This window comes from Mirounga angustirostris, unplaced genomic scaffold (genome assembly GCF_029215605.1).
Source record: "Mirounga angustirostris isolate CCGP_5_RB_7025 unplaced genomic scaffold, mMirAng1.0.hap1 SCAF_6, whole genome shotgun sequence".
Lineage (NCBI taxonomy): Eukaryota > Metazoa > Chordata > Mammalia > Carnivora > Phocidae > Mirounga > Mirounga angustirostris.
The window spans coordinates 99198046-99268897 of record NW_026991714.1 but is presented as its reverse complement, the minus strand read 5'-3'; the positions used below and the strand labels follow the sequence as shown (position 1 = coordinate 99268897).

General features: G+C 50.9%; 1 protein-coding gene across 8 annotated transcripts; it reads right to left on the bottom strand.

The window, feature by feature from the left end:
- Nucleotides 1-19090: 19090 nt before the first annotated feature.
- TSPAN15 (tetraspanin 15) lies at nucleotides 19091-70516 on the bottom strand. Of its 8 annotated transcripts, none has more exons than XM_045877975.3 (9): nucleotides 70262-70494; nucleotides 47848-47975; nucleotides 43230-43415; nucleotides 41914-41988; nucleotides 31907-32002; nucleotides 29178-29294; nucleotides 24006-24053; nucleotides 22246-22362; nucleotides 20888-21705 (listed from the first exon to the last, which is right to left on the bottom strand). In XM_045877975.3, exons 2-9 carry the CDS (start codon nucleotides 47941-47943, stop codon nucleotides 21556-21558), a joined length of 885 nt encoding a protein of 294 aa, XP_045733931.1. In that variant the 5' UTR covers nucleotides 47944-47975; nucleotides 70262-70494; the 3' UTR covers nucleotides 20888-21555. The 8 variants fall into 8 exon arrangements, with proteins under 8 accessions (XP_045733933.1, XP_064450811.1, XP_045733931.1 ...); XM_045877974.3 differs by lacking the exon at nucleotides 70262-70494 and adding an exon at nucleotides 59213-59370; XM_064594738.1 differs by lacking the exon at nucleotides 47848-47975 and having other exon boundaries at nucleotides 29071-29294; nucleotides 70262-70515.
- Nucleotides 70517-70852: the final 336 nt, after the last annotated feature.

Genomic DNA, 70852 nt, shown 5'->3' with positions numbered 1-70852 from the left:
GGTGTTTAAACAAGGGCTTGTAGTGGGGTGGAGGGAACAGAAGCAAGTGGACATGGCAGGTAAAGAGCAAGTAATGTGAGTTTCGGTGAGGGAAGGGCTTGGAAATTTTTGGTAGGGAGACTTTTTTTTCTGGGAAGGCAGGGACACAATTCATCAGGGTAGCCTCATTGAGGACAGGAACTGCAAAGATTAAAGGAAGGGAGGGAATTCAGCTGGAGCAAAATTCCTAAGTCAGGAGCAGGCCTGACCTATTTGTAGAACAGCAAGGAGGCCGGTAAAACTCAGGTGGATGGCAAGGAGGCCATAGAGACAAGGGGAGGATGGCTGGATCCTGTGGGGTTTGTAGCCATTCTAAGGACTTGGGATTTACTCTGAGGGAGGTGGGGCACCGTTCCAGGGTTTCAAGCAGAGCTGTGGTCAAGTTTGCATTTGGAAAGGGTCCTCTTGCCACAGCACAGAGAATAGGTTGAAGGAGGGGCAAGGTGGAACCAGAGGCCTGTTAGGGGGCCGTTGGCAGTGACTGAGGTGAGAGAGGACAGCAGCTTGAGAGGACAGGGTGCTCTGCAGAAGGATCTGTTGTGACCATCGAGGCATCGAGGCAACTAAAATCCCTGGCAACGGTAGGGTGTGAGAGAAAGAGGGGTCGGCCACGACCCCCAGGGTTTTGGCCCACAGCAATGGAAAGGAAGGAGCGGCCACCAGCTGAGATGGGGAAGGGGATGAGGATCTGGTGTTCTAGGTGTCCAGGAAGCTCTTCCAGCCCAGTCTCTGCCTCGGTGGTTGTTCGGAGCCACAGGCTGGTGCTGGGACCTCTGACTGGCACCGTCCCCATCCCTGGCCCCGTGTGTTCACATCACCCACCTAACATCAGTGCCCTTGAATCATTAACGTGACATCAGCTTGTCCTGCAGGAGCTTGAGTCTTCTCAGAGAACCTTCTTGGAAAGAAGTGGTGGGCTCAGCTTTTCCTAGCAAGACAGGTCCATCTTGTTCTGGAAGTCAGGAGCCCAAAATGTGTTGGCGGGACAGTGTTCCTTATGGAAGCTCGAGGGGTTTCCTTGGTTTTTCCAGCTTCTAGATGCTGCCCTCATTCCTTGGTCTGTGGCCTCCACATCACTCCAGCCTCTGCTTCTGGTAGCATCTTCTCTCTAGTAGGGAGATTTCTATGGTAAAATTTGGGTCAGAGGGCTCTTTTTGCAGGAGAATGACCAAGCAGTGACACTTGCTAGGGGCTTGCCTCAGTCAGGTGTGAAACGATGGACACGTCAGGAATGGGGTGCTGGTACCAGAAAGATTCAAGAGGCAGATCCACCCTGGTGACTGGATGTTGGGGTAGTATGACAATGGGCTGGGGGTAGGTCTGGGTCAGAGAGGGGGATCAGAGGTGTCAGGGCAGAGGTGGATCAGTGAAGACCCAGGAGTTTCCATTTTGGGATCTTGGGACAGAAAGTTTCATAGTGAGAAGACAGTGTGGAGGGAACATGAGTTCTGTTGATGGTCTCTGGTATTTTTGAGTTGAGACAGCCACGTGGATTAGTCCTAGAAGCCATGAGATTTGTCAGGGATGGAAATAAGTTTGGAGGTTGTCAGGGAAGAGATAATATTAAAACAATGAGACCGGTTATAGGTGAGAAACCTAAGGAATGAACCCGAGGCACATTCAATGCATGAGACCAACACTGCACAATTACATCACTCCAGAAGGCACCTGTAGTCTAGAGACACTATATATCAAATACACAGACACGTGCGCACACGCACACACACACATACACAACCCTGACAGCAGAGGCCTGGGCAGGGCCCAGAGGAAGACACACACAGCACGCTCAGAGCACTGGGAGGAGGCCAAGGACACAGTGGTGTCCTGGAGCCATGAAAGACTGAGTATAAGAAGGCAAGGCTTTCAACAGGATCGAATGCCACAAGGAGGTGAAGAATAGGAACTGGAAATGGGTAGATGGCAAGGAAATACAGGGCAAGCTCTGTCCTGACTAGCTGGTGTTCTAGAGCCAGTCACCCGCCTCAACTACCTCACAGAGCAAGGAAGAGTAAAGGAGCTGGGCCCTTCGAAGTGCCTGGCACATCCGGAGTAAATGCTTAGGAAATGCTGGCTCCTGCTTTATTGATTAGGATTATTCTCTTTTCATCTTCTCAAAGCCTCCTTGCCTGCTTCAGCCTGTGCAGACTACCCCCACCTTGGACCTCCTTCTCTGCCTCCCTCCTCAAGCATCCGACCAACAGGAGAGCCCCCTGATGACTTGGGGTGTCCCTGGGCCTCTCATTCAAACTTGTATCTCCCAAGTACCCGCAGGCCCACGATTCTGAAGGTAAAGATGGCCTGGAGGAGCAGGAGGGAGCTGGAAGTCCCCAAAGCCCAGCGTGGTCCCTGATTGGTCAGTGGCCAGTAGGCGGGGCTCATTATGAGCCATGCCCGTAGCGTGTGCTGCCCCTCCCCCGTCCTTCTCAGTTTGCAGAAATTCACCCCCCTCCGTCCTGTACCATCTACTCCATCCTGGGGTGGAGGTGTATTGTCCTATTCTTGTTTTGTGAACTCTTCTGGGGCCGAGGCTCTCCAAAATGCTTCTCCTATGGGTTAGAAGCAAGCAGTGTTTCTTGTTTGGTGAGGGCATGGGCAAGGACACCTCTAAAATCCTGAATCCCCCACACCTCCAGGTCTCTGTGCCTCAGAAGACTCCCATCCAGGTGTTCTGGGGGAGAGAGTTCAATTAGCTGGTAATGGGGGGAAAGTGGACAGGGAGGGAGCCTCAAAGGGGCACACAGTGTGGCTGGAGGCAGGCCGGCTTTTGCAAGCTGATTTGCTGTGGCAGGGCTGGAGGAAGCAAATGCTCATTTCTTCCAGAAGAGGGTCTGCTTTCCTTTCTCCCAAGTCCAAAGGAGAGGGAGAGGGGAAGACAGGACTTTCTGATTGCCCTGGGACCAACATCCTCCTCCACAACCCCCAGGCTTCTCACACCTTCTGGGACCCCAGTGAGCACAGAGAGCAGCAGTTCCATCCAAAAATGCAGAGGTCCCCACTTTGCCCCTATTTCCCACTCAGCAGTGGGGCAAACCGAGGTTAAGGGCAGCCAGGCGGAAGCCACCACAGCCACTGCCCCAGGGCCAGGACTGGGAGGGCCTCGACACATAGCCGCGCTTGCGCCACTGTGGAAATGGAGGGCGGAGGAAGGTGCTCATTTTTTTTTTTTAAGATTTTATTTATTTGACAGAGAGAGACACAGCCAGTGAGAGAGGGAACACAAAGCAGGGGAAGTGGGAGAGGGAGAAGCAGGCTTTCCGCAGAGCAGGGAGCCCAATGCGGGACTCGATCCCAGGACCCGGGGATCATGACCTGAGCCGAAGGCAGATGTTTAACGACTGAGCCACCCAGGCGCCCCAGAAGGTGTTCATTTTTAATCCTCTTGATCCTCTGGATTTGGGATTCGGCCCAGGAAAGTCTAGGTTTGTTGCAGACGCTGGCTAACACCCACCCCCAGAGAGCCTCAGGCTTCCAGCTCCAAAGCCCTTGGCTGCCCCACTAACTAGCTGAGGTTTAACAACATTGTGGTGTTTAATGAATTACATTTGTTGTTAGAATTAACTTCTACTTTCTCTATTTGCAGTTAGGATATAAACCTTTCCTCTTAAAACACTAAGCTTCAGTAATACACTTTAAATAAGATTAAAGAGGGGCACCTGGGTGGCTCAGTCGTTGGGCATCTGCCTTCTGCTCAGGTCGTAATCCCAGGGTCCTGGGATCGAGCCCCACATTGGGCTCCCTGCTCAGTGGGAAGCCTGCTTCTCCCTCTCCCACTCTCCCTGCTTGTGTTCCCTCTCTCACTGTGTCTCTCTCTGTCAAATAAATAAATAAAATCTTAAAAAAATAAAATAAAATAAATAAATAAGATTAAAGAGGGGCGCCTGGGTGGCTCAGTCAGTTAAACGTCCAACTTTTGATTTCGGTTAGGGTCATGATCTCGGGGTCCAGAGATCGAGTCCCTGGCTCTAGGATGGAGCCTGCTTAAGATCCTCTCTCCATCCCCTGCTGGTTCTCTCCCTCCCTCTCTCTAAAATAAATAAGTAAAATCTTTTTAAAAATAAGTAAGTTTAAAGAAAAAGGATTAATAGTTTAGGTGGATGTGATGAAGGCAAAAAGTGTGCAATGGGTACCAGATAACTCGGGTGTGGGAGACTCTGGTGTGATGGGCAGAGAGTGGGGTTCAGAGAGGCGGGGGTTGCCTGGAAGGAGCTGGGGCAGCTCCTGCACCACCCGTGTGGCTCCAGAATGGAGGCCTGGCTGCCCAGAGACTCCAGGGACCTGGCGCTTCCCAGGCAGATCCTCTGGCCGACTGGAATGAATTAAAAGCCAGCAGTTCCACCTTCCTGCCTGTTTGCCTATCCCCCAGACCTCCTAGGGCCAAGGGCTTTGTTTCTTCCTGGCTTGGTTGGGAGACTCCCTACACTCTCTCTTTCTCTCTCTCTCTCCCTCTCTCACACACACTCACACACACTCCTGCCCTCTCCTGAGATCTCCCCCTCCCCTTCTCTCCCTAGGCTGTGAGGCCCCTTCGGGAGCCCCTTTGTAAGGTAATTGGATTTCTCCCCTTGTTAGTTTGCAATGAAAATGTCATCTATTCGGGCCACTGCCAGGGAGGGGCCGGCCCCCATTCAGCGAGGCTGGCCCGAGCTGTGAAGCTATTCAGGCCTCCCTGCCTCCCAGTTGGGCAGCTGGCTGCTTCCCTGACAATGCCCCCCTGCACTTCCACACTGACCAGTGTGCCCAGCCGCTCCTGGGAGTGGCCCTGACAGGCCGAGGGCTTGGGGAACTAGAGTCTGAGGTTCTGAGGTCACCACCACCCACCGGCAGCAAGTAAGCACTGGAGGTATTTGATTTTCCGAGTATTCCCCACCCCTGAGTGTGGGCACTTGGGAGGGGGCAGGACCGAGGGAAGGGGCTAGGCTTCCCTGAGAGAGAAAATGCTGTAAGTTCTAAGACGTTAGGGCACTTGTAAGGCAAACTGAGGAAGTGCGCAGGGCAGGCGCTGGGGCAGAAGGGTGGACATGGTGACCTCCCTTGGGAGACTGCTACATCTCGCAGAGCTGACCAATCCAAAAGCCACAGTGGTGCTACCTACCCTCAGCGGGACCCACCTCGGACATGGTGCACACTCCTCACCCTCAGGGCTCCTAGTTGGAAACAGAGCAGTGGAAAAATGGCTCATGATGTATCCAGGCATCTGCCAGTCCTTCCCAAAGAGCTTGTGGACAAAGTGAAAAAATGGGGGAAATAAGATGGAAGGGCAGTCTTATGAATCTGTAACCTGTTCCCCCAAAGGGAAAAAGATAAACCCCACCCTTACCAGCACTATTCAAGTGTGGAAACCGAGGTCTGTACTGCATGAGTACTTGCTCAAAATTGCCCAGCTCACAGAGAAGGCAGAGACAGTGGCAGAGGTTTTCAAACCTGCATCTGTCCCATTTTTAAGCTTACTGTTTATTTTTTTAAAGATTTTATTTCTTTTAAGTAATCTCTACCCCCAGTGTGGGACTTGAACCCATGACCCCTAGATCAAGGGTCTCATGCTCTACAACTGAGCCAGCCAGGTGCCCCCTAAGCTTACTGTTTACAAAGCAAACTCGATTTGGGATGGCATCGACATTCCCTTCCCCAACTCCCAGGAGCCCCACTATCCGTCTCATGAGATCATGTCGGGACTATTGCCAGAGCTTCCTGTGATGGGCGAAATGGTGACCGCCCAAAATTCGTATGTTGAAGTCCTAATCCAAGTATCGCAAAACATGTCCTAATTTGGAAATAGGGTCATTGCAGATGTAATTAGCGAAGATGAGGTCATACTGGAGCAGGGTGGGCCCCTAATGCAGCATGACTAGTGTCCCTATAAACAGGACAAGCACACAGGGAGAACACCATGTGAAGATGAGAGTTCATGCCATGGGCCAGGAGCTACTAACAGGGAGAGAGGCCAGGAACACGTCTAGTGCCTGTGGGGGGAGCCTGGCCCGCCCATGCCTGGATCTCGGACCTCTAGCCTCCAGAATTGGGAGACACACGTCTGTGGTTCTAAGGCACCCCATATCTGGTGCTTTGTCACATCAGCCTGGCAAACTACTATGCTCCCTAACTGGGTCCTTGCTGCCCTTGATCCATCTCCTCACAGCTGCTGGAGGGGTGGGCAACAGTGGAGACCTGACCCATCACCCTCTTGCTTCAGAAGTCGTCTGTAGTTCGCATCACCCTCAAGTGCAAATTCCAAGGTCTGACCTAGCCCTGCTTAATGCTCCAGCCCCGGCACTGTGCCCCTTCCTTACATCCTATTCCTCCGTCACCTGCAAAGCCGGAATATGCTCTGGTGTTTCTCACTGTCTGCAATGCTGGAGTGTTTCTGCTCTGCCCACCCCACTTGTTCTCTTGAATGATGCCTGCTCAGGGGTCTAGTGAAACTTTCTGAGACTTCCCTCTCTGGGCAATGACCTCGGAAGTTATCTGGAGTCAGATCACTTCATTGAAGATCCCAGCTCTGACACTTGCTAACTGTGGCTTGGGCAATTTATTTTCCCTTTCTCTATGTCACAGTCTCCTCGTCTGTAAAGTGGGGCTAATAATAACTATTATCTCAAAGGGATTGTTGGAGGATCCAATGAGCTGGTGGTAGCTGGTCTCCCAAGACAGCCGCCAGTGAATGATGGTTCTAGGTAGTCTCCTCCAACATTGAACCCAGGCTGGCCTGGGACTAACAGAACATGGGAGGAGTGTTTCTGTGCCAGTTCTGAGCCTTGTCTTCAAGATGACTAGGAGCTCGTGTCTTGAGCTGCCATAGAAGAGGTCTAGCTCTCCCGCTGGAGAGGGAAACCACCAGACACGTCATTGAGGAAGGGTCCTGAGACTACATGGAGAAGGAGTGGGGACCAGCCATGCCAACACTCAAGAATCGCAGTGGACCTCAGGCCCAGCTGTTACTTGACTGCCCCTGCGTGAGACACTCCAAGGAAGACACGCAGAACTGTCCAGCTGAACCCAGTCATCCCACGGAACTCTGAGGGATAATTAAGTCACTAAATTTTCAGATGCGTTGTGACACTGGAAAATAACCAAAGCAGAGTTAAGCAGGTAATATGCTAAGAACTATATCTGGCTCACAGCAAGCGCTGAAGGTGTTGGTTCATTGCCACTTGCCCTAGAATCCTTAAGGCTGTCATCTACACCCAGCTCTTTGGGACACAGGCAAGAGACCAAAAGAGGAGAAATGCAGAATCAGGACAGGCGCCCTGGGGAAGGTGGTTCTTGATATGGGTTTGGTCGGAGAGTTGATGCCTCGCTGGCTGCTAGAGGCCATACAGCTGGAGTTACCTTCTTCCAAAGGGGTGTGGCGGTTGGTTTCAAGATCACTGCCACCCTCGTTGGTGACCATGACACCCTGAGCCTCCCATATCTTTCTTACTGACCCCAGTCCCCCATACCCACATAGGCTCAAGACTTTCTCTCCTGGGTATCTCTAGGCCGACGGGTCCTGTGCGGCATGTGCTCACTCTGGTGCCTTGGATCCAGGGCTGGTTTCTTTCTTTTTTTTTTTTTTTTAAGATTTTATTTATTTATTTGAGAGAGAGAATGAGAGAGAGCGAGCATGAGAGGGGGAGGGTCAGAGGGAGAAGCAGACTCCCTGCCGAGCAGAGAGCCCGATGTGGGACTCGATCCAGGGACTCCAGGATCATGACCTGAGCCGAAGGCAGTCGCTTAACCAACTGAGTCACCCAGGCGCCCGCAGGGCTGGTTTCTGAGGGAGGCATTTCAGACACTGGGTAGGCTAATGGGGAAAATGTTTCGCGGGGAGGTGGGTAGAAGCCCTTAAATCACACCAGATATTCTATCTTATCAGCTGGAATAAGTTTAGAAAGCAATAGCTCCTTTCATTTATTTGGTTAGTCCATGGTACTAGTCATATAAGAAAGTCAGTATAAGTGCTGGATGATTTCCATTTATTTATCAGATTTTAAGACAATTAATTGCTTTTCCGTCATCCTTCACAAGAAACTGATTAATATTGTGGGGATTTTTTTCTTTCAGTATCATTATGAACTCATGAGTCAAACATCTGATAGATTTCAATCCATTATCATTATTATCGTCACTGAAGCTCAAATTGTCCCATTGGGGCCAGGGGAGGCCTCTTTTAGTTGGCTCCTGGGTCCATTTGACGTAACCTTAGTAGTTTGATAAATTTCTCTCTGTCAAGTATAACAAGATGTTCCAGATTCATCTTAGATGTTTCCTGTCCCAAACTAGGAATCTTCTGTTTCTCAAAAACCCTGATTTCCTTTCATGGGAAGTGGGAAACACTGTAATCTGGGTCCTAGGAATACTCACTGCTGCTGAGTTGGTCATTGTTCCTAGATGTTTTCAGTGGACAGAGATGGAAAATGTGAATTAAAAATACATAAAGATTTTAAGATAAAATATGTCAATACTTTCATACTGGCTCTCCCGATTCAAATCCAATATTACAGAGTCATTATTTAACCTCTACTGTATTACACCAATGTCTCCTTTTTCCATATCAAGATTCCTAGTTACCAACACTCAGACAACGAAGGATTAGAATAGCCAATAAAGTTTTGCTGTACCACACTCGGCATATACAACAGTATCAGAACAGCAGTTACCACCACCAATATGATTACTGAAAATGGTCTAAAATATCTTTGCATATGCTCCCACAGTCTCTTCCTGCCCCCATGATCTGTTGTAGATGGTGGAAGAAACAGGAGACCTTAAAGTACCAGTGGGAATCAGCCACCCACCAGTGAGGAACATCTGTTTGGATCTTTATATGAGTAGGAAATAAACTTCTGTTGTGTTAAGCCCCTGAGATTTAAGGAGGGAGGTTACAGCAGGTAGTATTGCCTTATTAACACTGTAACTAACTAAAATTATCTAGACCTAACGCATTCCTAAGTCATACATCTTTTAGCAGCTTTGTTCAGATGTAAGTCACATACTATGAGTCACCCGTTTAAAGCACACAATTCAGTTGTTCCCCAAACATTCACAGATATGTGCAACCATCATCACAATCAATTTAAAACATTTCTGTGGCCTCAAAAAGAAACCTCCTATCTGTAGTTATCACCCCCCTAATTCCTCTTCCGTCACCCCTAATTATCAGCAACTTCTAATCTACTTTCTGTCTCTGTAGATTTTCCTATTTTGGATTCCATATTAATCAAATCACATAATTATGGGGTCTTCTGGGACTGGCTTCTTTCATTTAATGTAATGCTTTAAAGGTTCATCCATATTGTGGACTGTATCAGAATTTCATTATGTTTTATGGCCAGATAACATTCCATTTCATGGATATAACATATTTTATTTATCCATTCATCCATCGATGGACATTTGGGCTGTTTCCACCTGTTGGCTATTATGAATAATGCTGCCGTAAACATTCATATACAAATTTCTGTGTGGACATATGTTTTCATTTCTCTTGGGTACATACACAGGAGTAGCATTGCTGGGTCTTATAGTAACTCTATATTTAATCATGTGAGGAGCTGCCAAACTATTTTCCAAAGCGGCTGCAGCATTTTCCAATCCCACCAAGGGGGCATAAAGGTTCCAATTTTTCCATATCCTCACCAACAAATGTTATCATCTGGCTTTTTGATTCTAGCCGTCCTAGTGGGTGTGAAGGGGCATCTCATTGCCATTTTGATTTGCCCTTCCTTGATGGCTAATGACTTGAGCATCTTTTTAAATGCTCTTTGGCCATTTGTAAATCATCCTTGGAGAAATGTCTATTCAGATTCTTTGGCTGTTTTTAAATTGGGTTATTTATCTTTTTTTTTTTTTTTTTTTTTTTATTTGAGACAGAGAGAATGAGAGAGAGAGAGCACATGAGATGGGGAAGGGTCAGAGGGAGAAGCAGACTCCCTGCCGAGCAGGGAGCCCGATGCGGGACTCGATCCTGGGACTCCAGGATCATGACCTGAGCCGAAGGCAGTCGCTTAACCAACTGAGCCACCCAGGCGCCCCGGTTATTTATCTTTTTATTATTGAGTTGTCCTAAGCCATAGATCTTAATTGCCTTTTTAAAAAAATATTCATTTATTTAAGTAATTTCTACACCCAACATGGGGCTCGAACTCGCGACCCTGAGATCACGAGTCACATGCTCCTCTGACTAAGCCAGCCAGACGCCCCAACCTTTTAATCTTGCATATTGTTGTGGGTCTACTCAGTTTTGGGGAGGGGATGCATTTGGGTCATTTATCTTCTAAAAAATTATGCATTTCTCTAGTTCTTTAAATTTATTGCCATTTAGTTGTGTATCATATTCATTTATAATTCTTTTCATTTCCTTCATATGTGTGGTTACATCATGTTTATTGCTCCTAATATTATGCATTTTAGCTTCTCCTCTACTCTCCCCCAGTCTGATTCAGGCTTGTCAGAAGTTAGCATTTTTATCTTTTATAAAAGCTAAAGTTTCATTTTATTAATTTTTTACTATTTTTTTACTTATTTATTTCAATTTTTACTTTTTAGAAATTCCCTATATTGTCTTTCCATTTTATTTCTTTCATTGTTATTTATCTTGGTTAAGTCATTTATTCTGAAAAACAAAAATGTTAAGTCTACCTATTTTCTCTTGTGAAGAGTTTTGAATGTATCTTGTAAGTTTTATATAATTTGTTAATAATTTAACAATTCAGTTTTGATTTCCTCTTTGACACAATGGTTATTGAAAAAGTGTTTGTTCTTTGTTTGATTGGTTACAATCTTTTTAAAAATAATATTTGCATCATTAGGGTCCCTGGCTGGCTGAGTCAGCAGTGTAACTCTTGGTCTTGGGGTCATGAATTTGGGCCCCACACTGGGTATGGAGATTACTTAAAAAAAAAAATCTTTAAAAAAATTTTTTTAAATAATCTTTTCATCATTTAATTATCATCTCAATGAATTAAGATTAAGTGAATATGGTCTATAAAATCTCTGTTTGAAATTTATTATCTTTGTGACCAAGTAAAGAATACATTTTTGTTAATGTATCATATAGTTTTACATGAGACAAAACAATGCCAGATGCATATATATGTACATATACGATGCATTTATGTATACAAGATGCATTTAGGTATGATCTTGTTATTTTAATTATTCAGATCCTCTACTCCCTTGCATAGTTTCGTCTACTGAATTGTCAAATTCTGAAAGTTTTGTATTTAGATCACCAGCATGACTGTGGAGTTTTTCGGTTCCTTGTTTTTCAGCTCTGTTTGTATTTCTAGATGTCTTTACTCTGCTTATTGAACTGCTATATAGTTCAGCACATAAAGGTTTACAATTGTTGTATGTTATTCATGAGGAAGGAGTTTCTCTTTTAGAAATGGGTGTTGAAATTGAGGTATTGACACACTGTAACTAAATCTCCTAACACTGAACTATCAAATGAAGCTCTCCTGCGCTCTGATACATGAGCTCTGGTTCCTTAATTTTAAGTGCTGTGTGATATTCCACCGCAGGAACGTATCATCAGGTGTCTTCTCGCTCTCTTTTGGTACAACTTAGGAGTTTCTCCATTTTTCACAATTACAGTGTTGCAAGGGACGTCCTGGTAACCACTCCCAGGGCACCTACGTGAGTGTCTCCAGGGCTCGCCTCTGTGCCCCCGGGGGGTAGGGGGGCGGTGCACAGGGAGTTGAGATTCTGGTGTCTGAAGCCTAGGGCCAGGGTGCCTTTACCCTTTACTCAGGGAACTCATAAATATTATCGCTCTCTCTATAAGCATTGAGGAAAGTTAGGAAAAATGGCCACAAGGCTTACACATTTTTAACTCGACTGGATTTTCTCTTTTTTCAATCAAGAGTTCACTGCTTTTGTAACTTTATTGCCTGTTTCCTATCTTCCCTCCTCCCGCCCCTGCGTGTGTGCTCATGTGTGCGTGTCTGGCAGAAGGCAGAGAATGCCTGTCACTCAGGTGAGCGTCCTGTGGCCCTCGTCCTTGTCTGTTCTCAGTACTGCTCTGTCCTTAGGCTTTTCCTTTGCATCCTGGAAATGTTTCTCCATCTGGTCCTTTGTATCTTTCACTGGAATTTTACACTTTCCGTTCGACTCCCTATTGCATCCAGTGCAAATTTAAGCCAGTCGCCGTATTTTTGTTCATCGCGGTAAATTCCCCTTACTTCATAGAAGCAGTATTCTCTTGCACCGTATAGAGCCTGAAGTACAAATATTCTAATTTTGCCAGTAAAATCTATTGCTGAGGAAGATTATTCTCTGGGTTATGTACTCATTTGTCATCTTCATTGAGCACCTGCTACGTGTTTGTGAGGTGCTGGAGTGACAGTGATTATACGATGCCGCCCGAACCCTCTGGTCCTCCTTTCCCCTTTGCTGCACCTTTTTCCATGGGCCCATGTTTTTCTCCTGAGGACTCCTCCTCTAATGAAGAGTTCTTTCCCTGTCCTTTGTCAAATGCAGGGATTGTCCCAGCTTCCACATGGGACCCTCAGACCCTGATGGAATCTTCCTCACAGATCTAAGGTGGGAGATGTTGGGGTATGTGGTACCCAGCCACGCCCTGGCCGGTATTCTCCACATGCTGGTTCTCCTTCTGGGTGTGAGACCTTGTGCTAATCCTCCAGGCAACGTCAACTATGAGCCTTTGGATGGGATCTGTCTTCTGTTCCCACTGCCTACTCTCTGACTGGGCAGGTCTTCCCATTGAGGAGGGGACAGGGCAGCCATCTGCAGGGGGGCAGGTGGGATTAAAGAGCATCCTTACATCTGGCACGGCTACTCCCTGAGCCATTATATCTGGAAACCCTTAGATGTTCCCTCGGGAAAGAGGGACACAGATTTGACCAGGCAGACAGCCTTTGGCCCTCTGGGGCTCATGTATGGAATGTCCAGGGTCCTCTGGGTCCTAGGGGCTTGCCCAGCCCAGGTGCCATATGTTCCTGACCATTTCCGTTCCCTCAGTCTGCACCTGCCGATGAGCACCCACCATGCACGAGGCACCATTTGGCTCAGCACCGGGGCAGATAGCCGCTCATGGAGCAGAGCAAAACCCTGTGTGCCAGTGGAAGAGACTGCAAATAGCAAAATAAATCAGTAAAATAGGTAACACCCTCTGACCACTATGTTATTACTGTCGCTTGTTAGCATGGCCTGCTCAATGCAAGGGGCAAGGGCTGGGGGGTGGGGTGCCAAGCTCTCACAGGGCAACAACTCTACGCACATGGTCTCCTATCACCCCACAGTGACCTGGCCAGGCAGGAGTGATTATACTCCTTTGCCAGACGAAGAAATTGCCCTCTGGAGCCCAGGTGTCCTCACTGACTCATTCTGACAGTTAAGTCCCTGCCACCCTCCCCAGGCTCATTCCAGGCCCTTCTATGGCCATCTCAAGGTGGAGGCTTCCCTCTGGAGGTTGCAGGCTGTGCTGCCTGAGCAGGGGAGGGGTTCTTCACCTGGGGTCCTGCTTGGGCTGCGGGAGGCGGAGGCGCTGGAACCAACAGGTGACCCTGCTCAGACGCAGGCAGAGCGCTTCAAACCCCGGCTCCTCCCTTCATTCCACTAAACTGGCCTCTCTGAGCCCTAGTGTCCTCACCAGCGAATCGGGAATAATGAAGCACCCGCCTCATTGCTGTGTCAGCCAAACAGGAGGAAGAATGAGATACACTCAGCACGGGCGGACTACGAAAACCAATTACTAGTGTTCGCATCGGGCCTCAGCTTCCAAGTCTATAAAGTAGGGTTGGAAAATCTCGTCTATGCCAACGTCACAAAATGGTCACTCCTTTAGCGACCATTTATTGAGCGCCTCCTCTATGCAGGCACCTATGGTCTTTTAGGCTCGCTCGCCCTGCGGCTCACTCCTTGGGACGGGATGGGAGGCACACTCCCGAGGCTGCCGCGGCACCCCCGCGGGGCGGCCGGCCCAGGCTCTGAGGCGTGGAAGGGATGGAGGGGGTTTGAGCGCCGGGCTCCAAGTCGCGGCCGGCGGCGCCACCTAGTGGCCACATGCAGCCATGCCAGAAGACTTGCGCCTTCTGTGTTTCCGGGCTCTCAGCACTGCAAATCTGGCTCCCTTGAGGAGCTCACAGACTGTGGGGAGCCAGGAGTCGATGCCAGAGACAGCGACCCCATATTGTTTATGAGCGCTTCCCAGGCCCCAAGAGGGTGGTAGGCAGAGCAGGGGCTTGGAAGGAGTCAAGCTCTGCGGTTGCTGGCAAAGCCTCTTGGCATACAACTTACTAGTCTGGTCTTGGTTTCCTTCAGGCTGACACAATGTGTGGGAGCAGGGGCTGCCTGGGGTTTATCTCCTCGAGGAGTGTATCTCTCCAGCTCATCCTTTCCCCCCATTCAACCACTCTGAGCTGCTACTGTGTGTCAGGCATTGGGCTGAGTGCTGGGAATACAGTGGGGACCAGACACGTCTCTGCTGCATTCCGTTCAGGACTGCCTTACCTCCAGCCTGCCCTGGGGCTCCTCTGGGGCCAAGGGTCTGAAAGGCCTGCTTGGAACTCAAGGATGCACAATCTAACGTGCAGGGGAGTCAGGCCACTCTTGAATATTGGGAGCTGATGGAGAAATGTTTCCTGCTTTCATCCTGGGGTGGAGAGTTCATTCCCAAGCCTTTTGATGGGGTCTCAGGGAGCGAGCAACCCCACTGCGGTGGGATGCAATAACACATTCTTGTATTATCTTTCTCTTGTTCCTCGTCTCTTTCCCTTGTTCCTCACTCCTGGTCCCAAATAAATTACCTGTATGAGGCATTTGTCTCGGGTTCAGCTTTCAGGAGAACCCAAGCTAAGACAAGCAGTGAACAAAACACACAAACATTCCCACCTTCACGGAGCATTCACTCCAATCAGACAGGAAATAAACAAGGCCAATATGCACAGAGCAGTTCCCTAGTGATAAGGGCTGGGAGAAAGACAAAGCCGGGCAGGGGGGCAGAGAATTAAGGAAGGAGATAGCCATTTTATCAAGGGTGGCCAAGGACCTCTCACCAAGCAGGCGACATTTGATCAGATGAAACTGAGAGCCAGCCATGCTGACATCTGAGGGCAGAGCCCTCCAGGCGGAGGACATAGCAAATGCAGAGGTCGGGTGCATTCCAAGAGCAGTCAAGTCTGGCTCCAAGGCCATTGGCCTAAGCAACTGGAAAGATGGAGTGGTCGTTCCCTGAGATGTAGAAGGACAGCTGCAGGTATGTGAATGTATGTATGTGTGTGTGTATGTGTGTCTATATGTGTGTTATGTATATGCATGTGTATGTATATGTGTGTGTCTATATGTGTGTATGTGTGTGTGTCTATATGTGTGTGTATATGTGTGTATGTGTGTATGTGTATGTGTGCACATATGCCCATGCCTATATGTATGTGTATATGCGTATGTGTATATATGTATGTGTATGTGGTTGTATGTATGTATGTATTGTATGTGTGTGTATGTGTTTGTGGGTATGTATATATGTATTGTGGGGAGGTATATGTGGGTGTTTGTGTGTATGTATATGTATACACACACACACATTCAATGAAACATTATTCAGCCATAAAAAAAGAAGGAGGGGCTCCTGGCTGCTCAGTCAGAAGAACATGTGACTCTTGATCTCGGAGTTCCAGTCCCACATTGGGTGTACAGATTACTTTAAAAAAATAAAATAAAATATTTAAAAAAAAAAAAAGAAGGAAAGCTTGCCACTTGCAAAAGCATAGATGGACCTTGAGGGTATTATGCTAAGTGAAATAAGGCAGAGAAGGACAAAAACTGATCTCACTTATATGTGGAATATTAAAAAAACAATTTCTAGAAACAAAGAACAGATTGGTGGTTGACAAAGGTGAGGGTGGGAGTGGGCAAAAGGAGTGAAGGGAGTCAAAAGGTACAAACTCTAGTTAAAATAAATAAGTCCTGGGCAATGTACTGTATGGCACTGGGACTATAGTTAATAATACTGTATTGCATATTTGAAAGGTGCTAAGAGAGTAGATCTTAAAAGTTCTCATTACAAGAAAAAATGTAACTACGTGTTGTGATAGATGTTAACTAGATTTATTGAGTTGATCATTTTGCAATACATACAAATAGTGAATCATCTTGTACCTCTGAAAATAATGTTAAGTATTGCTATACATATGGAATATAATGCTATTATAATGTTATATGTCAGTTATATCTCAATTTTTTAAAAAAAGATAAGTAAATGAGGTGATGGCTGTGTTAATTAACTCAATGGTGGAGATCCTTTCATAGTATATATCAAGTCATCACATTGTACACTTTAAACATATTAGAATTTTATTTATCAATTATACTTGAATACAGTTGGAAAGTAAAGTTATTAATAGAATGAAGAAATTAATAAGTGAATCTGAAAAAAAAGAGTGAATGAGAGGCAAGGAATCAGAGTATGGACACTCGGAATTCCAAGTGGTTGTGGTGGAAGGAAGGCCAGAAATCGAGGAGTGGCTATAGGGAAATTGAGATCAAGGGGTTTGCTTGTTTGTTTCCAGATAGGAAGCATAGCTTGTCTATGCACTCATGAGAATGATCCAGCTGGTTCTTTGAGAAGATCAATATAATTGATAGATCCCTGGCCAGACTCATTACAGAAAAGAGAGAAAGGACAAATTACCAACATCAGGAATAAGAAAAATGTGATAAGTACGTATTCTGCAGATATTAAAAGGATAATAAGGGAAAGTGCTGAAAAATTTTATGCCAATGATTTTGATATCCTAGATGAAATGGACAAACTTCTTGAAGGACTAAACTGCCAAGCTCTCCAAAAAGAAAGAAAGGAAGGAAGGAAGGAAGGAAGAAAGAAAGAAAGAAAGAAAGAAAGAAAGAAAGAAAGAAAAGAAAAGAACCTAAATACCCTGATATCCGTTAAAGAAATGGAAATTATTATTTTTTAAAGATTTCATTTTTAAGTAATCTCTACACCCAACATGGGGCTCAAACTTACAACCCCAAGATCAAGAGTTGCATGCTCCACAGACTAAGCCAGCCAAGCACCCCAAGAAATTGGAATTATTGTGTAAAATCTTCCTACAAAGAAAGCTCCAAGTCCAAGTAGCTTCACTGGTGAATCCTATCAAACTTTTAAGGAAGAAATAACACCAACTCCACACGAACTCTCCCAGAAAATTGAAAAGGAAAGAATACTTCCCGACAAATTCTATGAAACCAGCATTCCTTTGATACCAAAACCAGGCAAAGACATTACAAGAAAATTACAGCCCAACATCCCTCCTGAACATTGGTGCAAAAATCCTAAACAAAATGTTAGCAAATCAAACCCAACAGTTAAAAAGTGAGTGGAGCTTATTTGAGGAATGCAAGGTTGATTTAACATTTGAAAATCAATTAATGTAATTCACCATGTTAAGAAATTTTAAAAGAGCAGAAAAAGCATTTAACAAACTCCAACATTCATTCTTGATAAAAAGAAATTCTCAGTAAACTAGAAATACAACAGAGCTTCCTCAACCTGATAAAGGACATCCATGAAAAACTCACATCTAACATTATATTTAATGATGAAAGACTGAATATTTTCTCCGTAAGATGGAGACAAGGACATCTATTCTCACACTTTCTATTCAGCAATGAATGAAACAGAGTAGAGAATCCAGAACAAACTCACACATATGTGGACAACTGACTTTCAGCAAAGGTGCAAAGGCAAGTTGGGGGAGAAAGGACTGTCTCTCAACACATGGTGCTGGAGCAACTGGATATTCTTCTACCAAATAAATGAATTTTGATCCATACTTCACACCACATAAAAAAATTAACTCAAAATGGGCCATTGACCTAAATGGCCTTAAATGGGCCATTATAAAACCTCTAAAAGAAAATATAAAAGAAACCTTTGTGACCCTGGGTTTGGCAAAGATTTCTTAGATGTGACACCAAAAACACAATGCACAGAAGAAAAAAAAATTGATAAATCGGATTTCATCAAGTTGAAAACTTCTGTTTTTTGAAAAACACTGTTCAGAGAATGTAAAGATAAGCCATAGATGGGGAGAAAATACTTGCAAATCATCTACCTGCTAAAGAACTTGTATCTAGAATATAGAAAGAATTCTCAGACCTCAATAAGAAAACAAACAATACAATTTTTAAAGAAAGATTTGAACAGATACTTCAAAGAAGTTAGTGGATGGTGAATATGCCCATGAAAAGATAGTCAGCATTATTAATTATTGAGGAAATGTGAACTAAAACTACCGTGAGGTATCACCACACACAACAAATATTGGCCAGGACATGGAGGAACTGGGGACTCCACACAGCTGGTGGAGGTATAAAATCATGCAACCACTTGGGAAAATACTTCGTCAGTTTTTTTATAAAGCTAAACAATACACTTACCATATGATCCGGCTATTCCACTCCCAGATATTTACCCAGGAGAAATGAAAGTGTGTGTCTATATGAAGACATGTACCCGAATGTTCATAGCAGCTTTATTTGTAATAACAGCAACAAAAACCTGAAAGCAACACAAATGCCCATCAATAGGTAGATGGATAAATAAACTATGGCACGTCCATTCAATGGAATATTGCTGAGCGATAAAAAGGAATGTACCACTGATCTATGTGACAAAATGAGCAAACCTCAGAATAATCATGCTGAGTGAAAGAAGGCCAATACAAAGAAAAGTACACACTGTATAAATCCACTGATATAAAATGTTAACATATACAAAAGAATGTATAGAAACGGAAAGCAGACCCATGATTGCCTCAGAGGCGTGGTGGGGAGGGCTGTAAAGAGGGATTCCCAAGGGGCAAGAGGAAATTTTTTAATGTTCATTATCTTGATTGTGATGATGGTTTCTTTGATGATATGTTTGTCACTTTAAACACGTGCAGTTTATTTTATGTTGAGTACACCTCAATAAACTTAAAAAAATAAGTTTGGGGGATATTGTCGTTGGAATTTTTATTCAAAGCCAGCCTTCCTGAAGGCATTTGATTGTTTTGTTTTTCTTATAATTATATAACAACAAAAAAGTCCAAAATTAAAGCCTACACATCTTCAGTTCCACGACTACTGTGGTCCATTTTCTGTATGCACTGTGGTGAGGGAAAAGGATTCGTCTTGAAGTTCAGTCTTCCATTCTTGTGAGATGAGCGGTCAGGAGGATGTTGTTGGCACCAAGAGTGCAATAGGAGAAGCATCCCAACCATGGGACTGAAAGAGTCCTCTCCGTGTGTCCCGTTTTGCTTTCTAGAGAGGTGAGTGGCTGAGGTGTGGAAGAAAAAGAGCAAAATGTCGGCTGGAGCTCAGCCATCTGTGACCACCCACCCATGACCCCTGCCCCATGTCAGCAGCAGTGTCGGGTAGAGGGGTGTCTGCACAAGGTGGCGGAAAGAGGGAGGACAAGGTGACCAGAGGCGTTCAGGTTACAGGATCATATGACTTCGGATAAACACACTCAGTGCCGTCCCAAAGCTGTTCCGTGCTTCTGCCATCTTGCTGCCCCCAAAGCAGCTGCCCCCCACTCTGCACCCAGAGAGAATCCCCAGAGAATTAGCTAGAGCCAGCCAGCCAGGAGGCCACCGGCCAGACACAGAGTGCCACCTGGCCTTGCGTGCACAGGTCGAAACGGGGTCCAGGCCGAGTTCCCAGCAGCAGCCACAGTGGCCACTCCATGCACAGGGACATCTGCAGTAGCCGCCATCGGGGCTTTGCACGCCCAGTAGCCTGCCTGTGTCCACACCAGGCGACAGAGGGACTGGGGAGATTCCACCTGGGTTCCTATCGTGGCTTTGTCACCTGCCAGCCAGGTGCTTTGGGCAAGTCACTTAACATGCCTCAGTCTCTCCATCAATAAAACGGACATAACAAGAGTGATACCCCACACGGTTGTGAGACTTAAAGGAGCTGGTAGCTGTGAGATGTTTACACGAGCTCCCGACACAGAGGTCGCTCTCGGATGTGTTTGCTGTTGATACATTAGTCTGTGCTTTGACAAACCCCTCTCCTGCCCTTTCCCACGCCCATCAGACAACTCAGGCCCCTACACACCGCCGACCAAGCATCCGACCACTTAGCTTCTAGATGTGATGGGCAGCTCCCTAACACCCTCAGACTAGGTTCTTCAGGTCTGGGGGCTCGTGCTGTTTATTTCTATTGCTCTGACTACTCAGAACCTCATCAGAAATCTGGAACCCAAGTCTTGGGGCAGGAAGGCTTGGGTGGGCTGACCCATGCAGGTCCTGCCCTCTCCAGCAGGGGGCGATGGGCACCAACCTTTGCTGGGCGTTGAGCATTCTTCCTCCCCGTCCCCAGAACCAGGAACACCCGCTGTTAGTGTTGGAAGATAGAGCCTCTCAGGTTCCAAAGCTGCAGGTGAGTTTGTGGGCACAGCTCCTTCCCAGCCCCCTGACTTTCCTAGTTCCCATCTGCCTCACTTTCTGGAGGAGGAGCCTCTTGCCATTGGTGGCTTTGCCTCAGTTTCCCAGTGTGTAAAATAGGTGTGGCCATCTCTGCTTCCTCCAGAGATTTCCCACAGGTGAATCCCTAGCAGCAAGGACAGGCAGGGGAGGCTCCAGGCCCAGCCCACAAGCACAACTGGGAAAAGCCATTTCTGTCAAAAGCAACACCAAAGAATGGGAGAGGCCATTCCAAACCCGGAGCGGGCAGCCTCCGCCAGCTGCCCATCCTCCTGGGCCGCAGGGTCCCAAGCCATCCCAGATCTTGGCCCCAGGGAGCCCCCTTCAATCCTTGCACCAATCAGGGGCTTCCCGGCCCAAGCAGCGGACTTCCCCAGCCCCTCCTGACCCAAAGAGCACAAATGAAACACACACACACACACACATACATAATGTAAAAAAAAAAAAAATCACATCTTTATTGTTTGATTAATAACCTGGCTTGGAAAGGCAAGAGTGGGGTGTGTGGGGAAACACCCAGCTTTGATTAGTCAGAAACTCCTGTTAACTGTGTACAAAATGAATGTTACAAAATCACGTAGAAAATGGGGTCAGCAAAGCAGCAGCCTTGGGGAAGGCTCAAGGTCCCTTGAGGCTGTGATATGAGCCCAATCTGGCCTCTGGGGCGTGGCTGAGGGACTCCGGGGCCCTGGGGGCCACATCCCCGCCCCCACACGGCACACACGGTCTCCTCCGTCCTCGCTTACGAATTACTACAAAATTGTCCTCAAAGGGGCATAAACACCACAGGCCATGGCATTGCCAGAAATGAAACGGGCCCTGAGCTGAGCGCTGAGCACCCCCTTCCGCGGCGGCCCGGGCCTGGAGAAGGGGCGCCCTTGTTCCCCACGCTGAGGAGGGTGGGCAGGCACAGGACCCCAGAGCTGGGGAAGGGCTCCGCTCCCCAGAGGGACGGTGGCCGAGGGAGGCCTGAACAGGCCACCGGAGCAAACACAGCCAGGGTTTTGGTCAGTGCCAAGTGGGGGAGAGGATCCACAGTCCTGTCCAGCCCCCCGTGCTGTGGTCTGAGCGGTGCGCTCCCGGCACGGTCCAGACGGGGGCGCTAATTGGGGTAGCACATGCAGCATCCTGTGCCTGCCGCCTCCACGCTGGGCTTGGCGCCGGGCCCCAAGAGTCCATCAGTGACAGAGTGCTCCATGATGATGTCCTCCACCCGGGTGATGTACAGGAATGTCAGCAGCACCCCCAGGAACTGAGGAGCAAGGGCAGGGTGGGTGAGAGCCTGCTGGGGATCTGGGTGGCTCTCTCTGGCAGCCCCCAGCCCGGGCCCTTCACTACCCCTCAGGAAATCCCAGAGACCCTCTCTGTGCCCCATCAGCAGAGGACCCTCCATTCTGGGACTCCTGTCTCCAGCCCAGCCATGCCGCTCACTATCGAGGGGACCTCGGGCAAGTCACTTAACCTTGCCAAGCCTCAGTTTCCTCCTCTGTAAAATGGGCATGATAATAGTATCTACCTCACAGGATTGCAGACGGCTGTGCCTGTGAAGAACTTGGAGGAACTTTATAAGCAAGGTTCTTGCCATTTGCCCTCTCCTTCCGGCCCTCCAGCCCTCCAAGGGTGAGCCCAGATTGATGGTACGAGAGCCTTCTTCACCCCACCCCTTTTGTACCTTTTCTGCCCTCTGTAATCACCAAGCCACACTCTCTGAACCGACACCTTGCCCACCATTCCACTTCCAGCTCCCTTCCCTGGGAGACGGGGCCGGGGCTGGGGGTGGGGGACAGCCCACCTGGGGGAGCAGGATGCCCAGCAGGAGGCCCGCCATGATGGTGTAGTTGTCCGTGAACCAGATGAGCACAGCGTTGGTGCAGCCCCGCACATAGATGACATCCTGCACGCTGAGGCGCTGCACAGGGAGGAGCCTGGCTGACCCCTCGCCTGGCAGAGCCCCAGCCCCAACTCTGCTGCTCACTCGAGGTCCAGGCAAGTCCTCATCCTCTCTGAGCCTCAGTTTCTCACATACAATCAGAGCAGGTGGCTCTAGACCTTGGGTCTCTGTGGGCAGTACTGTTCCCTAGAGAGCACTGAGGACATTGTTGTGGCACTTCTGGTTGTCACGGCAGTGGGGTTTGGGGACTGAGGGGCTGCAGAGCTAAGGGCAATCCTACTCCACAAACAACTACCCTGTCTACCTGCCTCTCAGAAGTCCCCCGGGGCATCTAGACGGCTGAAAACCCAGCCAGAATCACCTGAGCCAAAAGGCCAACTCCCGGGACTCATAAAAACCAAAATGTTGGGGCGCCTGGGTGGCTCAGTCGTTGAGCGTCTGCCTTCGGCTCAGGTCATGATCCCGGGGTCCTGGGATCGAGTCCCGCATTGGGCTCCCTGCTCAGCGGGAAGCCTGCTTCTCCCTCTCCCACTCCCCCTGCTTGTGTTCCCTCTCTCGCTGTGTCTCTCTCTGTCAAATAAATAAAATCTTTTAAAAAAAACAAAAAAAACCCACCAAAATATTTTCTGTGTGGTTTTGCTATGTGCAGATACACAGCGCGCACACACGCACACATATATATACTGTATGTAATTTTGCAGAAATACTACTAAATTAAAGATGTAAATTCCAGAATGATTATATTGTATTTTGTTTGGAATTTTATCAAGAATTGTCCACCATTTTTAAAGACCACGTCCACAGCAAAAATAATGCCCACGGGATTCACGTCGCCAGCACAGCTACCCCCCACCCCACGTGTCAGCTGCCCCGGGGGGCAAACACCTGACTGCTTTGTTGTGTCTCCTGTTGTATCTAATGCCTGAGCATTTGCATGTGAAATATGCTATCTGATTGTAAATTGTTCTAGTTCTCCTATTATCTCAGATCCGGCACTTGTTCTGAAATTAGGCGTGTAGGTAGATTATGTTATCTGTGAATTTCATTTTGACGTACTAGCTAGGCCATTGTCAGATGATTATTATAAAACCTGGCTATTGGGTCTGATGGCTTGAGAACCTCTGCTAGTCCATCGCTCTCCAACTGAAATGTGTGTCAGAAGCACCTGCGTTTCTAAATGTGCGTTTCTAACAAGTTCCCGGGGCTGCTGTCCCTACTGGTCCAGGGACCTCACTTTGAGAACCACCACTCACAGGCATCTCAAGTTGTCATGATTTTTGGCTCCCTTCTCAGCACCACCCCAGTGTCACTCTTAGCCCAGCGGAGTTGCAAGGCAGGCTGTTGCTGGGCATGGCTGGGCACACGGGCATGCGGGCGTGGGGGGTAAGGGCAAGGGCTCGGTGGCCTCCCACGGACAAGCCCACAGTAGGTGCTCAGCAAACACAAGCAGGCAGGCTCTCCCGGCCTGGGGGGTTCTTGGCTCCCTGAGTCCTTCTGTGTCTGGGCACAGGTGGAAAACCCTGGCAGTCCCCGACTCCTGTTCCAAGCCAGGAGCCCACCCCGCCCCCACCCACCCCTGCCGCCAGGAACCCTTCCCATCACTCTGGGGATGGGACAGGAAGAGCAACCTTTCTCAAGGAAAAAGATTGCAAAAGCATTACCTCCTTGTCAATGGTTCTGTAGCCACACATGGTGTTGACCACTTCCGTCTGAAACAGAAATGTGTGTTAGCTGTCACGTCCATCGCGCTTACCATGAAGGACTGTTATTCTCCCCTTTTCCCTGACTGAAGCATTGAGGCACAGAGTAGCACCGTCCATATGGATGGAGCTGAGACTCCCACCCGGGCAGTCTGGCTGGGGTCTGCATCTTAACCTCCCTCCCTCCCCCACCCCACCCAAGAAGTGCCCAGGAGGACCGACGGGAAGGCTGGTTCTGTGAGGTTTGGGTGGGAGGAGCCCTCCACCAGCAGCAGCCCAGGAGCCCCCAGAAAAGCGTGCCTTCCCGGGCTCCCCTGCCGCAGCCGCCCCAGGGCCACAGCTCTGCTGACAGGGTGGACGGTCTCGGAGGTCGGTCTCCGCTTGCTCTGACCACGGAAAACCCCAGACCACAGCCAGGCCCTGGCCAGCTGCACTTTACCTGAGGACCGGGCCGGGACCTCCAACCACACGTCCCTGCCCCTGCAGACTGCCATCCACCCGGCCGAAGGGCGACGCAAGTGCCAGCCCGGGAAGGGAGCTGCTCTCAGGAGCTCTGGGCTGCCGATCCCCCCAGGCGCAGGGAGAGCCATGGTCGGCCCCGGGCGCCATCCCATCCCTTCCCAGCAGACCTAAGTCAGAGGGCAGGCAGGGGCTTGCACCCTCGCCCCCGGGCGGTCTCCCCCTCCTCCTGCAAAGTGAGAGGAAGCAAGAGGCCCTGGCCCCATCCATGTGACTGGAAGCCGCGGTGTGGGGCCAGGGGGCCCCGGGTGCCGGCAGCCACGCAGGTGCCACCCAGCACAGCCTCTGGCAGCACGTGGCTGGTCCGGATCCTGCTCTGCTCGCCAGGGGCTCTGTGGCCAGTCTTAGATGTGCTGTCATGGGACGGAACATGGGAGCCCTGGAAAAGTATTTGTTGAATGCATGCATGCATGAATGAATGAATGCATAGGTTCCTCGGTCTCTTCCATAAAGCAGTGGTGCTCAGTGACCCCATGTCATGGGGCTGTTTTGAACATAAAGTGAGATATACCCATCAGGGGCTTATCTCGGGGCTGGACACATGGAAGAACCCAGGGGCGCTGGCTGGAGTGACTTTGGACAGGATCCCAGCCCCAGGAAGGCAAGGAAGGCTGTCTGCTCTCCTTCCACAAGACTGGGTTGCACCTCAGGCCTCCTCTCAGATATCAGGACCTGATTTGCGGGCAAAATAACCTCCTCAGTCTAGACTGTACCCCAGGTGCCCTCAGACCCAAATCCATCTAGCATCCACTTAACGTCGCTCAGCTTTTGTGGCTCTTCTAGGCTGTGCACACGACCCTCATGGAGAGGGTCAGGCCCGGGAAGCAGGTGCACGATAGAATGAGGGGAACGGTGTTTTCTACCCTACATGTCTGTTCTTTCATTCATTCACTGAACAAATATTAACTGGGCACCCGTTATGTACCAATCACTGCCCCAGATGTTGGGGAAGTAGAAGAACCAAGGAAAGTCTTTGCCTTCGTGGAACTTATATTCTAGAAAGGGAGACACGCAATGAACACAGTAAGTAAGTAAATGATATGGTAGAGAAGGTGACAAGAACAGCCACTTGGCACTGTGCTTCCAGCCCTGGAGGCAGGGCCCTGCCCTCAGGCCCAGACCCCTCCTCCGGACTCGCCTCCCCTGCCAGGAGAGCCCCCTCCAAGGAGCTCTGGGCTGCCTCTGTGGTCTTTCCAAAGGTAAATCCTGTCTGGGTTTGCCCACAGAACCGATATTCTCCAGAGGCTCTGCTGAAGGTTCACAGGCCCCAAGAGTTGCTCTGCGGTCTCTTCCATCTGGCACAGGGTCAAGGTCAGGAAGGGGACTCCTGAGCAGCCCAAAGACGACACAGCAAAGTTCACAAGGGTTCTTCACGGGTGCTTCCTCTCACTCTGGCCCAGGACTGATGAGCTGGGTTATAAGGTCTGAGAAGCGAGTGGGAAGGTGAAGAGAGAGGCCTGGAGGGATAGGCCCCCAAAGGGTAGCCAAAAATGAGAGAGTGGAGAACTATACAAATTGGACACAAGAGCTCAACAGGCACAGCTCTCGGAGGCCATTTAATGGAGCGGCAAACTGCCCTCCCCACTGACAAATCTTGGGGACATCAGTGTAACCAAATTTCACAAGCCTGTATGAACTCTGTTCCTTCAAATCCTCTGTAGGAGGCAGGGTAGAAGACATTCCCTTTAAAGCTGAGAGCAAGGGGGGAAAGTGACTTTCCCTGAGGCACTGGTTGGCCTTCTTCTGTTGAACGGTCACAGTGTAACAGGCCACGTCTCCCCTTTTCCTCTGGCTGCCAGGAGGCTCTAAAGCACCAAGCACAAGGCTCTAGTTTCTGATTTTTAAAAATTTCCTTTTTTTCTTCTATGTATTTTCTGTGTGTTCATTCAGATCTGTGGCTAAATGAAATAGTGACAATAAATAGATTCATACACAAGTTCATACACAGATTCTATGAAGGCAGGAAACACCCTCTTTTCTATTTAGACAAAATCATGGTGGGAGACACAAGGAGAACCGACGGTGGTTTTGTAGTGGGGGACCAGAGATAACCCACCTCGGTGTTCCCATGCAGATGCCGACTTCACGGTCCACTTCTCTGCAGGGGGCATCCGTGTTTATACTCCCGGCCTGGACTTCTCCCCCAAACTCCAGCCCCCTGTATCCAAGTGCCTCTTTGACCTCCCTGCTGAAAAATCACACAGGCTCCGCAGACTTGCCTCTCTGCTGTCCTCCCCTCTCAGGCAATGGCAGCCCCGTCTTTTCTTATGACTCGGGCCAAAACCTGGGAGTCCTCCTTGATTTCTCTTTCCCTCATCTCCCACATCTGATCTGTCAGCAAATCCTGTTGGCTTATATGGAAAACAAAGCCAGAATCGGACCAAGCTTTTCCACCTCCACTAAGCCTCTGTCTTCTCCCAGCTGGTGTGGTGGACGCCGGGAGGAGCTTTCCAGAAGCCCTGCGACCGTGGGAGCACAATCAGGAGGAGCCTTAGCTGTCAGTCCCTTGCGGTGATTGTCACATGTGGTTATTATTTTATGTGTCAACTTAGCTGGGCCTTGGGGTGCCCAGATACTCAATCAAACATTATTCTGGGTGTTTCTGGGAGGGTATCTTTCAATGAGATTAACATTTAAATCAGTAGACTGAGTAAGGCAGATTACTCTCCCTACTGTGGTTGGGCCTCATCCAATCAGTTGAAGGCCTGACTAGAACAATAGGGCTGCCTCTCCCCCAAGGAACAGGGAATTCTACCTGCCCGCCTAACTGCAGACCTGAGCTGAAGCACTGGCCCTTCCTGGCTTTTGAGCCTGCTAGCCTTCAGACAGGAATGGCACCATTATTCTCCTGGTTCTCAGGCTGTTGGACCCAGTCTGGAACTACACCACAGGCTGTCCTGGATACCCAGCTGGCTGACTCCTCCTGCAGATCTTGCTCGCTAACCAGAATCTCAGAGCCTGCTTCCCTGACAGCCTGACCTGACATGGGCCGCTGCGCTAGCTCCTAACCAGACTCCTTAAGTCCACCTCTGCCGCCACCCCCACCCCCTGCCACAGCAGTTAGAGTGACCCTGGAAAAGCCTAAGTCAGGTCTGCCAGTCAGCTACCAAAGCCCTTCATTTGACTCCTCGTCACTCATGGGAATACCAAAGTCCTGACCATGGCCTTCAGGGTACCCGGGACCTCCCTGACTTAATCTGCTACTATTCTCCCCCACACTCACTCTGCTCCAGCCACATTGGTCTCTGTGCTGTTTCTCAAACACACCAGGGCAATTCCTACCTCAGGGCCTTTGCACTTGCTGTTCTCTTTGCCAGGAATGCCCATCCCCCAGATATACATGGCCTACCCCTTCACTTCCTTCAGGGTTTTACTGAGAACCTCCCTTCTAAGTACCTGAAGTTGCAATCCTCCACGCCCCTGCTTTTCCTCCTGAGCATTTACTGCCTTCGATATGCATCTGTCACTTTCTATCTTGTCAGTCTTCCTGACTAGAATGTCAGTTCCACGCAGACAGAGAGTTCTCTGTGTGTTTTCTGTACCCCCCAGAACCCAAAATCACATCTAGCACATAGTAGGTCCTCAACAAATATCTGTTGAGTGAATGAATACATGTAGGCCTTGACCTGGACGGCTTGCCTAGGACACTCAGGTGCCACTGCCTTGGGTGATGAAGTTCAGGATCACCCCCCACGGGCTTCTCTGAAAACGCCGGGCTCTTCCCCAGCACTCCCCCTTCCCAGAAAGCTACCCTAAAATGGCAGCTAAAATTTCCAAACAAACCTTCCCTCCTGGCCCAGGCTTTTTTAAGGCTGGTGCACTTGGCACTGGCTCCCTGACTTTTGGGGTAGCCCCCCCCCATCGACAACTGCTTGGTTTACAGAATCCAGGAGTGGGCGCAGAATGGTAGAGATGTTCGAAAAGAAATTTTCCATGACTATTCAGGGTATGAGTAATTGCCAAGTGCACCACCTCATTCCAGTCCAGAAACCAAGCATTTTTTGGACACATTAGTCAAACACAGAGGACTGACAAAGCCCCCAGTTTGTAAGTGGTGAGCCTCCCAAGTGGCCATGGAGGTGACAGCACTGAGTGGGGGTCCTGCCGGGGGGAGGCCGTGGCTGGCATTTACATCACCACACCCGTTCCCAGGTGCCCCCCAGCGAAGGCTGCAGAGCCGGCCGCCCCACGAGGCCCCCCTGGCCTGGACCCCTCTCCGCGCCTCCCTGTAGGAGTCCAGAGCACAGTTCCCATGATGGCGGCCTGCATTTCATTCCAGCCCCGCCAACCCTGGGCAAGGCAGGCACCTAATGCTTTGGTGCCCCAACTTCTTCATCTGTGCAGTGGGTAAAATAACAGGACCGACCCCACGGCGCTGTGGAAAGAGCTAAATGAGTTACCGCAACTAGAGAGCCTCGAACAGGCCCGCACGGGGCAAGTGTTCGATAGCTGGTAAGGACCACTACCAGCAGAGACGAGCTTCCCCGCCCCCCACCCCCAGACGTACCCCTTCCGGTGGCCCTGGAGACCCGGGACGCCTTGGCAATGACCACCACCTCCTGCCCGCCCCCTTTCCTGAAAGACGAGAGGCGGGTGCCAGGCCGGGGTGGGTACCGTGTTTCTGATGCAGCAGGTGTAGGGCACCCCACAGGCCAGCGGCCCGGGGGCACTGCAGTCGTGATACTGGTTTTTGCTCCAATCCCGGTAGTCTTCCCCGCCACAGCACTTGAACTGGGAGGAAAACAAGCAGGGAAGGGGGCTGCCGTCACCGCCGAGGCCCCAAGTGCCCCGCCAGGAAGGGGCCCCGCCGGGAGACCTGGTGGTTTCTGATCGGGTCACCTGGGAGGGGGGCACTGGAGGCTGTGGTTATTGGGAGGTAGGGAGCACCCCATCACTGGAGAGGGGTGCAAGCCAAGGCTGGGCAGCCTCTTGGAGGGTTACCGCTGGGGGAGGTGTGGGGGACTAGATACTGGAGGGAAAGTCCTTCCTTGACGTCCCCATCTTCACGTCCCAGGGCAGCTGCTCGACCCTTAAAGGTCCCAGAGACTAGGATTCTATGGGCCGCCCCCACAGCCCAGTGGCCCCTAAGCCACAGTCACCCAGCTCTGCCTGTCAGCCCTTAGCACGGGGCACACACACCTCACGTCCTGCCACGGGCTCAGGACCCAAGGGGTGGCAAGGCGGCCTCATTTTCCCCTTAGCTTAGCTGCTCCCCGCATCTCCCCCTACACTGGTGCCGGTGCCCAGGGAAGTAGTGATTCCCCTGAGGGGCTGACGTGTGCCAGGCGGGGTGGCTCACACCCGCGTGACAAGGATGAGCCAAAGCCACACAGCCGCAGGGGACAGGGACAGGCTCCGTTGGGGAGACAGGGAGTCACCACTACGTGGGAAGGTCAGTGGGGTGGCGTTGTGTGCCAGGGGCGTGGAAAAAGAGGAGAAGGGGGTTGAAGGGGGCAGCTGTACGTTGGGAGGTCAGGAGAGGCCCCTCTGAAGAGATGACATTTAATCTGAAACATGAACAGCAGGAAAAAGCCAGTCAACAGTGCGTAGGCCCCGTGCAGGATGAGTGAGGTGTAGGTGGGTCACAGGTACGGAGGCCCGTGTGTCCGGAGCAGGGCGAGCAAGAGGGGAGGGACGAGGTGCAGAGGCCGGCCTAGGCCACACCATGCAAAGCCTGGTTAGCCAGAGTAAGTAGGGGGCGGGATCATACTCGGAGTGATGGCGAGTGCCCGGAAGGTTAACTAGGGGACTGACAGGGTCAGAGGTCCCTGCAAAAACACAAAGCAGACACCCTTCCAGAGTCCCCACAGAGGCCTTCCGGCTGTCAGCTCTCAGGACCTGGCAGTGCCTCCCCAGGGTGCCGCTCAAAGGGCATTTGCTTTGAGTTCAAGAGTCCAAGAGACTAGAGTTCAAATCCTCATACTACCATTCCTAGCTGTGTGACTTTGGGCAAGTTGACCAGCCTCTCTGGGCCTCAGATCCTCATGTGCCAAGCAGGAAGAGTCATGCTGGCTTTGCACAGCTGAGCTGAGGATTACAAAGTCAGGCCGTGCATGAAGCACTCAGCCTGGGAGAAATGAAACCCCCAAGCCAGGGGAACGCTGGTTCCAATAAAAACATCACACTTCACCCGACGGCCGGAGCTGGCCGACACACCCCTGGCAGAGGGGCCTCCCGGAGGCTGCACCTGTTGTGACTACAGCGAAGGCCTGAGCCAAGGGAGTGGCCACCGCGGGTGGCGGTGGGCGCGGGGAGATCTGGTTCTCGCTGAGGGCCAGCCCCGGGAACCAGGCCCGCTGATGCCCCCTAGACCGTGTCCCAGGAAGCTGCCAGGGCTGAGTCTCGCCGAGGAGAACATGGCGGCAGTACTCGCCACAGGCAAGAGGAAGGGGCCACCCACACTCCCCTGCTGCCGATGAGAACCTGAGGCTCAGAACTAAGTGAGACTGATGTGCAGAAGCCACCAAGGGCAGTGCTGGCTGCCACTGCTTTTATTATAACGCCAGCAGACGTGGGTGGACCTTGGGGGGAAGGGGCAGTATCCCCAAAAGATTATCATTGCATTCAAAGAAGGGTTATAGGGGCGTCTGGGTGGCTCAGTCGTTAAGCATCTGCCTTCGGCTCAGGTCATGATCCCAGAGTCCTGGGATCGAGCCCCGCATCGGGCTCCCTGCTCCGCGGGAAGCCTGCTTCTCCCTCTCCCATTCCCCCTGCTTGTGTTCCTGCTCTCGCTGTGTCTCTCTCTGTCAAATAAACAAATAAAATCTTAAAAAAAAACAACAACAAAGAAGTTACAGAGGAAAAGGAGAAGTCGTGTTCTGTTCCCCAGTGCAGGGGGAAGTGGAATCAGGGAAGAGTGCTCTCTACCTCAGGGCTGTCCCTGATTTGCCAGGAGTGAGCTCCCCGCCCCTGAAGGGACTCGGCAGAAAGGTCTCTGAACTGGGCAGCTAGGAGGTCTGTCTCCCACCTCAAGGAAGGAGGACCTTTGCCGATTGGAGAAGGGCACCCTGGGACCCTGCAAGGAGGCTCGCAGCTATAGCTGACCTGATTTTTTTTTTTTTTTTTTTTTTTTTTTGATGGGGGGATATCTACGTAACTCAAGAGAGGGAGAGTAAGGACATTCTGGGCCAGGCATGTGGGCAGAGGACTGGTTGAGAAGGTCAGGCCCCCACCCTTGGTGCCCATCCACGGCCCCGTCACTGTCTCGCAGCTTGGCCAGCACCAGCTTTGGGAATGGATAAGCCACTGCTCTCTCGCCCCCACCCTTGCCCTCTTGAGCAAGGTCCTGAGCCGGAGGCAAAGGGCATGGCAGGCACATCTCTGACCCAGAGCGCCTGGCTCACCTCCTTCTGAACAAAGTCCATGATGTTTTTGAAGTCCAGATCGTCATAGTAGTTCTTGATTCCTCTTCGAATGTTGTCATTCAGAAAGTCGATGGTCTATTTAGATGGAGACATTACAAAAGAAACAGACAACCCCCCACCCCTTCAAAGTCCAATCCAAGAGCTCCCAGAACTCGGGACTGGAACAGAAAGCCCACAAGCCCAAGTAGCCCCACCCCGCCTGCACCACCTCCCTGCCCACACCTCTTTGCATCCCGGTGCCCATCTGATGCCTGTGTCCCTTTGCCATGTCTGAGCAGGAGTGATTCACCCCCTTTCCTATACAGATCAGAGAGCCCAGGCCCCAGGAGATGGGACCCTGTCTGGGGAAGCAGCCACGCCGGGCTGGGACTCGGCTGGCCCAGGTCCCGGCCTGGTGCCCTTTCCACTGCCCAAAGACAGGCCTGAGCTGAGTCTTTGTCCTCCAGGCCTGCTCTCCACTCTTCTCTGCTATCTAAGCTCTCGTGTTACGGGTAAGGAAACTGAGGCCCAGAGAGGGGGCCTGGCTCTCCTGGGGCACAGAGCAGGCTGGTTAGGGGTCTGGCCAGGACTGGAAATCAGCTCTCCTGATTTCCCCAGTGGGCCACTCTTCATCGCTTCAGGGCTCTGGGCTGAACGACAGGGCCCACCTCCTGGCTCGGGCGGGGACGATCCCCACGGGGAGTAACGCTGGCACATCGCCCTCTCCCGGTCACGCTGGGCCTTCTGGATCAACAGCCCGGCTGTTGTGCTGAAATCCAGGAGCACAAAAGGCCCCACAGCGGGAAGGGGTGGGGGCGGGAGTGTGGGCTGCCCAACCCCACGCTCCTAGCGACAATCAGGGCTTTCAGCGCAGGGAGGCCCGCAGATCACCAGAGATTGAGCTGGCACAAAGGGGGCATTCTTGGCTCTGGAACCAGACGATCCCCGGGGGAGGCGCCTGCGGGCGCCACTGGGAAAACAGGGACCTGGGTTCCAGGCCTGGTCCTGCCACTGCAGGCCCCATCATAGCTACCTCCCGTCTCTGAGCCTCGGTTTCCCACTTGTGAACCAAACCTGCAGGCCTATCTTTGAGATAACTACCAGCGCTGAGGGTCAGAGACAAGGCTGAGAGGGGCCACCAAGCCTCGTGGTCAAGAACAGTTCCAGCAGCCACCCGGGCCTAGACACCTCATTTAGCTGCCAAGCCTCCACTTCCTTACCTGCCAAATGGGAACATAACCTCTGCCTTGGAGAGATTTGAGTTTAGATAAACTAAAGCTACAAATGTGCTTAGCAAGGGGCCAGGCACATGGTAGGCCATGGTATTATTATAGATCTTTCTCTCCTTTTCCTGGAGACATATACCCTACAGGACTGCTTCATACCCATCACATCATCAGTGAAAAATGGCTAATCCCAAGGGAAACCGAGGCCTCAAGTCTTGTCCAAAAGGCCTCCTGAGGTGGAAGCAGCCTCCCAAGTAAGAGCCAGCCCCTAGCCTCGGACCCCTCACAAACACCCTGCAGCCTGGAGAGGCGATCTGACCACTGGTTGCTGGCAGAGAGATGCCAGGACTCCCCCAGGGTTGGAGATGGGGGGCCAGGGGATGAGAGCAAGAGGTCCCGGGAAAGGTCAGCAGAGGGGATGCCCAGTGGCCCGGTGGGGAAAGGCTCTCCCTCCCTCTTCAGTAAGCGGCTCTGACCTTTCTCCCCAGACCAACTCAGTCTCTGGGTACTTTCCAAACATGCTGACTCCAAAAAGGCCTCTGCGAAAATCAGGCCTCCCATCTGGTAAGCTGAGCTGGGTCCCTACAGGGAAGGGGGGCCCCGCTGGAGGCCCCTCTGAATGGGCAGGAGGAACAGATGGCCCCAGGCTCCATGGACAGCAGCTGCCCCAGCTCCCTCAGGGACCTCTTTGGATCAGGCTTGCTCTTGTGCTCTCCTGCATGTGTGTGTGTGTGTGCGCGCGCGCGCGCATGTATATACCAGAGATATGAGGATACTTAGGTGGTCCTGGTGCCGTGATGGGGCTGGGGATGGATGAGAAACTCCAGTGAGACAAGCAGGCTGCCCAGCTCATGAATTTAACTGCGAAGTGCTCAGCTATGTTCAGCTACGTTCTACGACTGGGGGAGCCACTCAGAGGATGTGCCTTGTGGGGCACAGCAGGGATCCTCTGCCCCTCGGAGACCAAACCCCCAGTGCCATCCCCGCCCTGCTCGAAACCAGCTCACACCAGCAGGGCTAGCTCCAACTAGGGTGAGAAAACCACCTTTCCTCGCCAGGCTGGCATGGCCTCACAGGGGCCACATGGCCTGGCTAAACTAAGCAAAGCGTAAGCAAACATCAAAGGCCACAGGATTTTCAGAGCCCATTGTTTAAACCACCAGAGGCAAGCTGCAAAGAACCGTCCTTTCTAGTTCTTTCTTTTAAATCTAATTTTAAAGCTCTCCAAAGCCTCTGCCGCACAGCTTCCGGCAGAGGGACTTGGTGTTTTTAAGTGAATGAGGCATCAAGGGGTTGGGGCATATGGCAGCCCCTCCCCCGGGCCTGGAGGCTGAGGAGCAGGGGGAGGAGGGAGGAGTGGAAGGGCGGCCGGGGAGCCTTCCTCCTGGCCTCCAGGGATGGCGCTTCCGTGGCTCTCTCCCTGAGACCCAAGGCTGCAGAGGCCCCGCTGACACCAATACCAGCCCGGTTCTCACAATGTGGAAGGGGTGCTCAGCCTAGAACGTCCTTCCTTCCCTTGCACGTGGGCCGAGCCCGCATCTCTGGGCTTCCCTCAGTGCCCCAGACTGTGGGGACGCGTCCTCTCGCCTCCAGTACTGAGACAGGCTCAGTCGAACAACCAAAGCCTGAAGAGAACCCAGGGAGCAAGAATAAAGGAGGAGAGAGGGCTACAAGGTTCTTTGGAACATTTGCCAGATGCTTCCACCAACCAGGCCTAAAGTCACAGGTTTGATCCGGGGTGGGGGCGGGGGAGAGGGAGAGGAGGTCCTGCTTCAGCTTCGCAGGGACTTGGGGCTCCAGTTGTCAGTCGCACACGTTGTCCACGGTGCGGCACAGCAGCTGGGAGAGAGTCTGGCCAGGTCTCAGTGCAGAATCTCCTCTACTTTGCTCCGGGTGGGCAGGATATATGTGTGTCCACGTGCTCCGTCAAGCAGGCCACGGTGTCATCTCCTTTCTCCCTGCCCCTGGCTTCAGGGGCATGTCCAGAACCGGCTAGTGCTGGTGTCGTGATAAAACAAACAGGCCGGATGCTGTTCTGTGGCCTGGTGTTGGGTATGACCAGCATCCTCTGATTAAGGCCAGGAAAGAGGCCACTCTTCACCTGCCTTGGCAGTGGAGGGAAGGTAGAGGCCAAGAGGCCTGGGCTGGGGGTACAGACATACAGCTACCTCCCGGCACCCTCTGGGTCTCCCGCTCGGCTCTGCCTGACTGGGGATACGTGGGCAGGTACTGCCCTCTTCCAACACCCCTGCACCCTCAAGAGAGGCCCCAGAACAAGCTGGAGTACTGGTAGGTCAAGGTGAGACCCAGACAGTTGTGGCGGTCACTAGGCTCTTCTCGCACAGGCTGGGGTCAGGACACTACATTTCTGATGCCCGGGCCCTTGGAGCTCTGTGCCCAGCTTCCCAGTGCACAGCTGCTAGACTCTGTACAACAGAGAAGCCACTTGAGTCTGACCGTCAGGTCGTGCCCGATAGTGGAAACCCCGCCCAGAGTCAGGGATGGAGAGTCTTGTCTTTATACCCAGGTGTTCTGTTGATGTCTTGTTGCCAGCGGTGGCCATGGCCTGTGCCCCTTCCCGAGAACCGGGCGTGAGGTCATTAGCCTAATTTGTTCTCATCTGGCACCACAAGTGGATTCTTAGATTTAACAGGTAGCCTGTGGAGCCAGACTGTTATAGTAGGGCTCAGAGAAATGTTTCTTCTCCTCTTGGTGAGGAGAAAGTAGAACTGGGGACTCACCTCCTCCTGCAGCTGACCTTCATTGCTCCCCACCTTTTCTCTCCACCTTACGCTGCCCCTTCCTGCTGCCGTCAACAGCCATCCTCAGCACTGGCCAGTCTCGTATTTTACATTAGAGTTAGAAGGGACATTATTTTTCTGTATATGGTATTTTCCCCCATGATTATAAGAAAGAGAAAATTTGGGAGCCAGGGAAAAAATATCAAGGAGAAAATAAGAATCACCCTAGCCCCACCTCTCAGAGGAATTAAGAGTTAATATGAGAATATTTCTATTTTTTTCCAGGTTTTTCAGGCCTATTTTTTTTTTCATGGTAGAGATCTTACTGCATTTATAGTTTTATATCTCATTTTTCATTTATTTTGAATTATGTATCACAGGCATATGAGAACATGGCTCATGATGAGCCTCCGAAGAGCCGAGAGCCCTGATGGTGAGGGTCCTTCCTGGGCTGCACACAGAGATCCTCCCCTGACAGGACCCTGTAAGGGGACTCCCCATCCAATCCTCAGGCTTTGGGGATAATGAGATAATGAGAAGCTCTCAGCCCTGATCTCAGCCCATGGCATCCTCAGCTGTGAGGACAAGAGAGCTCAGACCCCCAGCTGGACGAAGGAGCGGTTGGTATCATGACCACTACTGACCTACGGGGGACTGGGAAATGACAAATCAGCCCGCCTTTGTGAGAGCATGCTGGAAACCAGAACTGCTGCTCATTTAGGGGATTGTTTACTAAAACAATCGATGCTGCTGACCACAACCTGGACCTGAGCTCTAGCTAGGAAAGCACTAATCCAAAACCTCTGGAAAGCCACAGGCTGGCTGGGAGCCCAATGACTGCACAGAAACGCATCCCCATGGACAAATGGAACAAACACCTCTCCCCCCTCAGGCTGCGGAGACATGAACCAATACCCTGATCTTCCAGCTCAGAGAGGATGGCCTGAAAGACAGAAAAGGGGAAAAGGGAGGAGCAAGTAGTGACACTAGATTGAAAAGACAACTATGGGGCAAAGAAAAAGGGAAATAAAAGAATATTTTGAGACCAACGAAAATGGAAACACAACATACCAAACTTCGGGGATGCAGCAAAAGCAAAAGCAAAAAGCTTAGTTCTCAGAAGGAAGTTTATAGCAGTAAACATCTACCTTAAAAAAAAGAGAGAAAGACCTCAAATGAAAAATCTCACTTTACACCTCAAGAAAGCAGACAGAGAAGAGCGAACTAAGTCCAAAGTTAGTAGAGGGAAGGGAATAACAAAAATCTGAGAAGAAATAAATGAAGTAGAGACTAGAAAGACAATAGAAAATATCTACAAAATTAAGAGTAGATTTTTTTAAAAGATAAATAAAACTAACAACCTCTAGCTAGACTAGGAAAAAAAGAGACAATTCCAATAAATAAAAGCAGATATGAAAGAGGAGACATCACAACTGATAACACAGAAATACAAAGGATCATAAAAGACTACGATGAACAATTATCCACCACCAAACTGGGTAACCGGAAAGAAATGGATAAATTCCTAGAAACATACAACCTACTAAAGCTGAGTCATGACGAAATAGAAAATCTGAACAGACCAATAACAGGTCAGGAACTAATAAACTAGTAAAACTCTAGGACCAGATGGCTTCACTGATGAATTCTACCAAATACTTAAGGAGCAATTAATACTAATCTTTTTCAAATTCTTCCAAGATATTGAAGAGGAGGAAACGCTTCCAAAATCATTACGAGGCCAGCACTCCTCTGACACCAAAGCCAGATGAAGACACTACAGGAAAAGAAAATTATAGGCCAGTATCTCTGATGAACATAGCTGTAAAAATCCTCAACAAAAGACTAGCAAACCAAATTCAACAGCACATTAAAAGGATCATAGCCATGATTGAGTGGGATTTACCCCTGGGATGTAAGGATGGTTCAACAGCTGCAAATCAATCAGTGTGATACACCACAATAACAATGAAGGATAAAAATCATATGGTCATTTCCATAGATGCAGAAAAAGCATTTGACAAAATGTGATACCCTTTTCTGACAAAAATGCTCAACAAATCAGGTATGGAAAGAATGCACCTCAACATAACAAAGGCCAAACATAATAAACCTGCAGGTGACATCATACTCAATGGTGAAAAAGTGAAACCTTTCCTTTAAGAGCAGGAAGAGAAAAGTGTCCACTCTCATTACTTCTATTCAGCTGGTCCTGGAAGTCCTCAGCCAGAGCAAGGAACTTAGGCAAGAAAAAGAAATAAAAGTCATCCAAATCAGAAAGGAAGTAAAATTTTCTGTTTGTACACATGATCTTATATATAGAAATCTTAAAGACCCCAGGGGTGCCTGGGTGGTTCAGTCGGTTGAGCATCAGACCCTAATCTCAGCTCAGGTCTTGATCTCAGGGTCGTGAATTCAAGCCCCACGTCAGGCTCCATGCTGGGCATGGACCCTACTTTAAAAAAAAAAAAAAAAAAAAAGAAATCTTAAAGATTCCAGCAAAAATCTGTTAAAACCAATAAACAAATTCAGTAAAGTTGTAGAATACAAGAATCATCCTACAAAAATCAGTTGCATTTCTATACACTAACAATGAACTATTCAAAAAATAAATTAACAAACCCATTTACAATAGCATCAGATAGAATAAATTATTTAGGGATAAGTTTAACCAAAGAAGTGAAAGAGCTATATACTGAAAACCACAAAACACTGATGAAAGAAATTGAAGACAACACAAATAAAGGGAAAGATATCCCTTGTTCACGGACTGGAAGACTTAATATTACTGAACTATTCATACTACCCAAAGTGATCTACAGACTTAATGCAATACCTATCAAAATTCCAAAAGCATTTTTTTCACTGAAATAGAAAAAAAAGTCTTAAAATTTGTGTAGAAACACAAAATGACCCCAAAAAGCTAAAGCAATCTTGTGCACAAAAAGCAAAGCTGGAGGAATCATACTTTCTGATTTCAAACTATATTATAAAGCTACAGTTATCAAAACAGTATGGTACTGACCCAAAAAACCCACACATACAGATCAGCAGAATAGGATAGAGAGCCTAGAAATAAACCCAGTCATACCCACTAATTTTCTATAAAAATGCCAAAAATACACAATGGGAAAAGGATAATCTCTTAAATGGTGCTAGGAAAACTGGATATCCACATGCCCAAAGAAAAAATTGGACCATTATCTTACATCATACACAAAAATCAACTCAAAATGGATAAAAGACTTAAAGATAAGACCTGAAATTATAAAACTCTTAAAGCATAGGGGGAGAAATCCCAGACATTGGTCATGGCAATGATTTTTTGATCTGACACCAAAAGCACAGTTAACAAAGGCAAAAATCAACAAGTGGGACCACATCACACTAAAAAATTTCTTCACAGCAAAGGAAAGAAACAAAAAAAATGAAAAGGCAACCTACAGAATGAGAAAATATTTGTAAGCCATATATCTTTTAAGAAGTTAATATCCAAAATGTATAAGGAGACCTTATAACTGAATGACAACAGCAAATGATCTGATTAAAAATGGGCAGAGGAACTAAATAGATATTTTTCCAAAGGAGAAATCCAGATGGCCAACAGTTACATGAAAAGATGCTCAACATCACTCATCATCAGGGAGATGCAAATCAAAACCACAATGAGATATCACCTAATGCCTATTTGAATGGCTATTACCAAAAAGACAAGAGATAACAAATACTAGTGGGGAGAAAAGGAAACCTTTGTACGCGGTTGGTGGGGATATAAATTAGTACAACCAGTATGGAAAACACTATGAAAGTTCCTCCAAAATTTCAAAATAGAACTATACCATATGAACCAGTAATCCCGCTTGTGGGAATATATCCAAAGGATATGCTGTAGCATTATTCACCATAGCCAAGATATGGGAACAACCTAAGTGTCTATTGATAGATGAATGGATAAGGAAATATACTTATTTATTTAACATATTTATATATTTTTATTTTTATATTGTATATATATGCATTGCATACACACACAATGGAATATTATTTAGCCATAAACAAAGAAGGAAATCCTGCCATTTGTGACAACAAGGATGGACCTTGAGGGCATTATGCTGAGTGAAATAAGCCAGACAGAGAAAGACAAATACTGCAGGGTATCACTTGTATGTGGAACCTAAAAAAGAAAAAGGAAGTCAAACCCGTACAATCAGAGAGTAGAGTGGTGGCTACCAGGGGCTAGGGATAGGAAATAAGGAGATGCTGGCCAAGGGTACAAACTCACAGTTATACGGTGAATAAGTTCTGAGGATCTACTGTATGGCATTGTGACTCTAGCTAATAACACTGTATTGTGTACTTGAAATTTGCTGAGAATAGATCTGGAGCATTCTCACTAAAAGAAAAGTTCCTGTGTGAGGTGATGGATGTGTTATTTAACTTGATTGTGGTAATCATTTCACAATGTATATGTAAATCGAATCATCATATTGTACATGTGCATGTAAATATGTTGCCATTTTACTTGTCAATTACACCTCTATAAAGCTGGGGGGAAGGAAAAAAGAACTGAAACCGAAGAGCTGACTCTGTCTTGCTGTGTGCTGTGGGGAGGGCTTCCTAACCTCTCTGTGCCTCACTGGCTCCATTGATTTGATGGGAATCTCTCTACCCCTCTCCTGCAGTTCCTAAAATGGGAAGAAGACCCCTGGATTCCAGGGGTGTAGACAAGCCTAAGTTTAAGGGGCTCCTCTGCTCCCCTCGCCGGGCCGGGATCCAGCTGCACCCATGAGGAGTTTGGCAGGGGTCAAACACCAGGTCATTGGAGGGCTCTGTACACCCCTGTGTCTGGGATAGCGACGGCTGCCCTGGGCGCAACCTCTGACAAGAGAGAAAATGGGGCCACAGCCCTCAAGCACCTGCTCAGCAGCAGTGTCCGAGAGCACCAGGAACCGAGCTGTCTGGGTGGGGTGGGGTGGCGGCAGACCAAAGAGAACTTACTCAAACTCACTCTGCTCCCCAAGTCCCACCTCCAACACCAAAGCTGGGATGAAGGCAAAGGAATGACATTATGGGAGAAATGACAGAGCCTTGGGTTGGAAGTCAACCCCACACAGCCACTAGGTTCTTTGTGGGACCTTGGACAAGTCACTTCTCTTCTCCGGGTTTCGGGACAGAGGAGCTGATAGGTAACGAAGGTCCACTGGGGGCCATAACCACACCGGGTCCCTCACATGCATTCTGTCATCAAATCCTCACCCAAAACCCAGTGAGCTAGGATTCATAATCCGCTGGGAGCCTGAGGATCTGAGAGGCTAAATGACTTGCCCAAGGTCACACAGCCGGTATGAGGCGCACATAGCCTGCAATAGAAGGATTGGAGACTAGAAGCCCTGAGAACCTTGCCAGCTCAAAGGGGCCCTGATTCTGCCAACTCTTCCAGGGCCAAGATGTCATCCCCTCCTTCCTAGACAACAGCCTCCAACTGGCCCCTCCACAGCCCCCCTGACTCCCTACTGTCCATTCTCCACTCAACAGCGAGTAAACTAAATCAGATCACATCACTTTCCTGCAAAACTCTCCAAAGGCTTCCTACTACCTTTAGAAAAAATTCCGAGCCCCCAAACCATGGCCTATGAAAACCTACGAGATCTGCCCTGGTGGCCTGTCCAACTTTGCCTTCTGTCCCTCCCCATCACTCACCCACTTCAGCCCAGTGGCCTGCATGCTGGCCCACAGACCTGCCAAGCTCCTTTCTGCCTCAGTGGTTCCCTCTGCCTGGACCTCCGCTTCCCCTGCCCCTCACCTGGTAGGTTCCTTTTCATTCTTTCATCATTCCCTCATCCACCCCAGGCACTCACCTGTCACCTGTTCTGTGTTCTTGTTCTCTGGTCTACTTGTTCAGTGCCCATCTCCCCAGCAGAATGGACATTCCGCAGGAATTATCTACCCTGCTCTCCGCACACCCCTAGTTTATAGCCCAAGGCACACACAGTGGGTGCTCAGCATACACATGTGGCTGACACCTGCGTCAGAGGCCCACCTGGTTCCGGAAGATCAAGGCCACCACGCCACCGATGAGCTCAATTATGAGGCAAATCCCAAGGATGTACATAAACTGAAAAACAAAATTCAGAGATTCACCTAGAGGGGCAAGCGAAGCACCATTTGCTCTGAGGTCAAGTCTGCTGGAGCTCTTATTGGCTCCTGGGCCTTTTGCTCCTTCTTCCCTTGAGGACACAGGATGTGGACCGATATTCCCCGGGAAAACCCATCTCTGGAGCCAATCAGTGGTCAGGAAGGGTGACTCAGCTGTCCAGGCCAGATCGCTATTGAGGTTCGTCTCAGGGGAACTCAGCAGAGTCTGGGTGGAAAAACACCCCCTCCCATCACAGCCCCGCCACAAGGACAGCTGGTCCCCACTGCAGCTGACCCAGAGGCAGGCCTGGCCTAATGGGTAGGCTAGGGTAGCACCTCCAGCTCTGCCCGCAGAGCCCCTCCGAAGCGCTTCCCAGACCCCCCAGAGTGGATGATGTGATGTCTGAGGCTTGAAGGATATATACCCCTGCCCCTGTCCCTTATCACAGGGCAGCCATTGTCCAAACTGATGCCAGCAACTTCCAGCCTCAGCCAGCACCAATACCCTGCTTGTAAGGGCTTTTAGGAGCTTCCCACCTGAGGGGTGACGTGAGGTCAAACACACATGTGGGTGCAGAGTGAATCTGCCAACCCAGCCCCCCACCCAGCTTTGGGGAGCCATTCCTTACTTCACAGAAAGTAAGGGTGGGGTTGACCCCAGGGCAGGCACTTGGCCCAAGCAGGCCCATTGGAGTCCTGGGACTTGGGCCAGAGGTTACCAGGAGAGATTCCCCGAATCCGGAGCTATAAAGACCATTAGCCTGAGGCTGCTGGTGACTATTGCAAAGAGAGCATGAGGCCTGGGAGGCGGCAAAAGAGAGCGCGCCCAAGGGCACCATCATCTACACCCCTGGTCCCAGTGTGGGTTTGCTGATGATGTGAGCCAATGACTCACCACCAACGTTTTTGGGGTTTACTTGCTCTCATTCCAGTGTGGTTTCTCCCACTTGCAATTGAGAGGCCAGACCAATGCAAGGTTTAAATAAGAAGAATAGGATTCAAATCAGTCTTGACATGCAAAAGTGGAAGTGGATTGGTCTCTCTTGGGCCGAGGTAAACAGGTAGGCTGATCCATGAAACCCTCTAGAAAGTCTGGTTCGAGGCAAGGACTGAAAAAAAATGGGCTGCCCAAGGACCCCGGGGCAATCTCCGCAGCTCTCCGGGGTGCTCTAAGGACCGCCCCCCTGACCACCAGCTCAGGGGTACATGGGGCCCACTCACAGCTTGGAGAAGGCACAGGTTGTCACGGAGGGAAGCCAGCACGCCAATGAAGGAGACAATGAACATGATGACACCCAGGAGGATGAGGATGATGGCCGGGGCCAGAAAGGCACTTTCAAGGGTCTTATATTTCTGTCGTTCCACCTCTGCATAGATTCCCACCGACAGGACCAAGGCTCCAATCAGCTGCAGCAAGAAAGCAGGGAGTGAGAGAGAAGAAAGACTGGCAGTCACTTGATTATCCTACAAAGAGTTCGTCTGGGGGCTACGGTGCCTGTCACCGGGGGGCTCACCCCAGATGACCGTACATGAGGGAACCTGCTATGGGCTGAATTGTGCTCCCCCAAAGTTCAGACGCTGCACTCCTAACACCCCCCCTCCCCGCTTAGTACCTCAGAATGTGACTATATTTGGAGATAGAGCCTTCAAAGCAGTAATGAAGTTAAAAATGCGGTCATATAATCCGGGAAAACCCATCTCTGGAGCCAATCCAATAGGACTGGTGTCCTTATAAGAAGAAGATATTAGGCCACAGACACACACAGAGGGGAGAGCATGTGAGGACACAGGGAGAAGGAGGCCATCTGCACACCAAGGAGAGAGGCCTCAGGAGAAACCAACGCTGCCAGACCTTGATCTTGGCCTCCTAGCCTCCGGAGCTGTGAGGAAATAAATTTCTGTGGCTGAAGCTACACGGGCTGTGGCACTTTGTTAGGGCAGCCCGAGCAAACTGGCACAGAACCCCTTTAGAGGAAAGTACCGGCGAGCCTGGGGCCCTGTGATGCCTCATACACAGGCTGGTCACCCCGGGGACATTTCCGAGCTGCTAAACGCAGCACCCTGAATGTGGAATATATAGGCAGGAGGACCATCGGGAAGGTGGAAGGGTAGCGTAGGAGGAATTTTGAGGGGATTTTTAAGTCAAATCCCTTGTTAATCAACTTTCCCAGCAGTGGAAAGATGACTGAGTCCCACTTTGTCAGGAAAAACCAGGTCACAAAGCCCTTGGAGGGCCCCTCTTGTCTCTCCGCCTCAAAGTCTCGTACTAAATTTTCAGGGAGTTTTATCAGCTGACACCATTACCAAGCCTCAGACGAGTCTGGGGCTACACTGCCGCCCTGGGATCCCACTGCAGTGTCCTGACTGGCCCCCTTCGGCCCATTCTCCACATCAGAGTGACCAGGCAAACCCAAATCAGAGCAGGCTGGTTCTCTGTGTGCCAAGAATGAAAGCCACAACCCTAACCACAGATGACAGGCCCACACAACCTGTCTGAGCTCACCTCTCACTTCCTTCCCTCCCTCACTCGACTTTCGCAGCACTGGGCTCTTACTGCTGGCGGAACACACTCAGGGCGCCACCCCAGGGCCTTTGCACAGGCTGTTCCCACTGCTTAAAATGCTCTTCTTCCTGACATCCACATGGCTCACCCCTTCATCTCCCTTTTGTCTTTTGCTCAGTTGTCAGCTGCCTTATGAGGCCTTCCCGGGACCATCTTATTTAAAAGTAGAAAATCCTTCCCCCTGAAACTCCCGATCACATTTCCCATTTCATTTTTCTCCTCTGCCCTGACCAGTATTTAACAAGCAGCTTTCTTCTTTTACTTTGTAATTGTTTGTCTTCCCCCAAGAGACTCTAAGCTCCATGTCAGGAGGGATTTTCCAACTGTTTGGGGCATCCCCAGCACCATGACAGTTCCTGACATTTAGGAAGTACAGTCGGTGCTTACAATCAATGTGTACTGAATGGATGCGTGCCGGACTTCCCTTGGGCTTGAGTCTGACGCTGTGTACCCCGTCTCCTGCTTGTCCAAGGATTCTGAGTTTCCGGGCCACACCTTCCTGAGGGCAAGGACACATTGCCAGATATGGTGGAGAAGGTGGCGTGGGACAGTAACGAGAGCCACGGCACAGCCAGCTAAGGTCCGAGGAAAGGAAGTGAGGAGTAATACCAACAGGATGTTGGTGAGATACCCTAGAGTCAACAGCCAGAAAACAAAGGAGTCCACCTCTCCAGTTCCTCACTGGCCTTAAATTGGCTCTAATGTGCCCCCAAAATAGATCCCCTTGACTTCCTTCTGAAGAGTACTAAGACCGCCCTGGGTAAAGGGAAGTGCCTGCTTTCTCCAAAGCTTTGACAAGTGGCCAGGATGCCAAAAGCCAAACAGAATGAGCTTACTTAGAAACATGGGATAACAGAGGATGGCCAGGAAGCTGTCGCCCCGGGACAAGTTGACCATATCAGGAAAACCATGCATGAAATGATGTCATCAAAAGTACCCACTTGGATGAATGTTTAAATTTATAAGGCAGAACACACACACACATACACACACACACACACAACTTTCTACAAGACAATGATGATCCCAGGAAGTAAAATCTACCTTTGACAGAGCAAGATCAGCCAGAGGCTATCTGGTCAGTTCATGCTCCAAAACCCAGAACAAGGTGAGATCATTGTTCAAGGCTGGCCTAAGCCCTGTGGGTCCTCTAGAACAAGAGCAAGCAGCTGTAAAAAAAAGCCCCATCTCCCCCTTCTGAATTACCAGACTTCTAAGGAATCACTCGCTCAACCCTAACCCTGAACCAGACGCTGAGCCCAGAGATCCCTCCACCCCAGAGCTGAAGATCATGGTTAAAAAAGACCCCATACGGACAGACAGACAGACAGACGTAAGCCTTGAGAGCCCAGGCAGGGACTGAATTAAATATGCAAGGACACAGCGTAGGTGCAGGTGACAGAGGTGGGGTTTTATCCTCTGTCTGGATGAAAAATGTCATTCTTATGCTGTCACTGACCTAACAAGACTTAATATTTTCAGAATTGATTCCTTATACTTCTGAGAATTTTGTGTTTCCTGTTTTAAAGAAAAAAAAAGTCTTCCGGACAGGAGGGCCTGGGGCCCTAACATCTCTGGGCTCCCAGCCTGTGCCCCTGCCTGAGGCCATGCTTCTGGGCTAAGGTAGCCTGCTTTGGAAACCATCTCCAAAACACCAGAGTAGAACTGACCCCAGCCCTCTCCATAAAGGCATAAAGTGGCTTCTTCTATTTTTACAAGCTCCCTAGAGCCTCGGACCCACTCCAGGATGGCCTTGCCCGCAGGAAACAACACTTCCTTTGATTGCTCTCCCTCCTGGTGCAAAGCATCGCCTTCTCCTTGCTGGTCAGCCCTGCAACCTTCCCAGACCACTAAAGCCATAGGAAAAGTTCCAGTGGCGAACACAAACCCAAGCATCCCGACTCCTCCCGCACTGTGTAAACTGAGCCATCACACACCTGCTTCCCTGGTCCAGCCAGACAAGCCCCGAGGAGGCTCCCACAAAGCACAGGCTGCTTGGGCTCCTCACTCAAGTGCTCAAGGGGCCGTGGGCATGGGGAGAGGCAGCCGTATCCTTCCAGGAACGTTGAGATTTCCAATGATATTTACATCTCTGATGACATCAGTTTATGTTCACATTTGAGTATAAAATTAACTGTCAGGGAGAGCATGCAATCCCATCCAGAACTCTCGGCTAATTATAGCCTTTCTACAAGGCTGCGGGCGACCACTCCAGCCCCAGCCAGAAGCAAATGGCCCATCTGTCATGCAACTTCAGCTAGACAGGGCTGGTGATGGGGGGCGGCGGGTGGGGCACACGGCCATGCCCATCTGGGACCAAACAGGGGATGTCGCTGGCAGTCCCCAGACCAGGCCCAAAGCCCCAGGCTTTGCAAGCCCTGTGGTGTCTTGAACAGGCTGATCAGAAACCCTGTGGCCCAGCATAAACTGGCCCGAAGAATCCTGCGGAGCCCTGCAGCTTGGAACCAGCTTCCTCCTCCGCAGGGAGAGGCCCAGCTTCACACGGATGCTGGAAGCAGGAGGCCCTGGGAGGCTTTCCGGCACCTGTGTCTCCTCCTTGGGGAAGCATCTGGTCACCCACCTGCTGGCTCATCCCCAGCTGGGGCAAGTCTCACAGCAGACCTGCGAGACCCATTTTCACCCTAAAAGGCACATACAAGGTACCTATTATGTTCCAGGCCTGGAGCTCACAGGAGTCACAAGACTAGATAGGGGTAAGACAGGGGTCAGAGAGGCTGGAAATGACCTCTACAGTCCGATGGATGGAATTCAGTGGGTCTTTGAACTGGGGATGGAGAAAAAAGTCATATCTTTACTTTTGCTAACCTCTAGCTGAAATGTTTCTGGCACAAAAAAGGTGATGATTTCCTGGTCTGTGGGAAGCAAGCTGTAGTTCCTACCACGGAGAGGTGCAGGGGAGCTGGGGATTCGAACAAAAGTGAGGGGGAGATAGGCAATGTGAGGAAATCAGGGTGGGCTTCCTGGAGATGTCAGTGTTTCCTGGAAGGTCCCAAGAACTGCTTCATTCTGGAACTACTTCATAAGGCACTCGAGGCTCCAGAGTTCTCTGCTGGGCCCCAACAAAGCACTTTCCTGAGTTTCTAGCTTCGAAAGGAGGTAGGGAGTAGCTAAACTCTAAGGCCCTAGAGAGATTCTAAATAAGAGGGGGTTGGCAGGGCCCCTACATCTGGACCTCACGTCCGTCAGCTCTTCTGCCCCAGGCCAATCCTGCCTGTGCCTGGGCAGACAGCCAGCTCCTCCTCAGCATGTTCATACCAGCTTGTCTCCTGCGCAGAAGGAACAGCAGAGGTGAGACAAGAGATGCGGGCTGGCATTCTGGGCCTCCGTTATCAGCTCAGTGCTCCCGGCCATGTCCCGTCTCCTCTTTGGGCCTCATTTGTCACCTGTAAAATAATAAAGCCCGCTGCCATTTACAGAGTGATGATGCTGCACAGCAGCCTGCAAACGCTAGACCTGCATCACCTCCCTTAGTCTTCGCACCCCCTCACATGCCCAAGAAAGGACCAGTCTCACGTTCCTGACCAGGCCCTTAGCCGAACCAAGTGATGCAAAACGTAGGGGAGGCAGTCGGGATTCCCCACTGAAGCCTGTCTGTCTGACCTGCTGCTGAGGCTTCCAGACAGGCCTTTCGAGAAGACCTGGGGAGAACTGGGTCCAAAATGTCCTGGCAAAATACAAAGGTACCCCGAGCAGAGCAGTGCTGCCCAGAGCAGGTCCTATGACGACACCAACGTCCGGTCTGGTGGCCACTTGCCACGTGCAGCTAGTCAGCTCTTGAAATGTGACTCGTGTGCCCAAGGAACTACATTTTTTATTTTATTTCACTGTGATTAATTTAAACGTGACCACAGGTAGCCAGGGGGCCACCGTGTTGGACAGCACAGCTCTAGAGGTGTCCCCCATTGGATGCTGTCCCTCACCGCTCTCCACAATGCTCCTTTCTAAAGTCACAGCAACCACCCTTATTTAGAAATCATGGGCCCTAATCATCCAGCCACTAGCTAGCAAGGGTCCCATTCATCTTCACTGACCTCATTCGGCAGAAAACAGTCTCTTCTCCCAGTTGCCCCAAGAAAGCTCACTTCGTGTTGTCCCCTGCCTCTTACCCCCAAGGAAAGCAGGTCAGGCCAGATCCAGAAGGCCCTGGCAGTGCCCCCAACCCAGACTGATAGAGGGTCCATTCTGTCTCCTCCAGAAGAGTGCCAGACCCAGCTCCAGGACCACGGGGCAGTTCCACGCTCTCGGGTCCTGGAGCCCAGTGCTGCCACCCTGCCCCAGCCCTGCCACAGGTAGCCCGTGCTTCCGGAATGGGGCTCCTCCCAACCCCAAATCAAAGCCAGCCCCTTGGGAAAGCAGCAGCTGCCGGCAAAGGAGCCAGTTTCTGGCTTTTGTCACTGATACTTTGCTGTCAGCTCTGCCTTGACTCTGGACAGGACTTCTTTGTTTTAACAAAATATAGACATCAAGGGCAGAGGACCTGGTTAATTGCAGACCTTGGTCCATGACACTCTCTGACACAGCCTGCTTTCACTTATAATATAATAAGCACCGTTGACTATAATATAATAAGACCACTCCCGCTGATCTGGCGTGACCCCACTGTCACACATTAAGGTCCCACATATGCTTAGGTCTGTTTATGGCTCCTGATCCATTCCCTCGGTCAATCTGGCTATCCCCAAACAAACGTCCCATTCATAGCAACTGCAGCTTTATAACACATCTGGGCATCTGGAAGGCCAAGTCCCTTCCTGTCTTCTTTCGAAGTGGCTAGATATCCTTGGACCTAGATTCTTCCGTACACATTTTAGAGTCACCTAATCAAATTCCAAGAAAAAACCTGCTAAGGTTTGACTGGATCACTCTGAATCTATAGATCCCTTTAGGGAGGATTAACATCTTTATCAGAGCTTCCTGCCCGTGAGCATGCTTTATTCCTTCTTTGTGTCTTCTTTATTATGACTTCTCTAGGAAGGGTGCTCTCCATCCCCTTCGAGCTTTTTGGGCAGAAGTGGGGAAAGGCCTCTGGAAGGCTGGAGAGCCCACCAGCTAGGTCCAGGGGTGGAAAACATGGCCTTTGGAAAACAAACCTCTAGGAAACAAGGTGGGTACACCAGTCTGTTTTGCTTCCCCTCCTACAGTTAGAGAAGCTTGATTTCAAAGACTCCTACGCACACACACACACACCACACATTCCAGGCTATGAAAGAGCTGAGCTGGGAGGTTTGGCAGCCCCAGCTATTTGACCCAGCCAGGGCAGAGAGTGGGATTTCTCATCAAGAACACCCCCCACACACACAAGTACCAAGCACAGTAAGAGCTGACCCAGCTGGGACTCTCCTGAGGAAAAGTTTGGGGGCAGACAGGTGGGAAGTGGTAAAATAGACAACCGATAAAGCTATTCTGAGACAAGAGGTGGAATTACTTCCTCCTGGGAAATCAGAGAAGGCCCATTGGATCCGAGCCTTGAAGGATGCAAGGCAGTTTGACTTCCCACCACTTTCTCTTCCACGAGTGTCGGGACCACTGGCCCAGTGTACCTGTTGGAAGAGTGAATCTGAGAAATGATCTTGCTTCAGATGCCCATAAGCAAAAGAGAAACTCAGGTGATCGCATTCCAGAACAGAGCGTTCCAAGGCCTACAGATCAGAGTGACTTGTGGTTCATCTGAAAACCAGGGAAAGAGCCAAGGGAAAAAGGAGAGTCAAGAGCAAATCACCTCCACCCAACACACTCCTCTCCCCGGTTTTCTTTTCCCTCCCTCTCCAGGCCTCTCTCTCCCCCTACCCCTTCACTGTGTCGGAACCAAGAGAGTCAGAAGCTGCCTCCCAGGGCTGTGTTCCCATGACATCTGGGTGATTATCTTCACAGATCTCGGGCCCAGGTGGGCCCTGGCCAGGCGGGCTCATTAACAGAGGCCCATCAGCACAAGAAGCCACGTGGGTGGGTGGGCCTGGCAGTGGGGGGACAGTGGACAGGTGGGCCTGGCAGTGGGGACAGGAAGTCCCCCAGCTCTGGTCACTGCAGGCAGTGCCCTAGGCCTAGGGATGGAGCTCTAGCTGAGAGGTGAGGAATGGGGAATAGAAACTGGGATCTGGGTTTGGGGCCCCTCAGGAAGAAGAGCTCTGCAGTGTGGGGCTGGGGGTGTTTCCTGCTGGTTGTGATAAACCACCACTGCTTACCCCCTCCCTCTGGCCCGGGGTGCCGTTCACCACGGCACACAGCATCCAGTGAGTGAAGGCTCTCCCGCTCAGGGCTGTGGGTTGCTGCCAGGAGCGGGGAAGGTGGCCCAGGCCTCTCCACCTCTCAGACCTTTTAAAAGGAGACACGGGCTCACAGAGTGACAAGGGGGCTTTGTCCTAGACAACGGCTTCCAGTTCAGGTCCCAGCAGCCTTTTAGAGCATGCATGTATCCACCAGGTACTGGGCCAGACATCCCCGATTCTTCTACTGGCCTGGGGCTTTTCCCAGAAACCACCCAAAGTGAAGGCAAGAACTTCAGGGACAGGGTTGGTGGGTAGGCGGGGGCCTCCTGTGGTCTCACTTCTCCCTGACCCTCCGGGCTGCTGAAAGAAGTCCCCGTAAAGGAGGCAACTGCCGGGGCGCCTGGGTGGCTCAGTTGGTTAAGTGGCTGCCTTCAGCTCAGGTCATGATCCCAGAGTCCTGGGATCGAGCCCCGCATCTGGCTCCCTGCTCAGTGGGGATCCTGCTTCTCCCTCTCCCTCTCCCACTCCCCCTGCTTGTGCACTCTCTCTAATAAATAAATAAAATCTTAAAAAAAAAAAAAAAAAAGAAAAGGAGGCAGCTGCCTGAACAGGAGTGGGCCGGGCAGGGAAGGGCAGCGGGAGGGGAAGGAAGAGAGGAAGGACACTCCAGCCTGGGTTCAGAGGGTGCTGAGGCCCCATGGCCAGGAGACCCCTTGCCAAGGGTCACCCGGCTGAGTAGGCCATATATAAATTAAGGGTTGTCTCTACACTAAGTGTTTCATGTTTCTTATTTTTAACGTTAGATGTAGTTTTTTATCTAAGAAAAAAATGAGGGGCGCCTGGGTGGCTCAGTCGGTTACGTGGCTGCCTTCGGCTCAGGTCATGATCCCGGGGTCCTGGGATCGAGCCCCGCATTGGGCTCCCTGCTCCGTGGGAAGCCTGCTTCCCCCTCTCCCACTCCCTCTGCTTGTGTTCCCTCTCTCGCTGTCTCTCTCTCTGTCAGGTAAATAAACAAAATCTTTAAAAAAAAAAAAAGAAAAAAATGAATCAAATTGCTTTTTCTATAAATGTGGCCCTTGCCTCATCCTTTCCCCCTTTGTCCCTGAACTAGAGTTGGAAGGGAGAGGGGGCAGCCAGACCACAAGGGTCAGTGCCTGGCGTGTGCGGGGCCTCACAGAACATAAGCTGCCTCCACTCCCAGGGTTCATGACTCCAAAGAGGTCAGAGGACAAAGGGGAAAAGGAGCAGTACCACACATTGGAAGGAGCGTTGGAGGCGAGGGGAGACTTTAGTCCCAGTCTGTCACTAGCTCCCATGTGACCTTGGGCAAGCCCCTTCCCCTCTCTGGGCCTCAGTTTCCCTGCTCCAAAAGGGAGGGTGTTGGCTACAAGCCCCCAAATCCCTTCACTGCTCCAGAAGTCCATGGAAACTCATACGAGGACAGCCTCACCCAGAATCCCGGCCATCAGCAGACGGAGGGTGGCCCAAAGACGCCTCTCCTGGGATCCCCCTGCTTTCCTACCTGCTCCAGAATGTCACGCTTCAGCATGAGAAAAAACCCTACAGGGGACGGAGGTGCCCTTCCCACCCCAGCCTCCACCAACATGCACACCCCCAGCATTGTCTCCTACAGCAGCAGTGGGTAGGACGCCAACTGTTTTTTTTGGAAATACTAAAGGTGTAAGGGGCTAATACCCATCCGCCAAAACTCAGCTCAAAGCCCTCCTCCCCTGGGAAGCCTTTCTGGATCACCCCAGCTATAGGGATCTCTCTCCACTTCTGATCACCTCTGAAATCAACAATGGGAAGCCCTCACCAGTAGGATATTCATTGTATTAATTATGCCTGTTGAGCAAATAATGCCAGGTGTTTATTACTGACCGCGGGCAGGGCGTGACGGCAGGACCCAGCAACACACATCCCATCTTTGACCTCAACAACTTCAAAGACTGCAAATGTGTCACTTCCACAAGTTCACAGGACATTGGGTGGCTTAGGTCCCAGACCACACTCTCCCCACAGCAGCTACATGAAAAGTGCTCAGGGCCCGAGCTGGTCCACAGTGGCCTGCTGAACCACATTGTCCCTGAAGCAGGATGCCATGCAAAAGTTTCTGGTGTTCAAGAAATGTGATTCCTCCTTCCCCAGTAGAGATACAGTACAGTTCTAACACGGACATCTTCAAATTAGAGGCCAGAAACCATTTCCCCTTTTAGAGGCACTTTGCTCCAAAGATAATTTGGGGAAAGGGGAGTCCTTGTTGTGAATTCCAAGGCAGCATTCACTGATTCAACATACATTTATTAAATCCCTATTATGTACCAGGCACTGGGCATAAAAAGATAAGATTTAGTTCCTGCCCTCAAGGAACTCGATCTGGTAAGACACACCAGCACGCCAGCAAATGCAGGAGAGTTAGGGAAACACTGGGGCAGAGTGTGCAGAGGGGCCAGAGAGGAGGAGATGCTAAATCACAGGAAAGACCGGTGAAATCTGAGAAGGCTTCCTGGAGAAGGTGATGCTTGAACGGAGTCCATTTAATGCATGGGATAGACAAGCAAAGATTTCTGAAGTGGCGAGCAGTTTGGGAAGCCCAGGAAGGTGCTAGGGGGACAGCAGGTTTGCACAGCTGGAGCCAAGCACACCTCCAGGTGACTGGAGGAGGAAGGAGGCCAGGCAGGCTCACAGAGGCCAGGCCCCCAAGGCCAGGCCTCTCAGGTTAAACCAAAACGTTCATTCATTCAACATCTCTTTACTCAGGGGACTTTTAAGCCAGTGGTTCTCAGAGTTTTTTATCTCAGGACTCCTTTTTACTCTTAAAACATTTGGAGGACCCTAGAGCTTTTGTTTTTATGGATATCTATTAATTATTGACTACATAAGAAATTAAAACAGACATATTCTAAACATTTATTAACTCATTTAGAAATAGTAATAGATTTACATGTTAACATAAATAGCATACTTTTTATAAAATATTTTCCGAAAAAAAAAAAATGGAGTGAAAAGAGTGGTGTGAGTTTTATATTTTTTAAAAAGATTTTTTTATTTGAGAGAGAGAACGCACACGAGCAGGACTTGGGGGGAGAGGGAGAGGGAGAAGCAGACTCCCAGCCGAGCAGGGAACCCGATGCAGGGCTTGTTCCCAGGACCCTGAGATCATGACCTGAGCCAAAGGCAGATGCTTAACAGGCTGAGCCAGCCAGGCGCCCCCGAACTTTACATTTTTGCAAACACCGTGTGGCTGATAGGAAGATGGCCGCAGTCTCCTAGCTGCTGCTCGCTCGGTCTACAGCCATAATCAGCCCCCCACCCAGTGCCCTGGAATACCCCCACTGAACACGCCCGAGGATGACAGTGCGGAAGGCAAGCAACATCTCAGTATCACTATAAAAAGGGTCCTCCAAATGGTTTTGACTTCAGGGACCCCTTGAAAGGGGCCCCCCCAGGGACGGCTGGAGCAGACCCTGAGAGCAGCTGTTTGGGGAACAAGAGGCGGGGGGGACACAGCTATAGCAGCGAACCAAACACACAAGTCCCGTCTTTGGGGGAGTTCACATTCTAGCTGGGGACAGACAAATAAGAAAAACACAGTATGTCATGGTTATAAGTGCTAGGAAGGAAATAAACAGGAAAGGAGGCTGAGGAGGCTGGAGGAGGAGACTGTCATTTTAAATGGCTTAGTCAGGGAAACTGACATTTGAGCAAAGACTTGAAGTAGCGGAGGGCTCTCTAATATCCATGCGACGTATGGACGAATGTTCAAGAGCTACCAAGACCTTGGAATGCACTCCTGTGCTCACAGAAGAGCATCTATGGGGTGACAGAGGGGGACTGTGTAGGAGATGAGGTCAGAGGGCATGGGCGGGGGTGGGGAGGGCAAAGCAGGTCAGGTCGAGCCTGGGAAGCCACTGACAGGACTCGGGCTTTTGCTCAGTGTGTGGGAGGCATGCAGGTTTACAGAGGAACCTCTGACCGACCTTGATTTTCAAAAGTTACTGGGACTGACTGCTGTGCTGAGAACAGACTGGAGGTGGGGGTTGGAGGCGCAGAGGGAAAGCAGTCAGGAATCTCCTGCGGTCACCCTGATGCCAGGTGGCAGCAGCCTAGACCATGGGGGGGCATGGAGAGGGGGCGAGAAGCAAGCAGACCTGAGATATATTTTGATGTTGCAATAGGGAAATAGCTGAAATAATTTAAGCAGGGAGTCACACGCTCAGATTTGCTTTCAAAAGTTCTTTGTGGGGCGCCTGGGTGGCTTAGTCGGTGAAGCATCTGCCTTCGGATCAGGTCATGATCCCGGGGTCCTGGGATGGAGCCCCGCGTCGGGCTCCCTGTTCAGCGGGGAACCTGCTTCTCCCTCTGCCCCTCCCCCCCGCTCATGCTCTCTCGCTCTCACTCTCTCTCAAATAAATAAAATCTTAAAAAAAAAAAAAGTCCTTTCATCAAAGAGAATATTCATATAGCCCCGAAGAGTCATCCCACAGCTTATTTGTCATCAAGGGGACATGCATGTTGACAATGGAGGGGGCTGGCGGGCTGGCTTGGCATGGCCAGCAGCGGGGTGGCCGGACATCAGACGCCTCCAAATCAACATAGTATCCCGGACCTCCCGCCACAGCCCCCGTGCAGCGCTTGTACCGGAAATGTGTGGCCTGAGCCCAGTGACGAGGAAACCGAGACGCGAATCCAGAGCGCAGGCGTCTGCAGGTCACTGGCCCGGAGCTGTCAAAGGAATCACAGGCAGTGCGGATGGACTAGACTGGGGCATTCCAGAGACGCGTCTCGGCCAAGCCAGTGTGTGAACCTCGAGTGCATCCTGGTTGAGTAAAAGATCCACCCCAAAGGACATCTGGGGAACAACTGGATAGGAACTGCATAGGAGATGAGGTTTTATTTTATGGAGTTTTTTTTTATTCAGATGGACAATGGTAGCGCGTGGGAGAATGCCTTTTTTGGAAAGCTGAACGCTGGAGTATCTAAGGGTGAGGTCACAGTGCCTGCAGCTTTCTTTCGGCTCGATTGCAAAGAAGTGTTGTATTGAGAGAGAGAGAAAGAAAGTGAGAGAGAGAAAGATCAGAGAGAGAGAGATGTTAAGACGAGATGTTAACAACTGTTAACCAAAAGCATGCAGGCATTCTTTAAACTCTTCTTTCAACTTTTCTGTGGGTTTAAAAAAAAATTTTTTTTTCAAGCTCATTTCCCCTCTGACAACTTGATTTTGGAACTACTGATTTGAGGCTTCTCCGGTAACCAGGTTTCTCCAGCTTGCAAGAGAGAAAGGGCCTCTCCTGCCCCACCCCAACCCTCCAGAACCAGGGAACCCAAGACTTCGTCCCACATATCCGTGGGCACACAGACGTCCCGAAAACCTGCTCGTACACACTGGCTATTTGCAGAGCATCCATGATCTAGCAACACCAGGCCATGTGGGCAGCCAGCCCTGGCTTGTGCAGCTCCCTTGAGCACCTGGCACAGGGGCTGGCACAGGGCCCGGCATGTGCCACTGGGGATTCGGGGTGGACACTCAGGGAGTCCTCAGTCTGGCTTCCAACCGGACAAGGGCTCATGCAGGCCCCCTCCACCCCTGCATCACAGCAATATCCAGGTCCAGCAAGCCTTCCCCTATCCACTTGCTGATTTTCCCTAAGCAACGAGAGCACAAGGCCCCAGCAGATCCTGGTGGATCAGGCAAAGGCAGACAGGTGACACACAATCGTCCTCCCAGGCCTTCAGAACATATAACATTCAGGGACTCAGAGGTATTTCCACTCACGTTTCAGATGCACTTTTTTGTCAAAATGAGATTCAATGCAATGCAGGAACTGTGATGCTAGATCCTGATTTGTTGTTTTTAATGCACTGTGAGAAATATTTTAGGGACGACTGGAGAAATTTTAATATGGACGTTGTATTTCCCTAGGCATGATAATGGTAGTTATAGCCAAGAATGTTCTTTTTTTTTTTCTCTCTCTTTTTTAGAAGATGCATCCTGGGATATTTGGAGTGAACTGTCATCATGTCTGCAACTTACTTTGACCTGGCCAAATGTTTCAATTCTGGCTGATGGGCATCTGAGTGTTCCTTTTGTCATTCCTTCACCTTCTCTCTCTGTTTTAATCTTTTTACAATAAAAAGTTGGGAAAGCCGGCAAGATCCAAGTTCCATTTTTCCCAAGAGGAAGCCTGTTTACAGGTCTGAGTTTCTCTTTGGCCTGGGAAGTCTCCGTGGCCACAGCCAGGGGCCTGCTTCCCAGAGGCTGGGGGCAGGCTGCTTCCTGCAGCCTGGGATTAATGCCCTCACCAGATGTCTCACTAACTGCAAACCGGGGCTAAATATAGGTTATAACAGGAACCTACCAATTATACAACCAAGAAAGCCTACTAGAAAACAGGACCCCAAGGCTTCAGGGCACGCTCCTCCTTGTGCACGGGAGAGAGGCCTGGGGGAAGGCAGAAGGGGGTCACTCTATACCCTCAGTTCCCTCCTCCTCTGCTTTAAGAAAATTAGGATAAGAGAACACACACACAACAAACCAGCAAGATGCAGTCCCGCCATTTAGGAGCTGTGTGACCTTGGACAGGCCACTTCCCTCTCTGAGCGTTGGCTGCCTCTGCCATTAAGTAGGAACACTAACACCAGCCCGATGGTCACACAGAGGACCCCGGGAGACAGGGAAACTCCTTTGTGAACCGTAAGGTGCTCTAACACGTAGTGAGAATCCCCTTTTTTTTTTTTTTAAAGTCAACAGATACAAAGACCGTGTTAAGTGCCTACACCTGACCAGAAGGTTCCACGATTTTTCTTTAAATCAGCTTTTTCTTAGTAAAATAAACATGATCCTGACCTAACCTATCAATATCTATGAAATCAAGATTTGAGAGAGTAATTATTTTCTTCCGCACATATCACACTTCATGCATATCTATTAAATTTTAAAATGCTACCCCAGGGACCACCTAAAAGCCTCTTGCGAACCACCAGGAATAAGCAGATGGACGTGGCTCTGGCCCAACCCCCTTATTTTGCAGATGGGAATGTGAGATCAGAGAGAGGCTGTCACTCCCACAAGGTCACACAGCATCTTAGCCATCGGACAGCAGCTGTGACCTGGGTCTCCAGACTCTCAGGCTAGTGCTCCCTCCATCACAAGATGCCCTCCCTCATCAGGAACAAGAGTTCTCACGCCCTGGCATGCCCTAGCCTGACGGAAATATTAAAAGGACAGTGAGGGACACTGAACGACAGGGATGCCAGCTCCTTTTCTGTCTTCCTGCAGTTCCAGAGAACCTGATGTAGATCTGGGTCCCGGTGCCGCTTCAGGCCCGCTCCCTCCTGTCTCACAACCCACACGGGGTGGCAGTCAGCCCACCTCAGTGTGGGGGTCCGGAGCCCCTGCCCTGGGGAAGCTGCTCTCCACACCGGGGCCCCTGCTCCTCTAGCAGAGCATCGTGGAGAACAGGAGGGCCTCCAAGGGCCTCAGAAATGTTAGATGGCTGCCTTAGTAACAGAGCCCATGAACCAACGACCCCCTCAAACAGCCCAAGTCTCCAAAAGGGAAACGGTCTTCCAAGGAGAAGCCCCTGAGACAGAAAGGAACTGAGAGTGAGGCTGGGCATTTCCTTGCAAGTTCCCTAACCTCTCTGGGCCTCTCCTCGCCTCAGCGTAGAGCTGCCAGCCGCCTCTCCGGTGGCCGGCCTAGTAAATGAGAGCATGTCCAGCAAACAGAGGGAGGGCTCACTGATCGTTAGCTTTAAAAAGGACAAAACAGGAGAATCCAGAAGGCACGAGCAGACTGGACAGGGGGCAGCATGGAGGGCTTCTCGATTGCAAAAAGGAAAGTTCGGTTCTAAGGCCAGCCCCAGAGGAGTCCACAGGGGAGAAAGAAGACAGGGACAAACAGGCCCCACTCCTGTCACAGGGACTGGGGGTCCCTCCACAACTCCTGTCCTCTTATTTCTGCTCTGATCATCACTCCCCCCCACCCCCGCCCTTGGGCATGCAAAGAGTCAAGTGGCCACTGCCACTCCTACGGGAGCCCAGAGCCCAGCTGCCTGTCCACTGCTGACTCAGTGTCCCCGCCAGAGCCTCCTGGGAGGCCCTGGCCGGCCCTGCCCCCAGCACAGAATGTCTGCAGCTGCCTGAGCTCTCTGCTAGCACTCGGTGAGTGACAGCCTCTCAAGGGACAGGGCTGGCTCCTCTCCCCCCACCCCCAGCGCAGCACAAGGCCAGGCAAACAGTGATCCTGGGGCAGAGGTTAGGCAGAACCAAGCCAGCGTTCCAAGCTGCCGCCCGAGTTCCCTGCTGCACACAAGGCCACACAGCAGGCCTCTGTGCCTGGGCACAGCGGCAGTCCCGTTTACAGGGGGGGCTCCCATCCCCCAGATGGAAAGGCTAATCCCGGGGGAAATTACCGAGTGGGGCTCATCGTCCCCTCTGAATGATGTTGTTCCACTGGCCAGTTTGAGAACCAGAGGCAGCTGCTGTGGGGTCTGGCGGATTTCCTCCCGTCTGAAAGGAAGGGGTTGCGCCAGGTGCCCTCCGCGGCCCTTGGGAGTTTGGCCCAGCTGTAAGTCCAAGTCACATTCTACCTGCGCCAGGTAACAGGTGACAGTCCTGTTCCGAAAGGCTGTACGAGATCAGACGAGAAAGGCTGTACGAGAAGCGTAAATGTTTTACAGCCCCGCTTGGCAAGCAGTTTCCTGAGAGCTAGCTCACATCCCCCTCCCGTTTTACCCTCCTTCCATCCGAGAGCATAACCACGGGCCTGCGCGGGCGGCAGGGGCGGGGCGGGGGCGGGGCCGGACGGTAGGCCTCGCCCCCACGCCAGCCTGCTCCGCCCCCAAACCCCATCCGGGCCTCCGCAGTCTTCAGCACAGCCCCCAAAAAGGGAAGGCCATTCCCCCTGCTCAGCTGGGCCCCGCACGGGTGAGACAACCTCGTGGAGCAGAGAGGGCTTGCGCTTGTTTCCTGAAGCTGCCCTCAGGACTCCCAAGTTTGCTGGGGCTGCGCCGTAACGACTGGGTGGCTTAGGGCAACAGCAAGTCCGGAGGTCTGAGGTCTGAAACCGACCTGTCACAAGGCTCCTCGACCTCCGGAGGCTCTGGAGGAAATCTTTCCCCGCCTCTGCCGGCTTCAGGCTCCTAGCCCGCCTGCCTCTGCCTCTGCCTCTGCCTCCGTGTGGTCTTTCCCTCTGTGTTTGTGTCTCGTCCCAAAGCTTCCCCTGCCTTTTCTTATAAAGACACTTGGCCTTCGATTTAAGGCACACCCAGGTGATCAGGATGATTTCATCTCAAGGTTCAGAACCTAATTATATCTACCAAGACCCCTTTTCCAAGTAAGGTCACATTCGAAACATGAACGTATCTTTTTTTTGGGGTGGGAGGGTGGGGTGGGGGACCATCAATCCACTGTAGAGCTCAGTGATCAGAGTCAGAAATCGAGTTCCCATCCTTCCACTAACTGGTCACTAGCTCATCACCATGACCCCAAACAAATACATCTCACCTATCTGGAACTGTTTTCCCATCTGGGAAATGGGTATGGGCAACCGCCTGCCATGTCTCTCCTAAGAGAAGTCAGAACTGCAGGTCAACGAGATCACAATCAACATTCCAAACACCATGCCCATGCATCAGTGGTTCTCAAACTGAAGACATAATTTAAGGTGGGGGGGGGGGACCATCCTAGCTCAACTCCCAAGTGCGAATCTCTGACTCACAAAAATACTCACAAAAATACTTGTTAAGTTACAAAGTTGACTACAGAGAAGTGTTACCTTTAGAACGGGTGAAAGAATGTTGTAAAGATAACCAAAAGGAAAACAATATTCTAGAACTCACGGACCACCCCCCACTCCCCAGATACATCCCAGTGCTCCAGAGAAGCCCAGCCTCCTGAGCCATCTCCCACATCCCCAAGCTGGCAGTCTCCACAGGCCTCCATGGGCCCTTCTCATCCAGGCTGAGCCTGCTGACTCCCACGTACCCCTCCTCCAACCCCAGCTAGTCCTTCTCTCTTGTCCTGGGACCAGCACCAGCAACAAGCCTCTTGCAAACAGTGCACTAACTCCCAGCACAAAGACACTGTCCAGATTGTCCAGGAGGCTGGGGAAGTTTCAGCACGTCACTCGGGATTCACATGGAGCGAAGGTTGGCTTGGAAACCTGGCCAGTCCGGTCAGAGTTCCCTCACAGGCACCACCAGAGCTGCAGCTTCCATTCCAAGCTGCACATTAGAATCACCTGGGGACATTTAAAATTAGAGCTGCCTAGGTCCCACCCCATACCCACTGTATCAACTCCGAAGATGGGGCCTGGTGTGTACTGGCAAAATCCACCAGGACCAGCAGCCTCAAGCCAAAGTCGAGGCCCACCGATCTAGAAGGTCCTTTTGACCTCAGGAAGTGACCCAGACTCAGAATTTGGCACCAGCCCCAGAAGCCAGCATCCCACTCCACTCCAACTAGGGGACTTGGCCCCAGTCTGCAATGGGGTGGCCCCAGGGGTTGGCTTCTGCCCTCTGCCAAGCACATGGAGCCCAGCACAGCACCCGGCATGCTATGCGCGCACAGGAACTGAGTGTCTGGCCCCAGGCACCACCATGGTCCCACCAAGCTGCCCCCAGCACAGCCCATCCTCTGGTAAGGGATTGGAAACAGCACAGAAAGCCTATGTGACTGGTCCAAGGCCACGCACAGTATCCTGGGAGGGGCTTCCAGCAGCCCTGGGAGTAGGTGGTTCTCTCCCAGCAGAAAGGAGGGGGGCTCTGAGCCCCTGAGTCCAGACCAGGCCAAAGCTGTTTTCCTTCTTCCCCTCCATGCAAATATTTACTTTCCTGCAGGCCAAGATGCAAATGCCTCCTGGGTGAGAAAGTTCCCTTTGGAAAAGATTAAATACAACACAGCAGGCACTTTCAACAGTGAGGTCCCCGGTGGGGGGGGATGGATGCAAATGGTGGGTTGCGCCAGTCCCTTCCCCAGTGGGGGCCTCAGTCTCCTCAGCTGTAAAATGGAACAAGTGTCCCCTGTCTGCGTGGTTCACACGGGTTGCTCTGAGGATGCAGAGGTGAAACACAGTGTTGGTGAGGCAGGCACCCGAGGGCATCCCTCCCGTACCCTCCGGCACCCCCTAACCAACACCCTGGAGCACAGGGATCCTGCCGGTGATGCCAGCGCCCAGCAGCTGTACTGCAGGCTCCGCCCTGTCTGCCTGGCCCCCACGACGTGCCAAGTTCTCCCCTTCCCACTGATGAGGAAACTGAGGCCCAGAGAGTTGTGGCTGACTTGTCCACAGTCATGCAGCCCATCAGTCTCACTCCTCACCCATCACCCAAGTGATCTTCCCCTGATCTGCTACCTGATGGAGCTGGTCTCCGTGGCCTCCAGGCCCAGCCTTCCCCGGGGGTGCGTCCAGGCCCAGCCATCGTCCCTCTGCTGTGACCGCCCTCCCTCTCTTGAGGCTCGTCTGTGCTCCTCATCGTCCTTTAAGCCCCCTTCCCTCCTCTTCCAAGTCACCCCGAGGCTCCTCCACAATCCAGGCTGCCCAGTGGGACAGGAAACGACCCTTGACTTCTGGCTGCTCCTGCCCACATTAGCTTCCATCCTCCTCGCGGGGTGACCCTCTGGGTGGGGAAGACAACACCTTCGTCTTCTCCATTTCCCCCTCCTGGCCCAGTCCTAGCCTAGAGCTGGACAAATGCCCCACGTTGACTCCCAAGGGCCGCGGAGGGCACCTGGTACAACCCCTTCCTTTCAGACGGGAGGAAATCCGCCAGACCCCACAGCAGCTGCCTCTGGTTCTCAAACTGTGTGGCCAGTGGAACAACATCATTCAGAGGGGACGATGAGCCCCACTCGGTGATTTCCCCCGGGATTAGCCTTTCCATCTGGGGGATGGGGGCCCCCCCTGTAAACGGGACTGCCGCTGTGCCCGGGGACAGAGGCCTGCTGTGTGGCCTTGTGTGCAGCAGGGAACTCGGGCGGCAGCTTGGAACGCTGGCTTGGTTCTGCCCAACCTCTGCCCCAGGATCACTGTTTGCCTGGCCTTGTGCTGCGCTGGGGGTGGGGGGAGAGGAGCCAGCCCTGTCCCTTGAGAGGCTGTCACTCACCGAGTGCTAGCAGAGAGCTCAGGCAGCTGCAGACATTCTGTGCTGGGGGCGGGGCGGGCCAGGGCCTCCCAGGAGGCTCTGGCGGGGACACTGAGTCAGCAGTGGACAGGCAGCTGGGCTCTGGGCTCCCGTAGGAGTGGCAGTGGCCACTTGACTCTTTGCATGCCCAAGGGCGGGGGTGGGGGGGAGTGATGATCAGAGCAGAAATAAGAGGACAGGAGTTGTGGAGGGACAACTTTATTAAATCCTAGCTAGTTACTGTGGGTGATGTAGGCTGTGACCCTGAGTTCTGTCTCCCACTCCCTGGCATAGGGACACCTTGGCCCCTGGGCTCCTGGAAGTGCTTCTCCCGGCCCCACTTCCCCAGGTGCTGGGACCAGTGCTCCGCCGTGTGGGACACTTCCAGGACGGCCTCTGCCTGGACACGCATGCCCATCATGTGGTGCACGGTTTCTGCTGGTACACTGCTAGAGCCCAGGGACTAAGGGCTGGGAAGGACCCAGCCCCCGAAAAAGGCCACATGCATGCCCGAGGGTCAGACTTCTCAGCCTAAGGCTATGGCCACAGCCATCTGCTCTGCAGACAGAGCATCCCCAGCAGAAAGTAGCCTCCTCTAATAAGACAGACTCCAGAAGGTCTCACATCTTAAGTCCCAGCCCCGCTGAGCTCTGCAAGGCCCCCGGGGACGCCGGGCCCTACAGGGTGCTTGATGCTTTTGCATCTCTCCTCTTGAAGAAGCCACCCCAAGGCCTCTAGTGTATCCAGAGACAAGAAGTGTAGGAGGCTCAAAGAGGTGGTCCTTTACCCAGGATCACATAGCACTTGATCTGTGTCTCCAGCCAGCCCTGCCATCGGGTCCTGACAAGTAAACCTCTGCTTTCAGTCACTCAGACCCTATACTCCTCATAGGACCAGGCCCCTGCCACCCTCCCACCCACAACTTGGCCCTTCTTAGGCTTCCCCATCTGCTTCAGCCATGCTGGCCTACCCCAGGGCCTTTGTACGGACTACTCCCTCTGTCTGAGATGCTCTCGCAGTACTTTTTTATGGCTGGCTCCTTCTCATTCCTTGGACCTCAGCTGAAATGCCAGCTCCTCATAAAGGCCTTCCTTGACCACACCATGAAAGTAGGAACTTTCATCTCCTCCCCCTGCTCCCTAATTTCCTCTTTAGCACTGATCACAAGCTACATTTACTTACGGGTATGTCTGTCTTCCAAGGCCTGGACTAAGTCTGTCTTGTTCAAAGCTATTTCCCAGTAAACATCACAGTGCCTGGCATACACACTTGGCATCAAATAACTATTTGTTGACTGAAGGAGCAAAGAACCACCTCCACCCTGGAGAGAATTGCAGGTCAGGACTGGACTCCCCGCCTTCCACTAAGATGCAATTCAAACCCACTCACATCCATAGGTTCTCTCTGGACACGGTTAATCTCAATCTCGTGTGTTTTGCGCTAACCCAGAAGACCTCTTTCCCCCCTGTACATGGAGCCAGCCGGTACAGAAATTTCATTATCAGTCTCTTATCTGGTTTACTCTGAGCCCCACCCCCGCTGGCATTGTGAGTCACCCGGAGAGGTGAGGCACCAGGCTGGGTAGGAAGGAGGACAGGTTGTTACTCCTGCATCCTGGGAACAAACAGCCAAAGACGGCGAGGTCCCAATCCATTCTTACAATTTAAAACGATGCCTCTCTTAGAGGAAGAGAAGGGCTCAGGCTCAGAAGCCTAAGCTAAGGGCAAAGAAACTTTCTTTAGGCCTTAGTTTGCTCATCTGTGAAATGAATGCATTGGAAGATTCTCCAAGTGCCTTCCAGGTCTGCCTTCTTGATTCTCTGGATTTTTAAGGCCTCTTGGCCAGGCTGGGAGAGGGGACCCTAGTCCCATTGCTTCCAGATCTTCTCTGACAGCCCATTAGGCCTGGTGGCTGCTTCTCCAGGATGAAGTGACTTTCTGCTTAAATTTCACTATGTTCTCTTTGAAATGCTTGCCTAGAACAAGAGGAAAATGGGCCTGCCTGAGGATTCAAGCACAATAATAATTTTTAAAATTCAGGAAATTAAGTCTGTGCCTGTAGGTACAAGGAAATATCCAGATGTGTGTTTATCAGCGTGTAACAGGGGTGCTCTCCCAGGGCCAGAACAAAGGAGACTTCTACACTCTTCAGCGTACTCACCTGAATTGCCTGAAAGGTTTTTTTAACTAAGCACACATATTATTTTCACAAAAACAATAAAGCTCTTTTCAAAAGTTAGAAATTCCTGCTGGAAACTGAATCTATTTTTTTCTTTTATGTCTGGCTTCATTTAGTGCCTAACTGGAGGCCAGGGACATGGCTCCTTCCAGAAATGTTATCCTCCACCCACACCTTGGGCCCTGACAGCAGGGGGAGACCACGGGGTGGGGGGGAGAGGGGGGCAGGGTGAGGGCTGCTGAAGGTCATGGCCACCCAATGCAGTCAGGCCACATGGGTCCTGCTCTTGGTCTGTCCCAAACTTGCTATGGGGTCTAAAGCAACTCGCTTCCTCTCTCCCGGCCTGTTTTCCTCAGTAAAATGAAAAGATCACTCTAGAGGTGCCTTTAAGGACCCTTCTAATTCTCAGTCTATGGATCTTGAGTTCCTAGAAAAATAGAGACGGGGGTAGGAAAAGATTGGCTAATCCTTAAGTAGTTGCTATAGTGTTTATGCTAATGTGCCAGGCATTGCTGTAAACTCTTCCTGTATATTCATCCCTTTCAGGGTCTCGGCAACTCTCCAGTATCACCCACTTTACAGATAAGGCAATGGAGGCCGCATGGAAGTTAGTGCTTAAGTCACTCAATTTATAAATACCAGAGTTGGGATTTGAATCCACGCAGCCTGGTACACGGTCCACACTCTTAAACCTAAACTATAGGAAAATATAAAGAATCACAGGCCAAGCTATGATAATGGGGTCCATCCTTGGAGAAGGCAAGGACTTCCCACTCACCTCCCCCACCCCAAGTCCTTTCCTTCCTGATTAGTCAACATCCCCCAGCCCTGACACTCTTTTGTACCCAACTGGAAATCCTTACCCCATTGTCAAGGCAACAGGCTGATGCTTTCCAGAGGGTCAGTGCCTCCGTGATCATCCCAGGCCCCTCTGCAAATCCAAGGCCTCAGCAAATCTGACCACTGCTGGCTACACACCCAATTCATGCCCTGATCCAGGGGCCCCCACCTCAGATCCTGGCTCACAAGACACAGCTTTCCCTGAGCACTCACTCTGTGCCCAGGCCCAAGACCAGCACTTGGAAGAGGATATGAACGAGCCACGCCCCTGACCTCCAGGAGCCCACAGTCCAGCAAGGAAAAACAGTGGTGTAAACGGATCTCTAGGATACTCTGTGGTCAGTGCTCAAATTAGAGGTGTGTCCCCAGTGGGCTGAGGGCACATGTGTCAGAGTGATTCACGCTGCATGGTAGGAAGAGGAGGCCCCAATGCCCCTGGGTGAGACCTACCGGAAGGAGCCCTGAACTGGGGCCGAGGAGGCACCCTGAAACATGCCCTGAGCCCCACAGTCCCCCTCTGAAAACGAGATGGCCCCCAAGTGTGGGACAGGAGGTCATGTGAGGAGTTCAAGGTCACATTTATACTGACTCATAGACTGAGAAACAATTTTCATTGCTCACTCTCCTTCCCATCCTTCCCATTGCATCTGGGCGCAAATCTGTTTGGTGCCAGTTTGTCTTTCAGCCTCTCAAACACTTGCCAGCCTGCCTTTCGAACACAGAACTCAGGTCCACAGCCTACATCACCCATCCAGCCAGGATTTAATCACGTTTTGTTTTCCCTGCACTATTTAGTGTTACAGTTGCATGCTCTCGTCCATGCTCAGTATCGGTTTCCCATTGGCAGTGGCGATATAAAGCCACCTTTTAAAAAATAATTTAAGATTAAAAAGTGAGTCAGTTTAAAGTAGTAGAGTAAATAATACTATAATTGGTATAAACTCTACGAAGGGCAGTTTAACAAACACCAAAATTCTAAACGCACATACAAAACCAGGCAAAGTGGTTCTATGCGATTAGACATTCCGACGGATTACCGCTGGAGGGAGGGGGTGGTGACCGGAAGCGGGTGCAAGGGGGGGCTTCTGGCCTCTGCTCTCCATTCTAGTGGTTGACCTGGGGGCTGATTATATATGTGTGTTCACTTTGTAAAAATCCATCAGGCTGCATCCGCTTATGATCAGTGCATGTCTGTATGTATATTATACATTCTCGTATCCTTTTAACCCACTGGTTCTCTTTCTAGAAATTACCCTGCAGATATACACACACATGTGCAAAATGACATGTTCAAAGCTCCTTGCTGCACTGCTGTTTGCAGTCACCAAAGATCAGAAACAACCCGAGTTCCCCAGCTGGAGACTGATTGAATGACTTTGGGCATAGCCTACAGTGAACTCTATGTAGCCATCAGACAGAATGAGGTGGCCACTACCAGAGCTCCAAAATTCACATGGACTTAAATGTAAGTGAAAAGGTAAGGGCAGAACTGTGTATCCTGTGCTCCCTTATATGAAAAAAAAAAAAAAGAATATGTAAAGCATGCACATGTCCGCGCCTAGGGCATCCTATGGCTAGGATGCTATCTTTGAAGTGAATGATAAGAAACTGATCATAGATGTCCCCTCCCCTCTGGACAGGGTGGGCGAGGGGAGGGGGGGAAGCTGGAGGCTTGTCACTGATGACTACTCTTTGGTACTTTAAAATTGTGTACAGTGTCCTTGCATTTCATATTGGATAATAAGACTGAAAGCAGAAAGTCCCTTACAGAAGGAGCATGACTATGGTAAAACTTATGGCCCCTTCTAGACCTAAGTCTGAGATGAAGGTCTTAGTATTTTGGGCTTATAAAGCACGTAACCCTTGGCCCCACTCCTCACTCCAAGGGATGGTACCAGAGATAATGGGCCTTCCTATAAGGGGTTTCCAATTAGCAGCAAAGCCTGTCTAGGACACATTATTTCCTCCCACTGGCCTTCACCCTGCAGTGAAAATCTGGCACCTAGAGCTGCCCTGGCAGAGCTGTCAGGTGGCTGAGTTCTTGGCATGGGTGGGGAGGTTTTTAAGCAGAAATACTTCCAGGGATGGGAAGTCAAGGATTTGGTAAGGCAAGCTCAGTTGGCTAGAAAGGAAAGATTCCAAGTTCTGAGTCCCACCCGGCCCCAAGAGAAGCAAAGCAAGGGCCATTGAGTGGTCTCCCTGCAGGACACAGGGGACAGCGACAGAACAAGGCCTTGACAATCGAGGTCAACTGTAACTGTATAACTCTCTTTTATACAGCACTGGTCTCACCCACATGTCACTATCTTCCCATATCACTAATCCTAAAAACAATCCATTGAGGTGTGGGGCAGGGTATCAGTTACCCATTTTACAGATGGGAAAATGGAGGTGCAAGGGGGTTAAGAGACTGGTCAGGGATTACACATGGAGAGAAGGATGAAGCCAGAAACATAGCCCCCACCTTCTGACTCCTGGTCTTCCCTTATCTTCTTACCTACCCTCCACCCCCAACAACCTTAGCCTTCCCTCTTTCAACTGTGACCTCCAGAGCGAAGAGCTCCTGCGGCCAGACAAGCAAGGGGCAGGCAAAGAATCCCAGAACCAAGGGCCTGTGAGACCATCAGGCCCAGCAGTTTACAACCCTGAATACAAACTAGAATCACCTAGGGAGCTTAAATAAGTTTAAACAAATATCTATGCCAGGGCCCAGGGATCTGTAGTGTTTTTTAAAGTCTCTGGTTGATACTGATGCAACTTTGGGAGAGAATCACCCCCACCCCAATCCCATATACAACCTTCTGCCTCCCTGAGGCCTCCACCATCCTCTGCTCCATCCTCTGACCCCCAAATGTACTGCTCATCTCTCTTCCACATTACCTAAAATCAGAGAACTGGACTGGGAATTGGGCTTAGCCTAGTTCTCTAGATAGGCAAGTCACTTAACAGCTCTGAGGTCCCAAACAAGGAAGTGACTTGCCTAAGATCTCCCAGTGAGTCAAAAACAGAACAAGACTAGAATCTGGATCTCTTGCCTACCAGGCAAGGTCATATCCATAGAGGGGCCAAATGGACAGTAGGACCTGTTATCAGGCAGATCTAGCTATTCCTGCTAACAGAATAGATCCAGCGAGGGTCTGAAGAGGAGAATACAGTGTGCAAATGTTTCAAGAGGGATGGGAGCCAGGGATCTCCCCTCCAGTCCCTGGGCAAGTCTGCCCTGTGGCTACTGGGAGCAGGAGACTATTCTAGAGTGGCAAGGCTGGAGCTGGCTTATAGAAAGATGTCCTCATTTTTAGGTGGGGGTCCAGCCTAGTCTGAAACCTTCATAAAGAAATCAGTCTCTTGTGACAGCTAACCAGGAGGGCCCAGCTTCCCAGTCTATAATAATAATAATAATAATAATAATAATAATAATAATAATAATAATAATAATAATAATGGCTCACACTTCTTAAGCTCTTCACTGGTCCCGGTGCTGAGCACTGTGCTTGGACTACTTCATTCAATCTCCACACCCATCCTTAAAGTTGAATATAATTACTGTTTCTATTTGCAAATGAGGAAACTATGGCCTAGAGAATTTAAGTAACTTCCTCAAGATCAGTCAGCTAGAAAGTGGTAGCGCAGGATTCGAAGCCTAGTTCATGTCCAAACACTAACACACTGCCGCACAGCAATACACAAGAAGAGGTAAAGCTCAGTGGCTGCGGAAGTTACCCGACAGCCAGGAGCTCCTGGAGACCTCCCCAGACGTGATCTGGTGAAATCCTCCCAACTACTCCGCTGACAAGGCACGCCCATCCTCCTTCCGCGGAAGAGGAAACCGAGGCACGGTAGGGAAGCATCTCGCTCTGGGACATCCCCAAGTAGCTAGTGGGAGTCCCGGTTTCCCCGGGAGTCCAGGTTTCCCCGCCCAATCCAGACCACAAAGCCCGACCACTTCTTCCGCACAAGCTGATGGGGAGGCAGACTCTGCAACACCCGGTACACCGTGGTAACCACCGCCTAGCGCACCAGCCGATGCGCAGCAGACGCGGAAAACCAACGCTCTGGGCAGGTGCACACAGGTGAGCCACGGAGCGCTCCTTCGTCGTAGTCAACGGGCTCTAACGCTCCGGGCCCATCCGCTGCTGACGTTCAAGCTGAGCCGGGCGCCACAATTTCCTGCTTCCCAGGGAGAGTGGGACGAGGAACCAGGCGTGCACTCCCCGCGCCCTCCCTGGAGCAGCCAAGTCTAGACCCTACCCCGGTACGGCGTCCAGGGAGTGTCGGGCTCCACACACGCCCCCATCTCAGGGTCCCCCTGGGGTCACTCACCCAGAACACCGTGGAGTAGATGACCAGCGAGAACTTGAGCCAGAGGTAAGAGAGGCGCGCGCAGTAGCGCACCTGCTCGGAGTCCCCGCGGGGCATCCTGGGCACTCTCCGCGGGGCTCCGGGGCTCCGGGGCTCCCGGGCTAGGTCCGTCGCCGTGAGCAGCCCCTCCTGCGGCCGCCAGCCCGGCCGCGCGCCCCTCCACTCGCGCCGGCTCCGGGACTGACATGGGCTGGCCGCAATCACAGCCGCGGCCCGGACCAGTCCGCCCAGCGGCCAATGGGCGCGAGGCCGCGGCCCAGCCTCTGGAAGGGGGCGGGCAGGGGGGCGGGGCCGCGGCCCGGGACCCGCCGGAGGCGCAGGGAGGGGAGGGGGCGAGGGTTATGCAAACGAGGTCTGGGGCCGCGCTGCAGACGCCCGCGCGAAGGGCGCCGAGGGGGGCGTGGGAGAGCGTGCACAAAGGTGCGCCGGGGAGAAAGCCCGCGTACCTAATCGGGGGGACGTAGAGAGGCGCGCTTTCCACTGTTGGCAAGAGGGAAGACTGTAGGAAGAGGGCAGGAATTAACCGCTAAGGTGTTAAAAGTGTGCAAATGA

Coding starts and splice junctions, on each gene's coding strand:
- TSPAN15 (XM_045877973.3), bottom strand. CDS start 70,357: ATGCCCCGCGGGGACTCCGAGCAGGTGCGCTACTGCGCGCGCCTCTCT. Junction 22,363..24,005: donor ACAGAACCATTGACAAGGAG/GTAATGCTTTTG, acceptor CTCCCTGTGCAG/CGCCTCAGCGTGCAGGATGT. Junction 21,706..22,245: donor TGGGCATCCTGCTCCCCCAG/GTGGGCTGTCCC, acceptor CTTGCTCCTCAG/TTCCTGGGGGTGCTGCTGAC.